This window comes from Sitophilus oryzae, unplaced genomic scaffold (genome assembly GCF_002938485.1).
Source record: "Sitophilus oryzae breed Bouriz unplaced genomic scaffold, Soryzae_2.0 scaffold_1498_pilon_pilon, whole genome shotgun sequence".
NCBI lineage: Eukaryota > Metazoa > Arthropoda > Insecta > Coleoptera > Curculionidae > Sitophilus > Sitophilus oryzae.
The window spans coordinates 318,391-390,479 of record NW_022146167.1 but is presented as its reverse complement, the minus strand read 5'-3'; the positions used below and the strand labels follow the sequence as shown (position 1 = coordinate 390,479).

General features: G+C 33.9%; 3 protein-coding genes across 3 annotated transcripts; 1 reads left to right on the top strand and 2 right to left on the bottom strand.

Annotated features, from left to right (window-relative positions):
• Positions 1–3,144: 3,144 nt before the first annotated feature.
• Positions 3,145–12,697, bottom strand: LOC115877697 (fork head domain transcription factor slp2-like). The gene is made up of 3 exons (XM_030893964.1): positions 12,336–12,697; positions 4,458–4,663; positions 3,145–4,399 (listed from the first exon to the last, which is right to left on the bottom strand). The coding sequence occupies exons 1-3, from the start codon at positions 12,640–12,642 to the stop codon at positions 3,836–3,838; spliced, it is 1,077 nt and encodes a 358-aa protein (XP_030749824.1). The 5' UTR covers positions 12,643–12,697; the 3' UTR covers positions 3,145–3,835.
• An 18,218-nt stretch (positions 12,698–30,915) lies between these two features.
• LOC115877773 lies at positions 30,916–34,067 on the top strand. The gene is made up of 3 exons (XM_030894088.1): positions 30,916–31,034; positions 31,611–31,823; positions 33,796–34,067. The coding sequence occupies exons 1-3, from the start codon at positions 30,992–30,994 to the stop codon at positions 34,065–34,067; spliced, it is 528 nt and encodes a 175-aa protein (XP_030749948.1). The 5' UTR covers positions 30,916–30,991.
• Positions 34,068–55,357: 21,290 nt separating this feature from the next.
• Positions 55,358–57,651, bottom strand: LOC115877695 (tigger transposable element-derived protein 4-like). The gene is made up of 2 exons (XM_030893963.1): positions 56,906–57,651; positions 55,358–56,840 (listed from the first exon to the last, which is right to left on the bottom strand). Exon 2 carries the CDS (start codon positions 56,651–56,653, stop codon positions 55,757–55,759), a length of 897 nt encoding a protein of 298 aa, XP_030749823.1. The 5' UTR covers positions 56,654–56,840; positions 56,906–57,651; the 3' UTR covers positions 55,358–55,756.
• Positions 57,652–72,089: the final 14,438 nt, after the last annotated feature.

Sequence of the window (72,089 nt, the reverse complement as noted above, 5' to 3'; positions counted from 1 at the left end):
CGCTATAACGGACCAATGGCCGTCGCGAGGGGTGGTGGGACGGACGGCTCATTTCATTCTGGAAGACTAGCAGCGACGTTGCCAATAGTTCTAGACGTTTCAGCACATTAAACAGTAAACATGTCCTTTAATAGTAACGCATATATCCTCTGGTTAATAACATATTATTACGCATGCTTCTTTAAAAATAAACTATTAATTTAATTAAGAAATTGAGATTTATTGATATCCGGTGAAGGTTTTAAAGTCACCTTTTCTGCAAATCAAACTAAGTAGATAGGCGCAAATTTGAGATGTGGCAATGTCGCCTTCTCTATCTCAGTTGGTTTTTACAGTACGTAGTCAACCTCCGATTGTTTGATCGGGTTAAAATGCAAAATGTGATATCTGTTCTTCCTAAATCTATGGTATATTGGTAGTTCATATTAAGTCGGACACAGAAATCCGCCATTCTTAACACGTATCCGATTGTCAGCCATTTTAAAATCGTTTTTTGTTTTTAAAATTTATATTCACATTTCGATTTCTAGTAGAATAATATTGATAAGGTTGAATTTGGGGGGAACCACAGTACAGTTTTATGATTAAACCAGCTAGAAAATTAAAAAAATATTTTGCAAGTTACTTTTTTGTAGATATTTTTATTTCATAAATCTACCTAATTTTGAAGGCGCTCGTTGTTTTCCGGAGTATTTTAATCAGATATATCAAAAAAGTGACTTCCGTTGACAAAACTGATGTCTGGATTAATGATTCAGAATTATTATAATATGAAATTAGATAGGCACTTATATAGTTATATTCGAGGGGTGATTATGAATCCATTTGTAATTAGGTAGTTTGGTTAGGTTTTTATGTATTCTTGGTAGCGAATATGAAACCAAACGTATCGTAAGTGCTTTGCGACGAATTTTAAGTGACTAAAATCCAACGTAATATGACGTTGGTAATTGGTAGAATTACATTCCCTATTAGGTCAGATACCGACGTCGAGGCGACCCGAATCTGTATTCCCCATTTAGGTGCAAATAAGGATCGTCAGGCGGTCGAACCGACGTTGGTACCCGACGTCGGGTTTATTGAACGCGACGTATACCCGACGTTAGATAACGTCCAAATGCTACTTGGGTGGTCACCCATTTAACATCAATATCATACAAGTTTACTCACCAACCGCTGATAAAAGTGACGAAGATGTAGAGGAATTCTACCAAGACACTCAAGAGATAATGCGAGGCACAAAAAATACAGACATTAATATCATCATGGGTGATTTAAACGCTAAAATAGGTACATGAAGATTTGAAAACATAATAGGAGAATATGGACTTGCAGACAGAAATGAGAGAGGCGATCGACTTCTCTAGGTTTTTCACGAAAAATAGTTAGTAGTAACTAATGCATGGTTTAAACTGCCTCCAAGGAGATTATATACTTGGAAATCACCCCAAGATAGTCCCGAAAAAATAATAAGGAATCAAATCGATTTCATCATGATTAATAGCAGATTCCGAAATGCCACAAAGTCAGTAAAAATATATCCTGGGGCAGATATTGGGTCAGATCATAACCCTGTAGTGGCGCAATTCAGAATCAGATTAAAAAAGATCAACTGTAGGTAGAATTGAATTTAATAAAATACCTCGATGATAACCTCGATGCTCTTAAGGACAGCGACAAAAAACATGAACTTTCTACACAAATTAATAGCAAGTTAAAAAGTCTGAAAGAACATATAAATGATATGGAAACTGATAAAATATGGACAAATCTCAGAGATACAGCCAAAGATACTACGTTGGAGATCCTAGGGAAAGAGAGTCAACATACAAGGAAAGACTGGATGACCAATAAAATATTACAATTAATGGAGGAAAGAAGACTATAAACGAACAACTTGGAAAATTATAATAAGATCAACAGAATCATCAAGCGTGAAATCAGAATAGCTAAAGAGAAATGGATAAACGAATAGTGCGCTGATATAGAAACCCTGGAACAAAAACACGACAGTTTTCACCTTCATAAAAAGATCAAAGAGGTGACACACACTTATAAACGTACAATACCGGGCAAACTTATTGATGATAAAAATAAACTGGTGATAGATAAACAAGAAGAACTGGATATATGGAGAGCTTACATAACGGAATGTTTTAATGATTATCGAGAGTCAACAGATCAATGGGACAATTGCTTAGACAGATCAGACATACTAAAGGAGGAATTAGTTCAAGCTTTTGCAGAAAGTAAAAATGGAAAAGCTGTCGGTCCTGATTATTTAAATGTTGAAATCCTCAAACTGTTAGACGAAGAAAATATAAATCTTCTACTTAAATTGTTTAATCGCATCTACAACACCGGAGAGATACCTAAACAATGGCTGCAATCCACATTTGTAACGCTCCCTAAAAAGTCAAACTCCAAAAGATGCAATGAGTATCGTCTGATAAGCTTTATGTGTCATACATTAAAAGTGTTTCTGCGTGTCCTGCACTCTAGACTATGGAGAAGGATTGACGAAAATATAAGTGAAACTCAATTCGGCTTTAGAAGTGGGCTGGGAACCAGAGATGCTTTGTTCTCAATACAGGTTTTAGTCCAAAAATGCCTCGATCAGCAGACAAGTGCCTTCGCATGTTTCATAGATTATGAGAAGGCATTTGATAACGTGAAACATGACAAGCTGATACATTTACTGAAGCGGATGGGGTTAGATGGCAAAGACATCAGCAATCGGACTGTCACATATTCGATATTTATCCGTGGTAGTCCACTAAGCTACAACAAAACAAATCTTTTAAAAATCCCTTGCGTGTATGGGCATCTACTGTCAGGGACTGCTATTAAAGATGAAAGAAGAATAAGTTAACTTTTAAATTTTAATAAAAAATAGGAATAGTTATTTTCATAAATTGTATTGCTTGACAAACTATTGTTTCTTATTTCTATAAATACTTTTAGAAAAATGAAATTATATTTTGCATACAATATTTACATTTTGGAGCGAAAATATTTAGTTCTAAAAATGACTTTGCAAACCATTTCCAAAGCAAAAGGAGTTTCAATATCGTTTTAAAAAATTAAATAACAGTCATGTTCTTTAATATAATAAATTTATTTATTTATAATTAATTACACACTAATCTAATTTGCATATTTACATCACAGGACCAACAATTACAAGGTACAACGTGTTATTTCGTCAAGCAAGGCGTTTTTTATCCTATTTTAATTTTCTAATCTAATATATGTACAAAAATTTATAAATATTTACATAGAATAAATAATTAATTATACTTTTGTGACACTTGCCATTTGTCATATATACCGAAGGTTAATTAATAACAAATATTGACGCAAAAATAAGACATGCCCACTAAATACAGTTATGTTTGAAACAAACTGGCTAATGTGTTGTTAAAAAATAAATACGAATATCACTGTTTATACTTATTGAGTAATATCGAAAGTATATCATATTTTAGCGTTAATAATATTTTGAGATTTTGTTGTAAAAGTAATTTTAGTTTTATAGTATTTTTAGATTAGATAATTGTCAAAGTAATTACTTATTACCAGACATGTCTTAAAAACGTTCTAATTTTTATCAAGTTCGGTAAATTGTATATATTTCTGGTTAGTATGATATAAATCACGAGTTTCTACGTCTACAAAAATAATGTAGAAATTCAGTATTTATATTTTCAAGTTCTTCACTATTTTTGCACATTTCTTTGTGAAAAACATATTTTCTTCTAGACTATCTACATTAGAATAGAATTGACTTTTTACCACTGGGCCAAAATTTGTTCACTAAGGCATTCAACAAACATTAATTGTTCCTAGTTATCACTGTTACCGGCTTAAGAAGTCCTTCAGGGGCAGGCGGCGGTGGAGGTACCCCTTCAGGAGGTGACATCCCTGCAGCCGACATGCTTTGCATCCTCTGGTACGCCAAGTTGACCAAAGGTAGCTGCAGAGGATACTCCAGCGGTGTTGCTAGCCTAAGATTACTGTACATCTGTAGTAGCGATGATGGAGGTCGAAATATTGAAGGCATGCTGGACAGTTCGGGTGCCGAGGCACTCATGGCCTTGTCCAGAGGATAGCCTGGCTGTGCAGGAAAATTTGGTCTGGGTAGGGCACTGTGAAGGTAGGGGTTGTAACGAGAGTAGGCAGCTAGTAGGGCTGGAGATGGAGGGTAAAATGGCGAGTAACATCCAGGAATGGGTGGATACAAAGCTAGTGTTCTTTTAAAAGCAGCCAGACGGCTCCTCGAAGCTGCTGTGGATCTCCTACGGAGCTTTCCAGTAGATCCTCCGATAAACACGTCGTCTGCAGACGGATCCAGCATCCAGTAGTTGCCTTTACCGGGGTCGTCATAATGTCTAGGCACCTGAAACAAAATTTTCATTGTAACTAACGCATTTAGGTGTATATTTTGTGTAGTTTACCTTAACGAAACATTTGTTCAAACTGAGATTATGCCTAATGGAATTCTGCCATCCTTGTTTGTTTTCACGATAGTACGGAAAGTTTTTCATTATGTACTCGTATATACCGTTTAGGGTCAGTCTTTTTTCCGGGCTGTTTCGGATGGCCATCATGATAAGGGCGTTATAGCTGTAAGGAGGCTTGTCGTTGGCTTTCTTTTCTTTTTCTGGAATAAAAAAATGTGAAAATAAGAGATAATACTATTATAAATATTTAAAAATAATTTGTAAATATATGTAATACAATAAGATGGCGAATATCTGAAACATCAACCATTCGCTGGTAACATAAGAGTTACAAGAGAAAATGAACAAGCCCGAAATACTGTCAACAATGAAGTAAGCTTATAAAGATGAGCCTAAATAAAATGAAGACAATTAAAAACAAACTGATAGATAAATTTCCACACATAGCATAGATGAATACATTAATATCCAACTATTACAGTTTCGAAGTTACGGGATTTTGTTCAAAAATGTGCATTTCTAACAAATCGCTGTAACTTTTTTTATATGGAAAATTTTGTATTTCTATGAAAACATTTCCGAAGCACTTTTTTACGTAGAATTTAATGGTTTAAGTATAATTTTTTTAAAATTAATAATTTAAGAATTATCAACAGAAAAATTGATTTTTTTCTTTCGGACACCCTGTATATTTTTAATTAACTGAAAAGAACTTAAAATTACATTTCCAAAAATATAGCACACTTGATATTTTGTTATAATCCCCTTCGAAATACAGAATTTTTAAAAGTTCGTCACTTTTAGTTGTATAGGCTTTTGACCCCTTGATTGATGGTATGCCCCTAATGGAACACGAAAACATATTTTTCCAGCAAGACAAGGCACCGCTTCAGAACGCTGAAGTTATCAGCAAATGCAGCCAATTTCAAGAATAACTATTCAATAGCTAACAATCAATAGCTAGCCGTTGTCCGTCGAGGCCGCCGGACTTAGTGCTTATGGATCTAATTCTATGGATATATTTGCGTAAGAATAAAGGTTCTTTTTAAATTGCCCGTATAATCTAGATAATAATGAGAAATACTTAGCAGTTATGAGAGAGTATCTTTCACCCCTACTGAGTTAATGAATTCCGCGAGAAATGTTCAAAAACGGCCCCGTCTGTCCGTAACAGAAGACGGTAGATAACACCTGTAGTAAAATCTCATGTCTTGGTTTGCTATTTATTTGTATTGTTATAAGATATAATTTAAACGTGTTGATGTTCGTTAAATACAGTTTAAATTGTTATAAAATTCTGCATCTCTCATAGCAAATATTATTTTCGTTTTAATTGATGCTCAAGCTAGAATTTTTTTGCATTACAGCCGGCGCCGTTCAAAGCCTACTTATTTAAAGTTGGCGAATTTTTATAAACTCTATATCTCGAAGAGGAATCGAGCAAAATATCAAGTGTGCCGTATTTTTGGAAAAGTAATTTTAAATTCTTTTCAATAAATTAAAAATATACAGGGGGTCCTATATAAAAAATCAAATTTTCTGTTGATAATTCTTAAATTATTAATTTTAAAAAAATTATACTTAAACCATTAAATTCTACGTAAAAAGGTGCTTTGGAAATGTTTTCATAAAAATACGAAGTTTTCCATAGCAAAAAAGTTACAGCGATTTGTTAAAAATGCATATCTTTGAAAACAACCCCTAACTCTGAAACGGTAATAGATATCGATATACGGTTTTCACCATCATATTTTTGACAATAATTGAGCTCCAGACACCGACATTAGTTTTCGTCTATCTCTTATAGAAAAATGCGTTTTCTTCTGAAATGCGAAAAAGAGTCCAATTTGGCCCACCCTGTACTGGTCATCATATTGTTTTAAGCTAGTAATCACAACATTAAATTTGAATCTACAAATTTCAGTGCCAGGATTTTTTTTTAATTTTAATGCATTGACTTTTACCGCATATTTATTTTTTAGACAAATGCTCAACTGCTTAATCACCATGATACTTATAATCGTCATCCATATAATAATAAACATCCAATAAAAAATCATAAAATGATAGGAACTAAGGGCACAAACATAGTGAGGCATCTCGATGCGATGCTCGCCAAGATGCTGGCCGTGCTGCTCGCCAGGATGCTAGCCGCGATGCATCCTACGCGCACTGTTTTTAAACGGCGAGGAAGTGCGCGTAGGATGCATCGCGACTATCGTACAAACATAGTGCGGGGCATTTCACATCGACGCGATGCGCGCAATACAAATTTATGCGTCAAAACATACTGGAGCCTCGCACCTCGCCACGCACCTAGATGTTCAGCGCTATGCTTCCTAGGAAACAAAATTTTTGTTTTTTGCGAGAAGCGGACGCGGATGCCTGAAACTTTACATTTGATTGGTCGGTTTAGGATCACAATTCGTTGAGCTTATGTCGAACTAGAGTCGGGTGGAATAAAATGTTCACAATACGAGTATTTAATTTATCACCAACAATGTAATCAACTTGATTCTACAGGGTCCGGCAATAGTGCGTCGGGCAACTGCAGCTCCTATAATAAAAAAACTTATGAATTTTGTAATACAGACATAAAGTTTATATTAGGATGTATTTGATGAAAATATTTGAACTTCTAAAGGGTGTCTCAAAAAAGTGTGAGTGGATCGCGAATATTTTTTTAAATGGAACGCCTATATGCAGAGTGGCGCAACTCATTCGCCTTGGTTGATTATACGAAAACGGAAATATGTAGAAACAAAATATTTTATGGGCATATGTGGGAAGACCATGTGCATAGTTTAAAATTATTTTGAAGTGTAGAGGGTATGTCAGAACTAAGATTTATACCAAAGTTATATTTTTTCTTATGAACACCCGGTATTTTATTTCATATTTGGATCCTTGGACACAAAATAAGGCCTTTATTATAAGGGTTATTATATATTAATATGTTTACAAGCTTTGGTTTTTGAGATATTTAAAAATATTTAAATATGCATGCTACAATGGAATAAATTATCAACACCCTGTGCATTACTTTATAGAATTAATTATTGTGCTGAGTTTCAAGATAGAGAAATACACTTTACTGAAAAATTGTACTGCTCCCTTAAATTTATACAGGGGTACCAAAAATTGATGATTTATTTTAAATATTTATTTTACATAAAAACCATGTTATTTCAAATACGACAACCTGTATTTTTTAAAATAAATCGAAACAGATTCAAATGCTCCTTCAAACTATTATTAGGGTAGCCTATACCTACCTAGCTCAGATTTTGAATAAAGAGCAATTTTTGAATAAAATGGCAACAAAGAGGGCTGATGTCGTCATGGCAAGTTTCTAGTGAGAGTAGCTATTTTCAAAATCGAAATTAGTTTATGGACTTTATTTATTTATAGCAAGTACTTTAATCGCTAGTTGATTATAAAAAAAGTATACCATTAATATTGCAAATTATATTTTATCCTCTCATAGTATATGTCTTTTTAATTTTTTGATGATGTAACGAGCACTTTGTTTACTTACTTGTTTCGTCGAAGTGCTTGAATCCATTTTTGCTTTTGATCAAATCTATGATATAAATTTTGTTTCGGGAGAGTTAAATATCCGGGAAAGTTGAGTTACTGAATGTATGTAATTGCACCCAATAACGCCCTAAGTACGCTCTCCTTTACGCGTTAACATTTTTTCGGCAATTTTATTAACATTTGAAATTGTCCCAACACAGCACGACGCCTAGTTCGAATTCTTTTTCATTTATTTTTTATTACCCGAAACAGCGTTACATCTTACAAACATCGTACCTGAGTGTTTTATCTCTTTTTTGTATCAATAACTGCTCTAGCAAAAAACTAAAATACTTATATATTATAAGAAAACCACGATTTCAATATTATTCTATGCGATCAACATGACGGCGACGTGAAATAGGTAGGGATAATATCTGATTTTTGCCGTTGTAGCGCTGCGGTCGGAATTTGTTGAAATCAAATGAAATGCGACAAGGGCCTATACTAATTAATTAATTAATAAGTACTTTTTATATAAACTGGTGTTTAACAAAACGGCGATGGTAAATGCTTCTGTATGCCTACGCGCACCTATTCGCCGTTTTAAAACAGTGCGGGTAGGATGCATCGCAGCTACCATCTTGGCTAGCATCGCATCGAGATGCCTCACTATGTTTGCGCCCTAAGATGGGTTCAGATCTTTCATAATTTGTTATTTCACATGGTATTAAGATTTTTTGTTACTCATTTTTTTTTTCATAAAAGTAGGTGCTTCCAAAATATTATTTAATAAAAAGGAATTTAATGTGTTTTTTCTTTTCTTTTAGAATACCTTTGTATTTTCCTATATATTTTGTTATTATTTGTTTTTACTGTTCATCGTTATTTTTCCAATTTGTCATGTTACCTACAGTACGTCTGCTGGATCTGTGTCTATGAAAGGAATGAGGACAAAAAATATTTAAATAAACAGCAATATATTTTATACGTCGACTTGACGAGTACGTCACCGCAAATCGCTCCGCCCACTCATTTTATTGGCTACTTGCAAATTTGTCGAATTTTTATTGATGGGACGCGTCGTCTAATTTTTTACGAAGAACATCTAGAGAATATCGTTTCTCCTCTCACGAATACCCCGTAGCTACAGAACGGACAGACGTACTGTATGTTAAGATATCAAAATAAAAAGACTAAATCACCACAATACACCAAAACATTTTTACTTTTACACTGGACGCGCGTTTCGCTAACCATGTTGGCATCATCAGCAGATGATTATAAACTCAACATGGTTAGCGAAACGCGCGTCCAGTGTAAAAGTAAAAGTGTTTTGGTGTATTGTGGTGATTTAGTGTTTTTATTTTGCTGTTTAACACCAAAGGTTCCAACCCTCAACTGTAATGTTAAGATATGCCTTATATTTTCTGATGTATACTTTCATTATACCATGGAAAGTGGTAGATGATGTTGACCAAATTTGGAAAATACACCAGTTGGAAAGTAACCGTAAATAATTCCCAACATGTGAGAGATTTTTTTTATTACTGAGTAAAAATTAGCGAAATCTTTTCAAATAGCATAAACCGATCTATGTGATGAACTCTCACGTGGGCATACATTTTTTTCTCAACATAAAAAAATAGGATTCAATGATTAATACTGAAAAGCAGGCCAAATTATACTAAAAAGAACTTTGCTTTGTTCAGAATTAGGCAAAATTTTAGATTTCCATATACCAGAGAGGCATTCTGGAAAAAAAATGCTTTTATTTTTTTAGAATTTACTGTTACAAAGTAGAAAGTTACTGTTAAGTACCTACTAGTTCTATGAATGATGCACATAGGTATTCATATCAAGAGTATATAGGTACGTTATATTTTCCTTTGTTGTGTAATTTAAGTTTTAGATTCGCTTAGTATGTAATTCAGCAAAGGTGATAGATTGTATAAAAAAGGATAATTTCAGGTATCTGATAGTCAAAGGACCTAAGAAGGTTGAAATTTCCGGCGTTTTAAGAAATGCCATCCAAGAAAGTAGCCGTTTTCTGATATTATACATTAAAATACAAATTAGTTTTGTTTCTTATATACCCCTTAAAACGTTAAATAATCATCATTTTGTTTACGGCAGGCAAATTTGTTTCATTGGTAAAAAACGTCTGTCAGGCTACCCAAGCCGGTCTCCGTTGAGATTCTACACAGTTGCATTCTCCAAAAAATAACATTTTCATTTTTTGCATTTCTGTTTCAGGGACGACATACCCAGATTTATTTCAAGAAATCGACCACCGCAAAGATATCTCTATACAATTCAAAAGGCAATTGTGGCAAACTAACGTAAATTCTTTTTTGCCACAATACACCAAACACTTTATTTTAATCTCCGAACAACACAACTGATACAATTTTAATTTGGATAGGTTCAGTTTTAATCACCGGCTAATAAAGTTAACATTGTTAACAAAACGTTATCCAGAGTTAAAACAAAGTGTTTTAGTGCATTGTAGCAAACTAGTAAGTATTATCTTTCGATTACTTTCTTCTTGTGCTGAGCTATACTTGGTCTTGATCTCGCACAAAAAGCATGACCATGACCATGATCAATACCAGCATGACCAAAATCTAACATCCAAAGCTCTTGCGGTCTGGTATTTTTTCCGGTTTTTATCATCTATCGGATTTTTGAAGTGAAACTTCTTTACGCGCGATGGGAGTAAAAATTGGAGGCCATGACACATGAGCCGACATGGCCGTGACACACGAGACGCGAGAGAAAAAGTGGTAACGATCTTGGAGCGTCGTAATTCGGGCCGTATGTGAGCTAGGGGGCTGAAACTCGGAATGTAGCCTCATCTTTTCGTGATATTTTGACGACGTTTTGTGCACTACGAAACCCCATCATCAATGAATGAAATCAAAAAATCGTCCGATTTAAATGAAATATGGTATGTCGATAGATTGGGGGGATCAAGGCCATTACCGTAACTAGGAATTTATTCTGGGGTGGGCCTGGGTTTGAGCCCAGGGGGGGCCTAGCACTTTTGGTTTTCAAAAATGAAAAATAATTTTAAAAACATATTTTTTTAAAAATAACACAACACACATTAAAAACACAAAACGTTTACATGAATTTCTCTATCAATAAATTTCAAATGGACTTGGTTATCAAACCGTGTTCCCGTACATTACTTAAATACCTACAAAAAATAAAAAAAAATAATAAAAAAAAAAATTACACATTTTTTGAACACAACAAAATAATATTACCTAAAAACAAAACTAGAAAACGTCATTTTTACTGCAATAATTATTAATACGTAGCCAAGAGTCATAATTCAGGATTTCTTTGGGGGGTGCCCAGCAGTACCTGGGGGGGCGTTACTCCCGGTCACCCCTGGAATTACGCCAATGACCAAGGCCAACTTAACCGTGTCATTGTGACAGTTAGTTTTGACGTAAGAAACGTCAACATTTGATGCCGTCCGATCGCGATAAAATTTGGGGGGTAGGCTATGTGAGCGACGGTGCATACGGTCCCACCCTGCAAAGTTGGATATGACGTTTCGTTTACATCTTCATCAAGGTGGGACTAGCGATTTGATAGTCAAAAAAAAATGTGGGTCGATTTCGGCATAATTGGGGACGGGCTACAGGATGACGCCGTCAATAGTTTGAACCGATGCCTCTAAATGGACGAAATCATCAGATTTTTCTTAATTATGGGTCGATTGGAACCAAACTCGGCACGTGGATAGAGGTACACGAATGAAGTTCTCAGACGGATAGATGGGAAGACGGACAGACAGACGACAGACAGATGGAAGTAAGTAGAAGTTTCACTTCAAATTTGCGCACATTTTTTTATAAATAATAATTACTGTGGCTGTTAAGTACTTGATTAGTCAAAGGACTAAAAAAAAAGTCGAAATCTACGACGTTTTTTAAAATTATCTATCGCTCTGCTTTCCGATATTTTGCGTTAAAATACTTATATTTTTTGATTTTTGCTTCTGATTATGGGAAGAATATACTAATATAAGAAAGACAGTGTTGTATTGTGTTATCCCGACTTTTACATAAAATTTTAAAGGGAGTAATGCTGATTCAATATATGAATGTTGAAAAATAAAAAAAACAGTATCAAACAAATCTAAGTTTCTTAAAACACTATTTATTTAAAGATTTTCTATGCAGAAAGTGACTCTAGTAAGAATCTATTAAAAAAGTGCATGATTTGCAAGAGTCTTGCAGTAAAACTGGATCCTGCAAGACCAAAGCTAATGGAGTCTTGGTCTTGCATTTGCTCATCACTATTTTCCTGCATGACTGAATAAAAACTAGATCCTACCTTCAGCATTGTCGTTTTTCGAGTCACCTTCACTAGACCGCCCCGAACAATCCAACGGCGGCGTTCCCGTGCCCGTAACGTCCAAATCCGATTCGCAATCACTCGCCACATCACCACCAACATCACCCCCTACACCCTCCACGTCCGACCCTTCCTCCTGCCGATCACCATACTCCTCGTCCTCCTCCGAAACCACACTTCTTCGGTCCAACAATGTCTCGGGCAGAATCGCGTTGATGGTGAAGGACTTGAGTGGCGTATTTGCCATCGCTGATACCGATTTCGGTCGTTTTTCCGACGACACCATATTCACCGCGTCATCGTCGTTGTTGTCTAGAGAGAGCTACGCGATTAGGCCGCGTCCACGCTCGCGCTCTTTTATAACTTTCGCCTCGCACGCCCAGCGTCGGCCCGTCCGGCCAATCGGACGGGTCCCTGGGTGCTGGGTGTGGTCTGTTGACGGGTTTGTGTATGTTGAGCGTGTTTGTAAACGATTAGGCCGGGCGAGAGAGACGGACGATCGTGGATTTGTGTCGGAAATGAGGAGGCCGGGGCGGCGTGATCGGATTTTTGTCGTGCCGGTTGTTTTGTCGGGTTGGAGGTAAAGTGGATGGACGGGTGTTGGGCTTATTTCAGAGAAGGAGATGTGTTTATTATAATCTGAATGGGGGAGGGGGGACATATAAGTTTGGTTTTATTTTGGTTATTGCTTTTGAATATTCCATAATGATCAAATTTGGACAGATTTGGAGAATTGCGACTACTTACGTTATATTTTTAAATGATGATTATTTAATATTTTTTTAGAATTGACATAATTTTTTTTTATTAAAAATATGTACTTACATATTATATACAGGGTTAGTGATGTAAAGGGTAATATTACCGCGGTAATATTACCGGAAATTTTGGTAATATTACGTAATATTACCACAAAATTGGTAACATTGGAAACATTGTCTTTTTGTTTGGTAAAAACAAGCTGGAGCTGCTTTGTTTCTTGTCTAAAAAGCTTTTTGGACACTAAACACTCATTAAAAATCTTAGCAGTTGATAGCCAAGTTATGTTCAAAAGTGTTTACTTGGCTTTTTCGAAATAAGGTCTATATTATGTAGCAAAGTATCAGAGTCATCAGGGTCGGCGGAAGGAAAATATTGAGACCGGGCGAGTACCATATCTGGCAAAAGTTCACATATAATATGTTATTCTATTCAAAGTGTCATTTTTCTATCGCATAAAGTATAAAATATAATAGTAAATATATACCAAAGATGCTATTTAAAAATCAAAAGTTGTAGTCATTTCCATTGAAACAGAAAGTGACAAAAAACAATTGAATACGTCAATTAATCCTAATTTATGTCGTATACTAACATACCAAATCTCGTTTTTTCATCTGAAAAAATAAACAAGTTATAGGGGTGAGCCGCTTTTGAGACGCACCCGGTATATAGAGCTATAAGAAATAGAATTCCAACTTCGGCAGTCTCGTTCTGGTATAAGTGATCTTTGAAAACATTAGTATAAAATACCACGAACAAATCAAATTTATATTTTTTATTTTATTTTGTTTAAGATTCTTCCACGAAAATGAATTCGCAAATCCCAGTTTCGAATAGAGCACCCAAAATACATATAGAAAAGCTTAATAGAAAAGGAGAATTCAAAACTATCCCAAAGCTTTCGTGCTAAGGATTTTTTTGAGCATAATTTCAGTAAACTATAATAGGATACGTCTAGGATATAGTAATGTTTATAATGTTTAGTAAACGCTGTTAATGTTAGTAAACGCCACGAATGTTTGGGAGTGATTCATCGCTTGATGAAGTTAGAATCGACACGCGCGCTATCATTTTTACATTAAAAACGTAAATTTTTACCGCAGACGTAGTTTTTAAAGGCCCGGTCTAATCATCTGCCTACGCTCCTCCTACTTACTCTAAAATGTTAGCGTGATTGACAAAGACGATACTATATCGCGTTTCTTTGATTGATTCGTTTTTGTGCGTCAGTCGATTGATGTGCTTACAGTGCGACCAATGGGGCATTCCATTTTATATTTATAACCAAATATATGTTTTGACAAGAGTTTGACAGTTAAAACAACAAATTACAACAGATTATATATTGATTATTATAATGACTTGAAACACCACGGCACTGGAATTAAGTTTTATGTGACCTTGAACAGCTTAGTTCACATGGTAGCGACCGATAAGTCACTCCCAAACATTCGTGGCGTTTACTATAGTAGATATTTCTTTCCTATGTGGGTATGATAATTGCCAATATTTTAATGTGGAAATTGATAGTAAAAGATAGTAAAATATTAATTATTGATCTGGTTTTTCATTACTATTTGTTTAGATTAGTGTTTTTAAATATTTCAGTTGCCGTCGTGGCGCCCCTCGCATGCGGCGCCCTTCCGCCGGCCCTGAGAGTCATCCGTTGCTATAGGTCGAAAAACAAGAAAATGTATGCAATTCTAAAACGGGCAAGTAATAGTTATTTTTTATACAAGACGATAAAATAATGGTATTTTATCGTTGACCGAAAGGATTCATTCATGAGCGATGAATTCGCGAGTGAATTAATTTCGGGAGACGATAATGCAATTTTATCGTCGTGTATAAAACAATATTTTATTACGAGTTACCTACGTTTTAAAAAATATTCAGAAATTATTATTTCAAGGAATTTATTACGAGTAGAAAAAATATTGTGCTGGGTTGGCGTTGGTTTCTATGTAATTTGACAAATAATTAAAGCTGTCTCTTTAGTTGTCAGTTTTGAGTCAATATTTTTTAATTCTCTTTCGGGTCGATTGCTGATTGAATTGGAGCCAGAAATGGCTCAAAACGAAATAAGTAAATTACCAACAGATATTCAGGCTGAGGCGACAAACGCCATATCCAAACTACTTCCATTTAAATCCCGAATAACTTATGAAAAGGAATACAAAAATTTTCAAAAATGGAAGCAATTTAAAAACGTGCGAGAAGAGAGATCAAGTGAAAACATACTTTTAGCATTTTTCTGAAAATTCAAAGAAAATGCAACCGTCCAGTTTCTGGTCGTACTATTCAATGCTAAAAAGTACAATACTGGTCAATGAAAACATTGACATTTCAATGTAAGGGATAAGCTATACCGTTTAAATTTCCGTAATAGTATAGTAACATCTAAACTTTGTAGATATAGCAAACTCATACCTTTCTTGAAGCAGTCATGTAACGGTTACAAACAGTAAAAGTCAAACATTTTAAACCCAGAAGCAGGGTTCGGAAAACTACGTGTTACTTTTAAAAACTACATAAACTACATTACATGTAGTTAATGTAGTTTATGTAGGGGGTGTAGTTTATGTAACCTATTTATGTAACTTTCAAATATCAAAGGTTTGAGGTGAGGTTATAATAAGTTGAAGCTTTAAAAACACATAATGTATTTAAGAAAACAGAAGAAATATGGCTTTAAATATAATATTTACATCATATTATCTCTATTACACCTCATACAAAGGAAAGATATTCATAATATCAATACATAGTTTATTAACGTAGTTTTCATGTAGTTAATGAACGGGAAAAGACGTAGTTTTTGAAGAAAAACTACACGTAGTTAATCAGGTAAATTACGTCTTAATTAACTACTTCCGAACCCTGCCCAGAAGATGCGAAATTTTTTTGCACTGCTTTTTTTGCATTTATTCTACCCTTGCTATTTTATCTACTATTTTTGATACTATTCTTGATCTACTATTTTTGATAGATATTAGGCAATTTTAACAGTTGCTATTGAAAAATGGTTTAAAATTATCTATGTCTGGGTCTGTCTGACTGAAAACATAATAAAATTTGTTTCTGGCATTATTATCTGAGTTGAAATATTGTCAATAGAAAGACCAGTTAAATTATTTTTGATATCGTTAATTATATCTTCAATTTTGATTTCTTTTAAAATATCCTTAGAAGAGAGGCATTGTCAAGATTGAGGATTTTTTTTTTAAATTTAATAAAAGTGACAAACATTAAAGAGAGATTTACTTAAAACTAAATTTACCGTCAGGAAACTCTCTAGCTTGATTAATTATTTCAAAGACGTGGTTTAAACAATATGAAGACGGATCGCGGAGGAAAGGAGCGACAGGAGAAAATACTTTAAACATGTGTGAGCACACGCGCCAGGGGCGGACTACATAGTAAATAATCAACTGATGTCCTGGGACCAGATTCATCAAATAATTACGATCGAACTTCAGGTAAGTTCGTTTGATCGTTTAATTATTAGGTATTACTTATTTTTTTATTAAAAAAAACATGTTTATCTATTTTTAATTTCTTTACCCTTTATTCGTCTCGTATAAGTGTTGTTTGCCGTCTCAGAAACCAGTCGGGGTTCCCCTAATATGTCCCATCGCTAATTCTGCCATGCACGAAGGACGCGTTAGGGCTAACACAAAGAGTAAAAAAAGGGTAAGGGTATCCGGCTGCCATTATTGTTATCCTTCAACAGATTTGATATGTATCTTTTGCGTCGTTACAATGATGGGGTACAGCCGTTCCAAAATATATTCATATAGATTTAATGGATGTTAGAAATGGCGGATAAATATTTTGGATATGGGTCGACTCGAGGTTTAATCCCATGTGAATGATTGGAAGGGAATTTTTGCCGTATATATTTAAAGATATTAGTTGAAAATTACTTCTTATAAAACATATTTTAGTATATTTTAGTAATTAGTAGGTGGAAAAAAGTAGGTGTGTTTGAGTTGTAAATATTCATTATGCGAACTTAAAATAATTTTAGATAGTAAAGGTGTATCATATACATATAAATTGAGTAAGAATGTACACAATTTATTCTAAGTAAACTGGTGATTGTTTTCATATCCTTTCTAATTTTTAAACCTAATTTTTTTCGGAAACGCCTCTTAATGTAAGTTGTATACAGGGTGGTCCGAACCGTATTCCGGAAACTTCGGCAGCATATTCTGCTGATAAAAATAAGTGAAAAAGTTCGTATAAATGTATGTACTAAAATGCTTAGTTTCGGAGATACACGGTGTAGAAGTTTCATTTTTATTTCGATTTTTTCCAAATAATAATAATATACAATAATTCCTGAAGTAACATCAATATTTGGATGAAAATTGGTGTCTGGGAGTTTTTTGACATGAGAAATTTGATTTTTATATCATTCTGACTCCTACTTGTAGACGCCACCTACATAATTTTTAACTGGGTTGAAGTGTAATAACTTTTCGTCCGTACCTGTATAAAACTATCGTTTTTACTCGAATATAAATTTACTACGTTTTTTACGTAAAAATCGTTTTAGTAAAAATCGCTACGAGTAATGGTTCTCCAGATATTTAGAATCGAAATTAGCAATACCTGTCATCATTGACATAAATTAAACATGTTGACTAAATACCGTATGATCGAATAAAAACGGCGTCCAGTTGGCTTGGAAATGACGATCGATGGCATTTCCTATATAAATTTACATATAAAATGACAGCGATCTTCATTTCATAGCCATCGCTGACGCCGTTTTATTCGATCATACGGTAGTTATTAGACTGGTATCATAAATTTGAAACGTTTTTGTGCTAAAAGTTCAACAGAGACTGTTTTATCATCATTTTTTCGAAGAAAAATATAAAGTTCCCATATTTATTATTTCAGTCAAATAACTATCTACTCAACATTTTTATTTTTAGTCAATAATGACATGCATTGACTATTTCCATTCTAAATATCTTTAGAACGGTTGATCGTAGCGATTTTTACCAAGAGACATTATTTACGTAAAAAATCACGGAAATGTATATTTTTTCACTCGGTAGCTTTGTACAGGCACGGACGAAAAGTTATTACTCTTCAGAATAGTTGTAACACATGTAAGTGGCGCCCCCTACTAATAAGAGTCATAATGACTGACTGACATAGATGAATCAAATTTCTCATGTCAAAAAACTCCCAGACAACAATTTTCACCCAAATATTGATGTTACTTCAGGAATTATTTGAAAAAAATCGAAATAAAAATGGAACTTCTGCACCCTGTATCTCCAAAACTAAGCATTTTCGGACATACATTTATACGAACTTTTTTAATCATTTTTATCTGCAGAATATGTTGCCAAAGTTTCCGGAATACAGTTCGGACCACCCTGTATACAGGGTGGCGCACCTCATTCGCCTCGGTTGATTATACGAAAACGGAAAGATGTAGAAACAAAATATTTTAAGGGTATATGTGGGGCGGCAATGTGTACAATTTAAAATTGTTTTGAAATATACTGGGTGTTTCAGAACTAAGATCCATATCAAAGTTATATTTTTTCTTATGGAACAACCGGTATTTTATTTCATTTTTGGATTCTTGGGCCCAAAAAAAGGTATTTAATATAAGGGTTAAATATGTTTAAAATCTTTGGTTTTTGAGATATTTAAAGATATTTAAATTTGTACGCTAGAATAGAATAGATTATTAACACCCTGTAGATTACTTTTCAGAATTAATTATTGAACTGACTTTAAAGGTAGATAAATAAACTTTACTGAAAAATTGTATTGCTTCCTTAAATTTATACAGGGCTATCAAAAGTTGCTAATTTATTTTAAGGATTTATTTTATAAAAAAACTTTGTTATTTCAAATACAACACCCTGTATTTTTTTAAATAAATCGAAGCGGATTCAAATGCTCTTTCAAACTATATTAGGGTTTCCTATACCTGGCTCAGATTTTGAATAAAATGCGATTTTTAAATAAAATTGCAATCAAGATAGCTGGTGTCGCCATGGCAATTTTCTAGTGACAGTTAGTAACTATTTTCAAAGTCGACATTAGTTTATGGACATTATTTATAATTTATAACAGTTTACTTAAATTTACCTACAATAGTTTAATAAGTAAGTATTCATTATTTTATCAAGAAAAATTCACAGATTTTGCAACATGCGCAACCATCATAGGCGTACTGAAAATACCAGACACAAGTCGGCGGTTGTCGAAAAAAAAACTTTTTTTTACACACCCCTTAATTTTAAATGAATTTATTCGATACTTTACGGTCACCCTTATAATGTTTACTACTGAACTGTGATATTTATTTCTTGGTTACAGAAACCATGCAATGTAAGGTCGTGGCGGTAAGCAGCAAAAATAAATTATATTAATAAAAATTAATGTAAAAAATAAAATTTGGTCACAAAAAGTTTTTATTATTTTTCTAAAGTAATAACCATAAATATAAAATCTTGACACTTAGTGATGGTGATTTCATTATGTTGTTTCTTGCATTGGACTTTATTAATTAAATATAAATCTGAAATTTGAAACAAAATTTCAGATTTTAACGGTAGGTACCTATAATTTTTTAATATTAATTCTGAAAAATAAGAAAGTAAACGTAAAAATAATTAATATCGGTTTAAAGGTCGAAACTACCAGTTTGATTAGATTATCGATGTATACTCTGTTTTATTTTTCTCAGGTAAGACAGACGATGACAAGAAAAGCAGATGACATCTCATACCAATCTGTTTATTTTACCAAAAAAAGTTTCCAATATTTTTTAAGTTAGCTATGGATGGGTTTAAATATAAATCCGTCATGCGTCGTCTCTTGTTGTTTTTAACCAGTTTTATTGGTTTATTTCAAAACTGACAGATAATATTTCAATTTTACTGGTTTGACGGAACGATGAACGACAAACGGACGCCGGATTAGGATTCTAAGCCCCTCAATTTTAATATCTTTGACATGTGTGCTTGTCCAGAGACCTGTCATAAAATATTTTTGAAATGCTGCGAATAAGAAACTTCTTATTTCTTATGAAAATCATTTTTTATTATCTTGGCTCTCCGAGACGTTTTCCATATCCGTATATACACCAGTGGTAAGTCACGGTAATATTTATTAACCATATTCATATTAGGTATTATTAATTACCTTCCTGATTTATATTTCCTTTTGTCTCTGATGGTCCTTCAAAATCTTCCAAGGTCGAAGAAGTACCGATTGTAGTTACTGATAAAACTTTAGCAATTTTCTTGCGATTTCTATAGGCTCGACAACGTTCGACGTTTAATTTAAGTTTTCTAGCTTTTTTTTTCATCTTCTGTAGTATTTAAGATTTTTTTTAACGAAGATTCAGTTAATGAACGATGAACCGTTTCGATTATCGGCCATTTTTTAAAAGGTACCACAGACCACTTGATTCGAGTCATCACGTGAACTATTGGATTTTATATTTATACATTATATTTGCATTTTATATCCGATTCAACTTATGACTTCCGATCTGATTACTCCTACACTGATATAATCTGTATTACGACTTATGCTAGGTTAATTAAGGAAATTTGCTACCAATTTTGAATTAAGTTATACTGCAAAGACTAGCATAGCCTATGATTTGTCGTTGTCAATTATAATTTAAAAGTAAAAATACGTAAAAATATTATTTTTATAAAGCCACAAAGGAGAACAACAAATTGATAATGATTAAATAGACCATCCAAGAGATAATGAAATTAAAAAAAAATAATTAAGTTTTAACTGTCATAATTTACTAAGAAAAAGCAGTTCTAGCATAATTCAATAGGTTCAAAATTTACTCGACCATTAGTTTTTACCTTTTCGATAAGTTATGAGATCGTTGGGATACGAGAGGTGCTTAGACATTTTCATTTTCAAAAACGTCTTGTATTTCGAAAATGAATTTTACTTCGAAGTGCAAGTAAATTAGTGGATATACCTAAATAAGCCAAATAGATATCTTTTCTTCAAGTAATTATGTTTATAGAATAGGCGAGTATTGTTTTAACAAATACTTATACGTATATTACGTCAAAGTGCAGAGGCAACATTATTTTTGATGTCGACTGTAAAATAATGTGAAAATTAAGGGAGATATAAAAACTGATATACAAATACATAAAACATGATAGAAAGTTTAGCAAATATTATATTACAATCAAAAATAACATACATGCATACATATAAATTTAAAATGTGGTAAAATACAAATATGAGGTATGGGTGCAAAATATGACATGTGCATTGGTGGCTTACACACTGGATAAAATCAAAAAAATTGCTAATCAATTAAAAAATGCAATAAAGAAGTTAGCGTCTTTTTAACTTATATTAATAACAACTAAAGTATACTAAAATCAATAAATTTTACAACTAGACAATTCCATAATTTCGGAGAAAAAAGAATATTATCATATGTATCGATTTAAAGTCTAAAGCACTTCGCTATTAAACTCTTAAGAAACTCAAGAAATTAAATTTAATTAACTAATCCAATCCCGTAAGGACGCAACTGAAATAAAAATTACAGAACTGTTTTTATATGAAAAAATACATCTTGATACATGGAAGACGTGTACTCAATTTTATAAAGATATTTAAAATAGTATCAGTGTTATTATAAAAAAAAACTGATTTTCCTGAAAACTTTACCGCCCTGTATAAAAATGGGAGGCAACATTACTTTTGATACTGTTAAATAATATGATAATTAAGAAATATATAAAAAAATTGTGTACAAATACATTAAACAGAGAATACAAAATTATATACATACATATAAAATTAAGCGTAAGTACCATAATAAGGATAATACCTTATTGTTTACGAACACAGTGTGAGCTTACAAGACTCACAGTTACGAACAAAATAAAATGAACACACTCCCTATTAGCTTCACGGCTAATACATTCGAATAAATCACATAATATTTCTCTCACCTACATACTTGACTTAAGACTCAAAAAGTACTCACCAATATCTTAAACCTAACAGATTTTAATCAATTTTCAACACTTTTAACACTTCGAAGCGTATTTTAACATTATGGATCATTTTATTTACGACCTCTACCTTATTTCGGCCTTCGAACGACCTTGCCCTATTCCATATTCCTATAACGCCGGCTAAACTATCGACGTGTTGACAGGCAGGTTATCGAACCCATGCGGCTCTAGCATGTCGTTTTTTCAAAGATGGGTCCCATATAAACGCGGCCAGAAGTATTTTCAATACTAAAACAAAGCAGTATCTGCTGGTAGAACGAATAGATATGTTACTAGTGATTTTATTTTGTAAGGAAAATTTCTTTTTGGCCACAAGGGCTTATGATCAAAAATATCCAAATAGGAATCTTCCTGATAAGCGTTCCTTTGAAAAACTACTTGTCCTATTTCGCCGAGCTGGTAGTGTGATTTATTAAAAACCTATTAGGCAGAAACCTGTCGTTGGAAGTGAAGAAAATTAATTTGCCGTAATTGGCTCTTTTATAGAAACTCCATATATCTACAAGTCATCGTAAAATAAATCAAAGATATACTTCTTCGTTTTTCTTAATAGAATAATAAATACATATTTAATAAATATTATTTATGCCATGACGACACTAGCCCTCTTGGTTGCCATTTTATTGAAAAAATGCTCTTTATTCAAAATCTGAGCTAGATAGGTATAGGAAACCCTAATGTAGTTTGAAAGAGCACTTGAATCTGCTTCGCTTTATTTAAAAAAAAAATACAGGGTGTTGCATTTGAAATAACGAAGTTTTTATGTAAAATTAATTCTTAAAATAGATCATCAATTTTTGATACCCCTGTATAAATTTAAGGAAGCAATAACATTTTTCTGTAAGGTTTATTTCTCTACCTTTAAACTCAGCACAAGAATTAATTCTGAGAAGTAATGTATAGGGTGTTAATAATCTCTTCTATTACAGCATGTAAATTTGAATATCTTTAAATATCTCAAAAACCAAAGATTTTGGACATATTTAACCCTTATAATAAGTGTCTTTTTTTGGGTCCAAGAATCCAAAAATGAAATAAAATACCGGGTGTTCGATAAGAAAAAATATAACTTTAGTATGGATCTTAGTTCTGAGACACCCTGTATATTTGAAAATAATTTTGTAGCGTTTTTTATAAACATTACCACTGCGAACGGCAAAAGTGAGGTTAAGCGCGGAGAGCGACCTAACCTTGGAGCGATGTTGACAGCGCCTCCACAGAGCAGTGAAACGATAACAGGGTTGGCGACTAGGGAACATAAAAATTACGCCAAGCGTGCCAAATAAATTATCAGGCCTGAACGATACGGAATCCGATGACGATACGCCAGACATCATATAAATCATATATAAAAAATACATGTAACGAACTAAAAACAATTTTCAATTGTGCCCACATTGCCTCCCCACATATACCCATAAAATATTTTGTTTCTACATCTTTCCGTTTTCGTATAATCAACCGAGGCGAATGAGGTGCGCCACCCTGTATTGTGTATTGTTATCATTGTGTGTATTCTGTCTATGATAGGCATATAATATACGAACAACCTTCAAAACACAAAATACACATAGATCCATTTTAACCCACACTAAACCAATGAACATTATGTTGATTATCAAGCAATGATTTATTAAAGAACGCATAAATATTGCAAAATAAAACACTAAATCACCACAATACACCAAAACACTTTTATTTTTTCACCGGACGCGCGTTTCGCTTACCATGTTAGCATCATGCTGAAGATGCTAATATGGTTAGTGAAACGCGCGTCCAGTGAAATAGTAAAATTATTTAATGTAAGATTATTTAAGAAAGTGCAATTTTCACAAATCTAAGATTTGTCAGCATTCATGGAACACAGGCCACAGAGTAGATTTTTAACAATTCAAAAATTATTATGAAAGAAGCGATAGCCTCTACACGAAAAATAAAAAAAATACTGTTACAGTATAAAAATAAATGTATTGCTCATGTTCTGAAGAGGTTAGTAACGTATGGCAATCGCTTCTTTGATTTTAATGAATATAACAAAACTAAACATAACATAAGTAAAAATTAAAAACAAATTAAAAAATAATTATTACACAGAAAGTTTGCGGCTTTTAGGTTTTACCTTATTAAGTAATTGTTATCAGGGAGTAATAATTGCTAATTTTGAAGTTTAACTAGATATAAAATTATTTTAACAGAACGTCAACCGTTTTTATACACGTACCTACCTGTTGAAAAAAGTGTTCTTGAAAATACATAATTAGATATTTTAAATAGTTTATATATTTGTTCTTTGTTTTTTTTTTTTGCTTCAGAAGATGGTTTTTTTTTCAAACGTCACGAAAATATTAGTTTGTTGTGACGTGACGTGATTGACAATAAAAAAAAAGTTATTTGTGTAACTATAAAGACATATTTGTTGCACGACACATGAGTTTTGCAACTCGAGACGAAGTCGAGAGCTGCAATCATGCTCAATGAGGTACAAATATGCTTTTTGCACATTTTCAACATAGCATTTTTTCTACGATCGAATTGAAATCCCTATTTAAATGTTTATTAAAAAGTTTTTACCGTAATTCACAGAATAATATTACCACTAGCAATGACACTTTTATTTTTTTTAATAATTTTTTTTTATTTCATTTTAATTTTAATGTCGCAGTTTGACAAATTTACTAAGGTAATTGATGGACAAACTTCATTTCCAGTAGTCTTTTGAATTTTATTGTCATTTCTGCTCGTGGAGGTCTCGGGTTCTTGTTCTTTATTAAAACTCTTTTCAGGAATGTTGCTGCGAGGTGCCCAGTACTGGTACTTGGTTTATCTTGCATGATTTGATAATTTTTTACAAAAATTTACAAATTTTTTCTCTTTAGGTAAAGTCGTCATTAATAATGATATAGTCTGTCCAACGAGAAGATCCTTGACAGTGATAGATGTGTCTGTCATTTTAATTTCAAAGTAGTTTATTTTATTTTACAAAGAAATAAGTTGGTACAACTGGAACGCATAGCAGGAAATTAATATATTTAAAATTTGACTGACAAGTGATTACTTCAAAATATTGTGAAAAAAACTGTATAAAACTGAAAAAATGTAATCGTGAGTTATTTTATTTAATAAAAAAACGGTATGTGTTAATACAAAACAAACAAAACACCACATACCAAAAAAATATAAAAAAGAACTATTTCTTACTTTCAAGCTTTATGAAACTTCCCGCATTTATGATTATATTTATCAATATAACTTATGTACAAATACATAATAAAAACACTAAATTACACTAAAAACACTATTATACTTTATTTTGCTGTTTAACACCAAAGGTTCCAACCCTCAACTGTAATACAAATACATATTTGTAATATTCCACAGGAATAAATAAAACAACATAAATAAAACAAACTATTTTATTAATAATTACACTTAGGTACCAAATTTTATACCTTAAAGGTTGATTAATTAACTTTAATCTTAATATTTTTAAACCAGTACCTTTTTACATTATTTTTCTGCAGTACCAAAATCCATTATTTACCTATCATGTGATGTCGATATTTTACAGTTACTCCAGTTTTTAGTATGTGTTTAGTATGGTCCTCCTACCATATTCGAGATGCACTTATCTACGACGAGATGGTATACGAACTTTATTGATGGTAACTTCGTTGGTGTATAAGACTTTCTGCCTGGGCAGCGAGTATTAACCATAAACTGTGCTCTGGGTCTACAGTTAATTTTCACTCGATTTTTCCTCCACTTGACTTCAAATGACACAAAACACACGTAATAACACGAATCAAAATGCATCATCTTCCAAAATGCAGGGTATTTGACAAAAGTTGATAAAAAATTATAACCTATAGTTTGACAAGACTTTCAATCACTTCATCGTTCCGTCAAATCAATAAAATTGAAATACGATCTGTCAATTTTGAAATAAACCAATAAAACCTGTTAAAAACAACAAGAGACGACGTATGACGGATTTATATTTAAACACATCCATAGTTAACTTAAAAATCATTAGAAACTTTTTTTTGTAAAATAAATAGATTGATATGGGACGTCATCTGCTTTTCTTCTGCCATCGTCTGTCGAAATCTTACCTGAGAAAAAAACAGAGTATACCTTGACATTAGCTTTACACTAGTGTGTAAAAAAAAAGACTTTTAATTCAGTATATAGTACAATAAATAGCTACTTTTTGCACGATCGTAGAAAAAAAAGTCATTTTAACGCCTATGTATAAAAGTAAAGCATTTTTTCACTTAAGCATAAAAGTACGAAAATTTATTATTAAATTGATATAAAGTGTCAAATTCAAAGAGCCTAACCACATAGTTTCTCGATATACGGGTGTCCCAGAAAAACGTGCAAGTATTTTAACTGGTAGTATAGTTCAACCCCAGAAACACGCCTGAGGTTTTTTTCGCGAAAAAAAAAATTGAAAAATCGGAATTTTTTGAAATTTTTTTTGGATTTTTCTTTAGTTTTTATTTAAAAATAATAATTTCTTGATAATATGGCAACATAGGTAGTAGATTAAATTTACAAGAAAGAAAATCCAGAAAAGATCCAGTGGTTCTGAAAATTTTAGCAAAAAATCATTTTTTTGGAAATTTTCAAAGTAAAATAACTCCGTTATTTTGGACTTATTTAAAAAACGATAAAGAGAAAATATGTTTCTTTTATCGAGATCTACCACCCCTTAAAATACTTGCACTTATTTCTGGTACACTCTGTATAATTACATACAAGGTACGACTTTTAAACTTTTTTATATTATTTGGAACGTTTGAAATTGTTTAAATATTTGAAATTGGAAAAATATTTGTGGCGTTTGAAAAAAATAGCATGTTTTATTCGGAGTAAAAATGACTTTTGGTGCCCTGTCTGTCATGTCAAACGTACAGCGTCGCCAAAAAAGTGTCATTTTTACTTTTAATAAAACAATATACTATTATGTATTAGTAAATTACTGCTAAAAAGCTGGTCTCCGTTGGATAAACGCAGCAGTGTTTCCAAAAAATAACTATTTTATTTTGTAGATTTTTTACAGTGTATACCTACTATTACAGAAATACTTACCCATAGGACTTTTTAGAATAAAATGATTAAATAACTAAGAAAATATCTTTCAGGTACGGTTGTCTATCTAAATTTAAAAATTCCAAATTCGAAGTTCTTTATACACGCCCTGTGCGACCGTTCCCTTTTACATATTTTTCTCATCACTTATACATCTCCGTATCGAATGGGAAATGTCACTGGAAACTGCTCATAATGACTTTATTTGTTAGCAAACACTTTGTAGAAGCCGACACAACATTTCAATTGGAACCGAGGGAACGGTCGGTTCGGGGTGGTTTTGGGCATTTTTCGGCTCGGAGAATACAAATCGTGAGGTTGTTTATGTTAGATTTTGGGAGAGAACATGTGGGTCCTGACATGGAAGCGTTCAGAAAGTAATGACAAAGAATGTATTTACTTACCCTTACATTCCGTCAGAATAGGGGTTGACTGCAAATTTACCTACTTTTAAAATTGCCGGTAAACGGTAACATGACACATGGAATTACTGTTTTTTTTCTTATCAGAACCAGCAAAAAAATATGAAAACAAGCTTTATTCAATATTTTTTTTTATATTTATTTTCAAGCAGCATTTTCAAATATTTCCTCTAATTTCTTCTTACTGAAAATATTGCATTTTTGTTTTCAAGGTTTGGGTAATAACCATACCTAGATGTTATTTATTTTATAGCTGGTTAACCTTGATTAGCTGTTGCATTTTTCTTAGTGAAAGAAACATATTTTCCTTAATCCACGATAGAGTTTCTGCTGATGTTGAAGGAACCGGCGCGGCGCCGGCGTATATACCGGGTGGGTCTTAAAAAATACAAATATTTCAGGGCTGGTAGATCTTGATATTATGATTTTTTAATAAAAAAAATTCCAAAAATTTTAAGTCTTCAGTTAGCTTTCGAAATATGACTTAAAATCAAATGACTTAAGTCATTAAAATGTTTTAAATAAATAAAAGAAAAGTTAAAAAAGTTAAACAAGAAAAAAGATTTAAGTTTTCTGTCACCTTGCAGTTCTGATAATAGTCTACCGGGTGCGTTTCAAAAGTGGCTGACCCCTATAACTTTTTTATTTTTTCAGTTAAAAAAACGAGATTTGGTATGTTAGTATATGACATAAATTAGGATTGACTGACTTATTCAATTGTTTTCGGTCACTTCCTGTTTCACCGGAAATGACTACAACTTTTGATTTTTAAATGGAACCCTCGGTATTTATTTACTTTATTCAATAGAAAATAACACTCTGAATAGACTGACATATCATATGTCAACTTTTGACATTTTCGCATATGGTTTATTTGAAATTATAACTAGCGGTTCTTTACGAAAATTTGACTCGAAATACCAAGTGTGTGCATGGTATTAAATTATTCGTAACCTAACCTAACCTTCGTTCCATTTCAAAAAATTGAGATACTTATGACTAAATATACGACTTGAGCATTTTCTAACTGGCCAGGACAAGACGTTAAAAGCATTAGATGATCAAATCTATTTTTCCAAGGTTCCTTGATTAAGGATTAGTGTTTTTAACATAGCCATGGCACTCTAGATTTAATTTTAAAATACGATTTTTTATTAAGCGAGAATGTCAAAAGTTGACATAATATGATGTGTTCAATTCAAAATGTCATTTTCTATCGAATAAAGCAAAAAAATACCGAGGGTGCCATTTAAAAATCAAAAGTTGTAGTCATTTCCGGTGAAACAGGAAGAGACCAAAAACAATTGAATAAGTCAGTCAATCCTAATTTATGTCATAGACTAACATACCAAATCTCGTTTTTTTATCTGAAAAAATACAAAAGTTCTAGGGGTGAGTCACTTTTGAGACGCACCCGGTATACGTATAGTAATCGCAAACCATTTTCCGATGCACGTCATCAATCATATTGACATTGACACTAAGTCCTAAACCTGATTAAATGAAATTTTGGCAAAAATGTTTAAATTTGTTTAAGATAACGAGCAGTTCTTCATTTTACTTTATAGAGCAAATGATTGTAACAGATATTTTATTTAGATTAAAGCTGCAAAAGTTTAAACCAAATTTTATTATCGCTATATTGGTCACATTGCGCCGTGTTCAGCAATGTTGTCCTTTATTATTTGACAATTATCTTAGTCAGTCTTATATTATCAGTCATTATTTTGTATAATATGTTGTTGAATCTTTATGAGTAATTCTCGTTTTTTGCGTATTTTCATAGTCTTTTTTAAAAATTGCACTTTTAAGCACAAACAGTCATTTAAGAACTCAATTTTCGAGTTTTTATATTGCATTTCTTGAAAATATGCCGAAGCATTTAAACAGTCGAAGCAAAGAGCTTGTAGCTTTCCTGTTTTTTTTAACTATTTTGAACGAGAACGTGACAATAAAGATCCTTTATTACCCTTGAGTGCAATCAGAAAAGTAAGTTTGATTGATAGGCACATTATACCACTTTCAAAGTTAGTTTTTATTAAATTCTGTGATTATTAGTTTGTACATTAATAGCAACCTCTTGTTATTACCACTTACGGCATTGTAATGTACATTAATAAATAAATCAAGCGAATCGCTCGTCGCTTGCTACTTGCCATTCATCATCGAAAGGATATGTGCTCTGCGCAAGCAACTTACTGCTTGGCGTTACGAGTACAACAAGCGGGCGAAAAACCGTGCGATATTTCGCTCGAGCGACCGCTCGATTATTGAAATCGCTTGAAATTCGAGTACTCGATTATAGAAATTAATCGGTTTTTTCCATCACTGCTTTTTAGAGTCTGAGTTAGTTATTTAAACAAAATTTCTTTTTTCATTTTATATGTAAAATAGAAAACAAATTTCTTGCAGTATAGGTATATAATAAAATTATATAAAGATTCTTGCCACTTAACTGCTGATATAGAAATCTAATTCTACGCTGTGTTTGTCATAATATGGATCATGATGCTTATATAATTTTATTTATATGTAAATTTATATGGGAAATGTCAACTATCGTCATTTCCCAGCCAACTGGACGCCGTTTTTTTTCAATCATACGGTATCACTACCTACATCACAAAAAAAAATATTTTTTACAAGAGATTATGACAAGGTCACTCCCAAGAATTTTAGGAACAATCTGATCAATATTGAGTTTCATATGATACTTAAAAATGATTCATATAGAATTATTACATAATTAAATAATTATATATTTATCAACAATAATTTAAAAAATATTGTTTATGACTGGAATTATATCCTATCTAATTTCATTTATTCTAATAAAATATATAAAGTTATTTTATCTTAATCTATAATTACCTATATAAATGAGATTAACGTAAGAATTTCTGGTATTTACTTATGAGTAATTTTATAAAACTATACCTATACCCAATACATCGCGAGCCAAACTTATAGTTGAACATTCGTAAAATTAATATTTTCTTTATATTTGCATTGTATAGATAATAATATAGGGTAATATTTTATTATTATATTATATATAAAACGCTAATATTAACTAAAATATCACATTTGTTTATAGCTTGCAGCAAAAGCAAAAAATATTGTGGCCTCTGTGTATATAGAAAAATATTTAGAAGTATGTCCCTCAAAAATGTTCTTAAATTTATTATTGTAAGCTTTAATCCAAACATGTCAATATTTAGACCTGGCAATCGTTTGTTAACACAACTTCAAATTCAGTTTGAACTTCATACTCACAAGTTTAGCATTGTAAGGCAACATGTCTAAATTACAAGTTTTACTAACTCTTACTTTACTAGTTGGTAAGTCTTTTTTTTTATTTATCATATTACTTTTCCATGATACCATTACACAGGGTATCCCAGAAATAAGTGCAAGTATTTTAACTGGGAATATAGTTCAACCCAAGAAAAACACCTATGAGGTTTTTGTCGCGAAGAAAAAAATTGAAAATTCGGAATTTTTTGGAAAATATTTTGGAATTTTTTTTAGTTTTAACACAGATAACACATAATCCAGATGGCCATTGCTTACGGAACAGCATGTTTTCGATGAGACAGTTCCCTATTAATGATACAGAGGGCGCCTATAGCCAAATCTAATAATATTTTTAAAACGAACGAATTTGGAGCCACACCACGGCCACGCGATGTGAAGCCACGTAGCCGGTTGTTCACATTTATAATCAAATTCCCGGTCAAACCCAGGGAAAATGTATATTCGGACTTTAATACTAGACAATTGGATATGAAAATACTAGTCGCAGTGGATGTTTGAAAGTCAGAATTTCTAGATGCATATATATGCTATTTATAGCCATGAAATTTATAATTTAGATTTTATTTTTATTATTTGTCTCTTAATATTCATTATTTTAGCCACAGCTAAAAGTCAGGCTGATCACTGCCACTTCTGTAGCTCTGAAAGAGATGGACTGCCATGTGAAGAACCAATAGACTCTAGCAGGATCCAAGTCCAAAGGTGTTCTGATCTAGAGGTAGCATCAAATTTAGAATCACTTCCCGCTTTTGATAATTCGACCAGTAATACTCAAGAAGCTCAAGTGTGTATTTCAATATCATACACTTACTGTAAGTATGTAAAAGAAAAATGAACTATTAAAATCCAAGCAACCATATCTATTACAATCGATAGCTAGAAGTGGGTATTCTTACTTTTGTGTATTCTTCATTTAAAGTTTATGTTCTGTTATCTAAAGCCGCGTCCACGACCTAGCGAACGCACATGAACACATAGATAATAATAAGACTAACAACAACTTTCTTAAATTGTCACTTCTTTTAATGTGATTTCCTGTGGACTAGGGTGAGCCAAAAAAACTAACCTATGGAATTTATGGGTTAAAATGAACCTAATAACCCAAAAAAAAATATCCCCGGAAGGCAGGATTTTTAGCTCAATTTTAAAAGGTGTCGGTGAACATTCAAAGTTTTCCATTAAAATAACACGTAAATAATCTTTTTCCATTAAAAGTACTATAACTTTGGAACAGTTTACGATAAAACATTTTATATATCGCGGATTCTTGTAGAGCATAAAATTTCCTAAATAATCTATCTGAGAGTAATTATTTTCAATTCAATGCTAAATATGAAAATTTTTAATCAATAAACACTTAAACTGCATATTTTGATTTTTTTCACTTTTCAAAGCTTTCAAATATACGAATTATTAAACACCTTTTAAAATTGAGCTAAAAATCATGCCCTCCGTGGATATTTTTTTCTCGGTTATTAGGTTTATTTTAACTAGGGAATGCAATCCCGCAAATGCGGGATCCCTCTAAGATTCCGCGGGATCAAAGTTGCGGGATTTACCGTGCGGGATCCGCGGGATCGACACATTACTACTGGGTACTGGGTAACCGAATCGATCGCGATCAAGGTTAAACCGCTTCGTTCCGGGCCGATTCGTTCCGGCTCGGAACCCGGGGGATTCCCCTTACGACTTGGCCATTAAAAATAAGTGAAACAAATAGGTTAGTTGTTAGATTTCTTTCTGGCATGTTTCTGGCGTATGTGTGTAAGTGAAGAAAAGCGTTTAACTAGTACTTGTGGACAATTTCGTCGGACATTACATTTAGCGAATTCTCGTATACAGGGTGTTTTATAAGAGTGTGAAAATTTGGTCAAGAATCTTTTTTACCGCAAATATACAATTTTTAAAAAATCGAAATTTTTACCAAGTACCACTAATCTGTATTGAAATTAGAAAAAACAATTTGATAGGTTTTTTAATTTTTTTTTGTTTTAAGGAAAATATGAAGTTTTTTCGAAAAATATGCATTTTTAGTCATACGTATGGTCCTAAATATATATAGTAGTATACATTCTGAATATGCCAAAAAATTATTGATATGACACCATGCGTCGTCTTATGGAGTTTGCTGGTGGTCGTATTATGATGTGCAACCAAAGTTATTTTAATTTCCTTATAAAGTGTATCTAAAAGCAGATAACTAACACAAGTTAAAAAAAAATCAACATCAGAATAATATTTTTATATATAAAATAAGTAGATAAATTATAATAAAATTTAAGTTTATTTAATATTAAATATATTTTTTGAACACCCTGTATACATCGGTCCAAATTTCTGTAAAGCTTAAGAGTTTACAGTTTAAGATACACGCTATATCAATATATTGTGGGTCTATGCAAAATGTACAATGCCTTTTGTACCATTTAGGATCAAATGTATGACTATTGTTTACAGTCCCGCAATTTTGCGGATCCGCGGGATTAACTGATTTAATCCCGCCGGTTTGAGGGATTGAGATTTTGGTGCGGGATTGCATTCTCTAATTTTAACCTATAAATTCCATAGGTTAGTTTTTTGGCCCACCCTACACCCACAGTACACCCACACTCTTAACTTCTAACCACGGAATGTGCTGTTAATTTGACGAAATATGGCCTGCAACCCAGGATATCGAGATTTGTGCTCTTATTGTATTTGTATAATGTAGTAAGTATTTAAAAGCCTCAAATAACTTTAGAATATACTAGTAAGCTGTTAATAATAATTTTTTATTGGTTTTAGTTGACAGAACCGTATTCATCAGAGGCTGTGATGCAGCAGAAGCGACATACCTCTCAATGCACTTTGATGATATTTGCAATTATTACTATACAATCTATCCGAGTTATTTGACAAATTTTACATGCACATCTTGCGAAGGAGATTTATGTAACGCTGTAAGGCCCGTTCAAATAACAGAAGAGGGTGATGATGAAAAACCAAGCAGTGCAGACATTATGTCGATTTCTGCACGATTTATTATCATTATGGCGTTGGCACTTATTATGCTTTGAACTTAATAAAATAAATAAAAAAAAACTTTATTCTGGGTCTATTTAAATTTTCCTTCTATACAGGGTGAATCTTAAACAATATCTCAATTGTCCTTGGGTATCTTCAGGATTTGGCACTTTATGTTCAACTGTCCGAGAATCATTAAATATTTCATCATCAGATAAAAAAAAATAAAAAAAGTTACCTTGGATTTAAAAAAACCAGTTTCTGTAGATTTCTCGAGGTAAGCAGAATAACATATAATAATACCTAATTGTAGATATTTTTAATTAATTTACTCAATTTTTGACCGCTTTGCCGACACAGAACATTAAAATAGTCCATATGATGCCTTTAAAAAAATCAGAGAAAGTTACAATGAATTCTTCCTCCCCTATTTGTTGTACGGCTACCAACATGTCTCATGGTTCACCCATTCAGAATGTTGCTTTAACCCCTGTAAGAAAACAACCACCGAACAATATTTTTTTACCACCACCCCACGTTTAAAGTTAAAACGTAAACAACGGCGTTGTTGCATTCGCTTCGGTGCATTTGTCGACCGTCTAGGGTTGAAAGGATTATATGAATTTATAATTATGTATGGCCGTCGGAGTGTAGTCTCTAAACAACTGTTTCTTTTTGTACGGTTAGAAAGAAAGCTTAGGTACATATTTATTCAATAACATAATAAAATTTTTATAAAATATATAAGAAAGCTTGTAAAATTAAAAATTTTATAATTTTTCTTTAATATTTTAATAAATATCATCAGGCCCCGAATTTTTTTTAATATTCTGAAGCTTCCTAAAGTTGGATCTAAACGATTAAACTACGGAGTGACTAACAATGATTGAAATAGTTGATATTCTGATCTTGCTTCTTTGGTTGTCGTTGTCAGTAAACTTAATAAATTTGAATATTTATCGGCTTTTATCATTATCTTAAACAAAAATTCTGTGTGCATTATGTGCGCATATTTGACGTGAAACTTCTTACTAACAGCTATTAAATTGAAGGATTTGAAGGACATGTTTGAAAAAGTGTAGTTTGAAATGTTGAAAAAGTAATAAATCGAAAATTAATAAATAGTTTGATTCACTTTCACAAAATTTGTATTAAAATGTCTGTCCGTCTGAGGACTCCAATCGTGTACCTCTATCTGTATATAATTAAGAAAAATCCTGATGTTTTCGTCCATTTAGAGGCATCGGCATCGGTTCGAAACGTTTAGGGCGTCATCCTGTAGCCCGTCCCCAAATATGCCGAAATCGACCTTTTTTCTTCAATATCAAATCTTTAGTTCCACCCTGATGAAGATGTAAACGAAACGGCGGCGTCGCGTCGTATCCAACTTTACAGGGTGAGCCCGTGTGCACCGTCGCTCATAACCTACCCACCAAATTTGGTCGCGATGGGACATCAAATTTTGTCCTTTCCTACCTCAAAACTAACTGTGTAAGTGACACGTGTCGTACACTGTCAAATTGGCATTCTACCACAAGCCAATCTATGACATATCAAATTTCATTTAAATCGGACGTTTTTTTGCCATTGGTGATGGACTGGTGTACTTGTGAAACACTAATGACACACATCACAAGTACATGCGAGAGGTAGCTGACGCTCTATATAGAGTATGGCACTGTAAGAAGATGATGAGCTTTCATATTGCAAGTCATAGTGCATAGTGAAACGTCGTCAAAATATCATGAAAAGATGGGGCTTTTGGAGGCCCATCTACATGCCGAGTTTCAGCCCCCTTGCCTCTTTACTTTTTGGTTGTCGCTTTTAACTGAGTTTACAATTTTTTTCCATTCCGTTGTTTATTGTGAGCTGCTGCTTCCCTCTCATTCTGCTTGTTAATCCCCTTTAAGTTTTCATGGAAGCAAGTTTCAATTCAAAAATATCATCAAAAAATTAAATATGATTAATTTTTTAAAACTGATTCACTTCGTTTAATACAAAAATTAAATAAATTCGTTTTCTATAATAATGTGAGACTAATCAAAAGGAGATGAGAAATATATGCACTCAAATACTAAAAAAAAAGCAACGGAGCATTTTTTAATCAAGTTTCAAGTGTTACATTTTTTAATTTTAGACCTATTTTCACAATTTTTTAACAAACTGTATATAAATCTATCAATTTCAATTCATAAGGCCCGAGTTACGACGCACCAAAGATCCATCTCAACTGCCTCATTGGCTTACCACTTTTCGTCTCGCATATCACCTCGCTAGCTCGTGTGTCACGGCTTTGAATTTTTACTTCCAGTGCGTGGTAAAGAAGTTTCACTTCAAAAATACAGTTTAAGAGTCTATTAGGTACGCTGTACTGTTCGGGTCGCTTTTAGGGGTCGGATAAAAAAGCTTCAGTGTTTGCCATAAAATAGCAAGCAATTTGTTACAAATCCATATAAATTATATGTCACTGTAATCACAAAACTTCAATCTAATTCCGTATTGTAACGGAATTTTAAATTATGTCTTTATTTTCGCGAAAATTTAGTCCAAAATAAGGAATATTTTGTTAATGTTTGACCATCAAAATCTTAAAAATAAAGTTGTCTAAAAATGTGCTACAATACGGATATAGTATAATCCTTTATATTTCATTTCCTTCTTCATTTCTGTAAAAATATCTATAGCCAGTTTTACATAAAACGTTAAATGCCGAACACTTATTTTGCTACTTTTTCGGACTAGTGAAATGGATTCTTAAGTAGTGATAATTCGCTCGAGTACTCGATTATTGAAATAACCGACATCGAGCGAGTAACGACGAGTTACGAGCGATGAACGCAAGCGATCCTAGAATGAAATAAATTGAAATCCAATTTTAATGTGACATACTCGATAAAAAGCCGAGCGAATTTTCTACATACTTTGCAGGTAGCAAATTTACACGACGTGATCCGTTGTGTATCTGCATGAGTGACAACATTTTACGACCTACATCGACAATGCCTTGAAATAAACTAAATCAAGCAAGCGATCAAGCGAATCGTTCGTCGCTTGCTACTTGTCATTCATCACCGAAAGAATATGTGCTCTGCACGCGCAACGTACTGCTTGGCGTTACGAGTATATACAAGCAACAAGCGACGGGCGAAAAACCGTATTTTTAAATACGAGCGATATTTCGCTCGATTCAATAATCGAGTACTCGATTATTGAAATTAATCGGTTTTTACCATCACTACTCTTAAGAGGATTTATTGGAGTTGTTATAGGTTAATTGATATAATAGACTTTAAAATTAATAAATTGAAATCCGATTTTAATGTGACATACTCGATAAAAAGCCGAGCGAATTTTCTACATACATTGCAGGTAGCAAATTTATACGATATTATCCGTTGCGTGTCTGAGTGACAAAATTTTACGCCCTACATCGACAAAGCCTTGAAATAAACTAAATCAAGCAAGCGATCAAGCGAATCGCTCGTCGCTTGCTACTTGCCATTCATCACCGAAAAAATATGTGCTCTGCGCACACAACGTACTGCTTGGCGTTACGAGTACAAGCAACAAGCGACGGGCAAAATACTATTTTTAAGTACGAGCGATTTTTCGCTCGATTCAACAACGAGTACTCGATTTTTGAAATTAATCCGTTTTCCCATCACAACTCTTAAGAGGATTTATCGGAGTTGTTATAGGTTAATTGGTAATAAAATTGATTTTAAAAATTATTAATCATCAAACGCTCAGGTAGGAACATCGACAGCCGAGCCGGGCGAAACCACCCAACACAAACACCACCCTCCATTTATTTTCTTAGTTCTCGTTGACAAAAGACAGTGGAAACGAGATGAAAAAAGGAAACCGATCCCATACCGCACCGCTGCCACCCTTAGGCCTAATTGAAATGTTGTGGCGGCACCGACAAAGTGTTTGCTAACAAATAAAGTCATTTATTCCCAGTTTTTCAGTGACATTTCCCATTCGCCACGCCAGATAAAAGTACGAGCGGTCTCGGGGCCTAGAAAAACGGAACGGACGGACACCTTCGTCACCGATTCTCGACGCCTTTTGTTCCCGCCACTCGACCCATAATCTCCGCGCCTTTCAAATATGTTCCGCGCATAATTTCCGTAATTCCACGTTGGGAAGGTATTAGGCCCAGATCGGAATGCGTTGCTCGGAGCAAAGGTAGTTTTCTTTCTGTATCCACGTTACTGTTTAAATAAAGCTGTAATAGGTTTATTTTATTTGAATTACAGGAGTCCTTCATTTTACGCGGCATCATATTTATGTCGGTTTGGCTTATGATATGATGACATCTACGCGTTTGTATTTTTGACATCAGTAACGCAGTTCATTTATAAGCGCTTTTATTAATTCCTTATTAGATAGGAAAGGCTTATAAGTATATGGATTCTAACCACTTTATACAGGGTGGCGCACCTCATCCGTCTCGGTTGATAATACGAAAACGGAAGGATGTACAAATCATTTTTATGGGTATATGTGGGAAGGCAATGTGCACAATTTAAAATTATTTTGAAATATACAGGGTGTTTCAGAACTAAGACCCATACCAAAGTTATATTTTAGTATTGAAAATACTTCTGGCCGCGTTTATATGGGACCCATCTTTGAAAAAACGACATGCTAGAAGCAACATGGGTTCAATAACCTGCCTGTCAACACGTACTTAAGTCGATAGAGCCTGCATTGATGAGCGAACAGGGCAAGGCCGTTCAAATCTGGACCGTCGGATAAAGAAAGCGATATTATTTTAAAAGAAAATATATCAAGGCATGGGTTGTTAGGTACAGTTTGGCTATTTTAATCTAACTATTTCCGTAAGGGGCAAATTATACGAGAAAGAGCAGAATCACATAAATAATAAATTTAGACTAATTACCATATCTTTTTATATGATTATTATTTTTTTAATTAACAACTTAGGACAAAGAAAAAGCTTGCATGATTTCCACCGCCAACAGGCGTTAAAACAAATGAATCCAAGGCGTTGTCAAATATTTATTGGGATAAGTTGATAAGTTTTTACCGTTTGAATATTGTTGTAAATAATAATTATTCTCATTTAATTAGTGCTAACTTATCAAAGTTCATAACACGGCGAAATTTCAATAAAATCGGCCAACGGATCTTTGAGATATTAATAAAAAAAATGTCTATTAGGAAACATCTTGACACCCTGTATCTTTAAAATTATGCATTTCCGGACACATGTTTAAATTAACTTTTTACCTTAAAAACACTCAAAGAATCACCTCCTGAAGTTGGCCAGATACTACTTAATTAACACCCTGTATTTAAAAATGGCTAGCTAGTGATTTTGTAAGTAAAGCTATGTTTATTTTAATAGAAAAAAAAATACATTTCATAAAAAATAAACAAACCCATAATTCAATTACTATACACTAATTAATTAACTTTAAATGTATCTAAATAGGCACTTTAATAATTGAAAAATGGACATGAGCACTTCATAGAGTATACCAAATATGTAAAAAAAATCCAATAAAAAATCCACAAATGGCACATTAAAATCTGCATTATCTGAAATCAAATTATAGGTACCTAAACGGCCAATCAGCCAGACAACAGTGACAAGACGCCGACATCGATAACGCGATGAGCAGTTTTTAATAATTATTCCGAGTTAATACTTCAAGTAGCATTCCTTCAAATAAATTTTAATTTAAAAATATTTTAAAGTATTGTTAATATAGTCATATTAATGATTATAGCCTGTATGATTTCTAAAATAAAAAATCAAGCGTGTTTTTATCAGAATAATTATTAAATGATCAAATAGAAATAGTTAATATTTATTAACTTCGTAAGTGTTACATTTTAATACCGAAATGTCATCGATCGTCATTTCCAAGCCAACTGGACGCCGTTTTTTCTCGATCATACATAATTATGGATTTAATAATTAAATAATTATCTTAAGGTTAAATTGTGGTAAACTTGTTATGAGTTTCAATCATTTATATTTAAAATCTTAGGGAGGCAATATAGATTTTAGGCAGAAGAACTCAAGGGAAGGACTGTGTAATTAGTAATTAAAACTTTACATTTTTTTTACTTGCCATTTTTCTTGTCTTTCACGTTGCACGTTGACTCTTCGTTGTGTCACACACAATCTGAATTTCGGATATGATGCAGAACTGATAAATTAGACCAAATATATTACTTGCAAGGTATGAAAAGAAATATTTTTGTTAACTTTGCAAATACTTAAGGCATGCAATAATTTTAAAAAAAATTGACATGAGATTACTTCATAATTCTTGAAAGTCTTGGATGATAAAGATTTTAATTATTATGGGTCTGTTTTGTTTAAGAAGCTACTAAATAATTTCAAAAACTCAACTATCAAAATATAATGGTAGAAAATAGTTTTCCTCATAACAAAAAACCGTCAATACCGCTACTCACATTATGGGCACCTTTTTATACTTAAATCTCTTAATGATGTTTAAAAATACATATGTAGGTACATACTATAACTAGTGGTTGTCACGGGTTTTTTTATTAGGTATGATGAAAAGAAGCTGCAAACTAAATTATCGTTGGAGCCAACTATATTTTAATTTATTTTTATCTACAGTAACTATGCACGGTAAGGGTTCAAAATATGCCTATACTGTGAGGCAACTCAATTCGAGTATAAATTAACACTTACATTCCAAGTATCTTCTTGGTCTACCGGCACCCCGTTCATCCTTATTCCATCATTTCTATAAAAAATAGTATGATTTATAACTTTTAATTTTTATTGAGAGAATTGGTGAAATTTTGTTGTACGGCGAATTTAAATTTAGGGGCCCTCCATAAATTTACACCGTAAGTTAATAATTCCAAGGTTTAAATTAAACCTTGGAATACGCAGGTAATAGCCGGAAATATGCAAAAGAAGGAGTGAGTTTAGGTTAGATTAGAATTAGGTTTTAGTTGGTTTTGAATTAATAAAAATATAGACCTAATCTAAACTTAACCGAAACTGACCCACTTTTTGGTATATTTCGGGCTCCTACATGGGCAACTCTACGTTTAAACGCGGGCTTTACGGTAACATAATACTCATTCTGATTGGTTTAATCTGGCTCCATAACAAAACTGTGGGTTCGAAGTGCTATTGCAAATTAATGCAATTAATTCTATGTATACCCTTTTATAAAAAGCCATCACGATAAAAATTAAATATCAAAATTATTTAACGTTGCGAACGGTTCACTTGTTCACTATACGTATCTGGAATATATTTGCGAATGGAGATCAGCGATACGATGGTGCGTCCAAACCTGGGGAGACGAGCGCGAGACATTCCAAATTCGCTGTGTGGACGAGTCTCGCGAGAGTGTCGCGAGTCAACCCACGGAGCCTCGTTGCTATCCGTCCCCTGTCGGTTTTCCAATGGCCGAGATCAAAGAAAGCTCGAAAGTCTGGACGTGTTTTGGTAGGCCCGCCCGACTGCGAGATATTAGCTCTGATTTATAAATTTCGACCATTTAAAACTAAGTAATCTCAAATTTTTAAATCGTACACCGTATGTATTATCATTTTTCTGATAGAATTTACAAATTTTATGTCACTGATAATTTTTACCCTACCGAAATCTAACATTTCTTTAAACAAATTGAATTATTACAACATCTATTAATTTTAGATATATAATATCAAAAAATGGCAAGAAAAGTTACCGAATTGTACGTATGTATAACCCAATAATAAAATAAAAAATAGGGTATTCCCATTAGAAAATATGTTATATTCGCAACACTTTTTTGAATTACCCTGTATACTCTATAGTAATGTTAAAATGTGCTTCAATAACTTTTTTATTTAACATTTTGTTCTAAAAACGTTAAAAAACGTATTATGCAAAAAACGTAGTGTAAGAGATAAAGGGGAAAACAGCCAAAAAGGTAAAACCGACGATGAATACCATGTTAAAGACCGAATATCATATTAAAGACAACCGCCGACTTGTATCTGGTATTTTCAATACGCCTATGATGGTTGCGCATGTTGCAAAATCTGTGAATTTTTTTTCTTATGGAATACCCGGTATTTTCTTTCATTTTTGAATTCTTGTGCCCAAAAAAGACATATATTATAAGGGTTAAATATGTTTAAAATCTTTGGTTTTTGAGATATTTAAATATATTTAAATATGCATACTACAACAGAACAGATTATTAACACCCTGTACATTACTTTTTAGAATTAATTCTTGTGCTGAAGTTAAAAAGCAAGGAAAGTAAACTTTACTAAAAAATGTTATTGCTTCCTTAAATTTATACAGGGGTACCAACAATTGCTGTTCTATTTTAAGGATTTATTTTGTATAAAAAGTTCCCTATTTCAGATGCAGCACCCTGTATTTTTTAAATAAATGGAAGGAGATTCAAATGCTCTTTCAAACTATATTAGGGTTTCTTATACCTCTCTAGCTCAGATTTTAAATAAAAAGCGATTTTTCAATAAAATTGTAAATTCCAGTGACATTTAGTAGCTATTTTCGAAATCGACATTAGTCTATGGACATTATTATTTAGATTTATAACAGTTTACTTAAATTTACCTACAATAGTTTAATAAGTAAGTAGTAATAAAGCAGTGTCTGCTGCCGGAAGAAATGGATATGTTACTAGTGATTTTATTTTGTGAGGAAAATTGCTTCTTGACCTCAAGGGCTTATGGTCAAAGATATCCAAATAGGAATCTTCCTGATAAGCGTTCCTTTGTGACACTACTTGTCCTATTTCACAGAGCTGGTAGTGTGGTTTATGAAAAACCTATTAGGCAGAAACCTGTCGTTGGAAGTGAAGAAAATGAATTTACCGTAATTGGATCTTTTATAGAAAATCCATATATCTACAAGTTATCGTAAAATAAATCATAGAACTACTTCTTCGTTTTTCTGTATAGAATAATAAATACATATTTAATAAATACCCTTTATTATAGGTACTAATAGGTAAAACTATTATAGCTAAATTAAATAAAAGTAAACTGGTATAAATTTAAATAAAGTCCATAAACTAATTTCAGTTTTGAAAATAGCTACTAACTGTCACTAGAAACTTGCCATGACGACCCTAGCCCTAGTTGCCATTTTATTGAAAAATTGCTCTTTATTCAAAATCTGAGCTAGATAGGTATAGGAAACTTTAATATCGTTTGAAAGAGGATTTGGATCTGCTTCGATTTATTTAAAAAATACAGGCTGTTGTATTTTAAATAACGAAGTTTCGTGTAAAATAAATATTTAAAATAGTCCAGCAATTTTTGATACCCCTGCATATACATTAAACAAGCAATCAAATTTTTCAGTAAAGTTTATTTCTTTCGCTTAAAAGTCAACATAAGAATTAATTCTGAAAAGCAATGTACAGGGACATCATTTTAAGTGTCTCACTCGATTTATAATTTTCCTGTTTGGTATTTAAAGATAATAGAAAGATTTTCTAATGTAATTTTTCGCGGGGATGCCGATTCTCTACACCAAAATTCTTTAAAACGTCAATTTTGACAGATACGACGCCATCTTGATTTTTTTTAAATGGAAACCCCCACATATTTTAGCATGGTCCGGTAGACATATTTTAGCTAATTTCAAAAATATATAATTTAGTATACTTTGCACTTGCCGTTTTCGATATACAGTGGATTTAAAAATGAATTGTTCCAGAATCATTTTAAGTGTCTCGCCCAATTTAAAATTTTCCCCTTTTCTATTTTAAGATAGTAAAAAGATATTTTAACGTAATTTTTCGCGAGGATGCCGATTTTCTACATTAAAATTTTTTACAACGTCAATTTTGACAGATACGACGCCATCTTGATTTTTTTTAAATAGAAACCCCCACATATTTTAGCATGGTCCGGTAGACATATTTTAGCTAATTTCAAAAATATATAATTTAGTATACTTTGCACTTGCCGTTTTCGATATACAGTGGATTTAAAAATGAATTGTTCCAGAATCATTTTAAGTGTCTCACCCAATTTAAAATTTTCCTCTCTTCTATTTTAAGATAGTAAAAAGATATTTTAATGTAATTTTTCGCGAGGATGCCGATTTTCTACATTAAAATTTTTTACAACGTCAATTTTGACAGATACGACGCCATCTTAAAATGATTCTGGAACAATTCATTTTAAATCCACTGTATATCGAAAACGGTAAGTGCAAAGTATACTAAACTATATATTTTGAAATTAGCTAAAGTTTGTCTACCGGGCGATGTTAAAATTTGATGGGTTTCCATTTAAAAAAAATCAAGATGGCGTCGTATCTGCCAAAATTGACTTTGCAAAAATTTTAATGTAGAAAATCGGCATCCTCGCGAAAAATTACATTAAAAATATCTTTTACTATCTTAAAATAGAAAAGAGGAAAATTTTAAATTGGTGAGACACTTAAAATGATTCTGGAACAATTCATTTTAAATCACACTGTATATCGAAAACGGTAAGTGCAAAGTATACTAAACTATATATTTTTGAAATTATCTAAAATATGTCTACCGGACCATGCTAAAATATGTGGTGGTTTCCATTTAAAAAAAATCAAGATGGCGTCGTATCTGTCAAAATTGACGTTTTAAAAAATTTTGGTGTAGAGAATCGGCATCCTCGCGAAAAATTACATTAGGAAATCTTTCTACTATCTTTAAATACCAAACAGGAAAATTATAAATCGAGTGAGACACTTAAAATGATGTCCCTGTACAGGGTGTTGACAATCTTTTTTTATAGCATGCATATTTAATTATCTTTAAATATTTCAAAAACCAAAGCTTGTAAACATATTTAACCTATAATAAATGCCTTATTTTGTGTCCACGGATCCAAATATGAAATAAAATACCGGGTGTTCCATAAGGAAAAATATAACTTTGGTGTGGATCTTCGTTTTAATATACCCTGTACATTTCAAAATAATTTTATATTATGCACATTGCCTTCCCACATATACCCATAAAATATTTTTTCTTCTACATCTTTCCCTTTTAGTATAATCAACCGAGGCGAATGAGGTGCGGCACCCTGTATTGTGCTGTTTTGGCCAAACATGGTCCGCAATGTCTGCCTTCATTGTTTCATCTTTTTGTAGAATTTTTTTGTGCTGTTTTTTTGTGCTGGAGAGGACGTTTAATATCTCCAATATAGGATTAACTGCATTCACAAGGTATTGATAGATACACTCTTTCTTCTGTTTCAATGACTCCGGTATTGTTTTTGTTATACTTCTTAGAGTCGATCCAGATTTGAAGGTAGTTTTAACTTTATATTTTTTGGCTATTCGCTTGATCATTTCTGACATTCCTTTTACATATATAATAAATAGTCAAAAGAAAGAGAGAGGTCGATGAACCAATGAGTTAGTTTTACAATTTGATATAATTTTGTATTCGGCCTTCTGAGAGTAATCATTCTGAAGCAAATCCCTTTAACTATTCCTTTCTTAGTTGCTTCAGGAATGGTTTGACTGAAAACCTGCTTGATTCCCCCATTTCTGTTAAGTCGATCCTACACGATGCGTCCATTATTGGTTCCAGTGTTGGAACCAACAAACAACAAAACTAACAATTTTATCTTATATGTTGATGATCCTAAAAATAAATCATAATCAGCTCACAATAAATAGTATGTAAGAACCAAAGACATCTAAATAAAGGGAAACAAAACAATTTACATTTTATCGCGATCACGAACAGTGTTCCGCAAAAATCGATGATGACAGATTTACGCGGTATGTGATAGAATACAGTTCAAGTTCCAAATGTTATTTTTGTTATTAATGTTTTTTGGGTACCTTAAACTAAACTAACCTTAAACTAAATATTTGTGTAGGTATATAACTTTAATTAATATACATAGTTTGTGCCAGGATTATACCTTTGAAATTATTTTGAGTTTTCTAATTAAATTTTATTAGGAAAATTACAATGACAACTAGGGTCATCGCTGTGGATTCATCTTTACTACAAAATTGTCGAAATCTGTAGGAATTACGCTGAAATTTGACGTTTTCATTTGTTTTCATTCAACTTATATTTGACAGCACGCGGTTGTGAGTTTTCTGCGGTAGTTGAAAGTTTTTGTAGCTTTTCAACAACTTTCTAATAATTATTAGTGTTTATTGCAAAGAAAACTATTTAAAGTAGTTTTTAACTATCTACGATATTTCGCCAGTGCATAGTTTGTAAAAAGGTGGACTATCCTAACCCGGTATAATTGATATTTCGACGGTAAGTGTCATTTCGTTTTTTTTACTTAATAAGTAAAATTAAATAATAACGTATTAAGGTAGATTATTACAAAATACGTATACTTTCTTATTTGTTGGTGCTTTTGATTGTGAAATTAGAGTTGCCGTCAGTTAGATCTCAGGCAAAGCTAGTTAATTAAAATTGGTCTGAGGCAATCCCAGTCAATTTTTGATAAAATTCATCAATTTTTGATAAAAAAATATCACGCCACTGATAGAGCCAAATGACAGAAAAATAACCAAAACTCAACCGTGTTGTCATATTTATGTATCCATCTCTTTTTAACTCTCATAAAAGTGTCAAACTATATATGATTCTAAAAAATTGAGTTTTATGAATGAAGTGTTCTGTCTACCCATTTAGATGTTTTTGGTAAGAACCATCTTAAATGGAATAATACTGTGTGACATTCTGTGTTATAAATAAGCCAGATCTTAATAAAAATATAAATTCAAACGCAAACCCTATTTATTAGGTATTTTGTATTTTATGAACCAGAAACAAATAAAATAATACTCGTACAACGTAAACCGTCGAAGTAAAGCTTTACATTTTCTAACTCATATAAAACTACTCTAACAGTTACTTTATTTACTTATTATCGACTAACTTCAAAAACCTATTTCCTTTATTATAAATAAATATAAAATGAAAGGAAATTAATCCAAACTTTTCCGATTTCAAGGTTAAAAAAGATCTAAGAAAGAACTTAGAGCAATAAGAAAACATACACATGTACCTTTACATCTTGTAAATATTTATCTCGTAAACTTCTAAGGGGGAACTGATTTCATTACACTCAATTGAATGGAAAAATACCTATAGGTATACATACATATGTGATATTTAGCATATTTTACCATATTTATATTTACCACAATTTAGTAATACCACAAATTGTGACTTAAACTAAAGACCTATATAGGTCGGTAGTTAGTTTCTGTGGAATTTATTCAAAACAGTTCTTTCGTACGACCAGTGTGGTTACACTGGACGCATTAATTTAACCAATATGGTATTGAAAGTTCATAGTCAATATCAAATATGGATGTTGTCAATAAATTTATATTAAATGTGTGTGCATATTTTGAGCATATTTGAAGTGAACCTTCTTACTAGCAGCTATTAAATTGACAGGTTTTAAGGACGTGTTTGAAAAAATGTAGTTTGGAATCTTTGATTCATCGAATATTCACATTCGAATATTTTGATTCACTTTCACAAAATTTGTATTTTCTTATTTGTATTCCTTCAAATGTCAAATCCTTAGTCCCACCCTGATGAAGATGTAAACGTCGTATCCAACTTTACAGGGTGGGACCGTGTGATACCGTCGCGTCGCTCACATAGGCTACCCACCAAATTTGATCCCGATCCGACGATATCAAATGTTGACGTTTCTTACGTCAAAACTAACTGTCACAGTGACGTGTCAGTCCGTAACTGTCACTGGATCATGTACTGTGTGACAGTACATGATCAAGTGGGCCTTAGTCCAATTTATCGACGTACCAAATTTCATTTAAATCGGACAATTTTTTCGCCATTGATGATGGTTTTATTTGATGATAGTGCACAGCAAGTAAAGCGCCGTATCACACATCCGGTTATTCTAGTGATGGGCATTACGATTCTTTTCTAGTGAACCGAATCACACGATTCAATCTCTCATATTGAATAGACTCCTACGATTCGTTCATTTGAACGAACCACATGCACAATTTACGTTTCATAAGAATCGTAACTGGCACTACCGACGATAATTTGGTCAGAAAATTACTTAAGGGACCTTCCCCTAGGACATGCAAGACCTTGTCGTTGGTGGGGAAGCTCCTGGTCAGGTGCTAGGGGGAATCCCCTCTAGCACTTGGCTTGGTCTAAGAAGCATCTCACTCATCGTCTTGTCCCTGACTGTAGTGTCGTGGCCAGGGAATTGCACCAAGACATATAACGATACCGGGCCGGGCTACGGACAGCCTCAACCTTGGGGCACCGGGGGGCACCCCATTGTATTTTACCCATTACTTCTACATGCGGGGCTCTGTAGAAGTGGACCGACTGTCCCTAGCGACTCATAGGAACACTATGAGATCTGATAATAATAGTAATAAAAACATGACCGGTGAAGTTGTGGGGAAACCCCCTAGCGACACTGGGAACAGTAACAATGAAAGTTCCAAGGGGCCAAACCCAAAGAGAACTACAGGAGAGGTGGCTGACACTTGCGTGAGACCATCCTCCGCAAGTGGCATACAAGCTACCACCTCCTCCAAGGGTCGGGAGCCTACCTTCTACCTCTAAACCCAACAGGCGACACAAGCTACCGTTTCGTCTACCCGGCCTGGGTCGTAGCTCCTCGACTGTGAGGGACACGGGTCTCCGTAGGAAGTCCTGGGACTGTATGATGAGTTATAACTCAAGAAAGGGGGACACAATAGATCTCTAAGGTCGCAGAGATTAACCCCCCTCCCACTTATTCTAATTCTAAATTCTACTTAAGGGACCAGAAAAAGAAATATACAGTTCTTACATTTGTTTTTCAACACTTTATGACACTGGCGTAATTGGATTCATTTTATTTTACCCATAATATTATATTATCATTCCAAAATAATTTAATTAAAAATAATATTATATTATCAATTAATAATATTAAATTATCAATCCAATTCATTACTAAAGTAATTACTAAAGTAAAATTACTAAAATTATTCCAAAGACTTCTTAATACCAATTTAATATTTTAAAAGCTATATTTTAATTCCGATTTAATAATAATAAGCGTTAATAATAAAATGGCGTCCAGTTGGTTTGGAAATGAATATCGATGACATTCCCCAAATAATTTTACATATAAAATGGCAGCGACGACGGTGACAGCGATCTTCATTTTATAACCATCGCTGACGCCGTTTTTTTATCATATTGTGTAGAGGCCAACAATATTTATTTGGAGCTGCATAAAAACACGATTTCGTCTTTTAGTCCGACATTTAATGGTTTATAGTCGGTAATATTATCAAAAATATTAACGTGAAAATTAAATACCTTCCAGGTACTCTTGTAAATATCTTTCTTATCGTTTGCATTTTATGCCCATGATGTTTGTTTAGGGCTTGTGTCTAAATATTGGTGCCTGGCTCTCTCTCTATGCCTATACCACCACCACCGAACGACTCTTTTTTACGGCTCGTCGTTCAAATCTTATGGATCCTTGCTGGCTACGATTCAATTGAACGAACCGTATTGTAAACAAGGGATCAATTTTCACGACTCTGTGAACGAACGATCGCATTGTGATCCAATTCAATTCTCACGACTCTTTTTTACGGCTCATCGTTCAAATGTTATGGATCCGTGCTGGCCATGATTCAATTGAACGAACCGTATTTTAAGCAGTGAATCGAATCTCACGATTCATTTTTAATACTCGTTCAATCTTTGCTCACTTCTAGTTTATTCCCACTCTAAGCAACATCCGGAGCTATGGCGATTTCGACATTTTCGACGCGGGACGACGTTCGCGGCACCGCACGAAAATCCGTCACGTCAACGCACTTTGCCGCGTCCCGACGAGATCAATCCCGTTCCGCTGCCCCGTTTATTTACACTTCAATCGTAGATGAGCGCCGCGGTTTATTTTAACGGGAGGCGGCGGCCTTTGAACTGCCGCCGCCACCGCCTTTGCCGTCGCATCGCGAGAGCTCTACACCCGATCCGAACTGTTTGTTTACGCTCCTTGTTTAATCACACATAAAATGCCGGCCACCTTTGATCCCCAACGACTACTGGATAAATTTCCAGGCACAGCGTTTCAGGAGCTCCTTTCTCTTTTTAGCTGGTATGTACGGTCTTACTTTCGTTTCTCCTTTTCTCACCACCAGAAAAATACGTTAGAAGAGTTGTTGGGTAAACATGACAAAAGGCTTAATTGATTCTGCCAAGACGTCGAGGAGGTGAGTTAATCACCGCGACTTCGCAAATCTATTGTGTCTCCTTTTCTTGAGTTATAACGAATCATACAGTTTTTTTTTCAGGGCTTTAACCAAAGTCAGTATCTTATTATCTTATTGTCGTCTCGGTGCACTCAGTAATGAGGTGTTCTGATGTTTCCCGATTTTCTCCACAGAATCTGCATTCGCCGTTGTTTCTTAGCTTCAATCTATTGAGGTGTTCCTTGAGGAGACTGATGTTGAGTGTCCTGTTAAAAATCCCTTGATAATCCGAAGATTGTTCTTACTTAAATCAAAGAAATTCTTTGATTTTTCTCGGTCATAGGTCGTGAGAAATTTCTTAGAGTGTCTTACACCGTTGGCGGATTCCCATTCTATGTTACGGATGGAGTCTTCCAGGTTCTAAAGTTCTGTTTTAAGTTAGGTTAGGTTAAGTGTTCACTTGGGAAGCAGAATGGTTCTGGTCCAGTTAGTGGAGTGTTCGTTCTTTTCCTATAGCTAGATTGCTGTTAGGGTTCCGTATCCAAAGGGTAAAAACGGGAACCCTATTACTAAGACTTCGCTGTCCGTCCGTCTGTCACAAAAAGGTCTATCTTATGAACCTTTATAGCTAGACAGTTGAAATTTTCAGAGATAATGTATCTATGTTGCCGCTATAAGAACAAATACTAAAAACAGAATTAAATAAATGTTTATAAATAAAAAGTACTTTGACTAAACATTATCTTTTAAGTAAGAATTTTACATAGAATCTTTCATGTCCTCGGTGGCGGCGTGGTTAAAGCGTTAGGACTTTACGCTGCATTGACGTTGGAGCCGTTGTAAGGCAGGTTCGAATCCTAGTCAAGGCGACTTTTTTTTAATCGTTTTTTTTTAAATTTTTACATATTTCTACATATTTATTTTTACTTTTCACATATTTATTATTGATTAATACAATTTTTAGTAATGTGTTTCTTCATTTTTTTTATTGCATTCTATCTATTTATCTGACAGGAAGGCAGGACTTTCCTAATTTAATTGGATTGCGCAGCTATGCTGTCAATTATACATACATACATACAGCCGTTACTCGCTGACGAGTATTCGACACACATAAAGAAAATGGTCACGCAAGGCGTTTTCTTTCATGAGCTTTTCTGTGACTGAAAAGCCCGATACGTGATGTTATCTGCCTACCGCACTCCGGACATTCAAAAATCTCATTGCTTTGTTGCCTCTCTACTTTTGGTTGCCGCTGTTAACTGAGTTTACAACCCTTCTCCATTGAGTTCTATTGTGAGCTGCTTTTTCCCACTCATTCTGCATGTTAATTCCCTTTAAATTTTCGTGGAAAATGTCCTTGTATCTTTTCAGTTGTCCACCCGGCCTCCTCTTACCGTCCACAAGCTCACCGTAAAGCAGAGATTTTGGTATGCGGTTTTCTTGCATTCTGCATACGTGACCAGCCCATCTTAAGCGGGATTTTGTGACCATGACTTCAATACTCTCGCAGTTAGATTTTTCAAGGACCGATACGTTTGAGACATGATGGAACCACCGGACTCTTAAGAGTTGTCTAAGGTGTCTCTGTTGCAACTTGTTCAATGCGTTCATGTGTCGGCGGTAAGGCACCCAGGTTTCGCTCCCATATATCATGGTGGGGATTATAATTGCTCGGTATACTGCAAGTTTTGTTTTTGTACTCAAGTCATGATTGTAGAAAACCCTGTCTTTTAATTTCCAGAATGCCTTGAGGCGCTACTAATCCTGTGCTGAATTTCAGAGTCAATATTGGCCTTTTCCGAAATCAAACTGCCAAGGTAATTGAATTCCGCCACATATTCCAATAGTTCTTCTCCGATTTTTATAGCATTGTTGTGATCTTCCGGGTGAGTGCACATGATTTTAGTTTTGTCGATGTTTAGCTTAAGGCTCAAAGCCTCGTATGCCCAGGTATATGTGTTCAACATTTCTTGTAATTGTTGTACCGTGTTTGCAACTAGAGTGCAGTCGTCAGCGTATTGAAGTTCTGTGATAAATTTTGTACGTGTTTTTGCCCTGAGTCTTTTTATGTTGAACAGACCGCCGTCATATCAGTATCTAATGCCCAATCCTCTCTCCTGCAGTTTGCTGTCCACTATAATGGAGAGCGCTGCCATGAATATGTTGAATAGGAGAGGCGCTAAGACACATCCCTGCCTAACTCCTGTATTTGTTAGGAATGGGTCTCTCAGTGATCCATGATGTGACACTCTTGACTTGTTGTTTTGGAGGCTTTTACACACTGTAAGAAATTTGTTGGGTACTCCGAACTTTTCCATAATTGCCCAAAGCGCATCTCTGTTCACAGAGTCGAAGGCTTTTGTTAGATCGATGAATGCAACATAAAGTTTAGACTCCTGCTCTTTTACTTTTTCCTGTAGTTGACGGATGGAAAATATGGAATCGACGGTGCCGCGGTTGGTACGAAAACCCCTTTGCGATTCTGGAAGGATTTTTTCTATATATGGGTGCAGGCGGTTTGACATTATTTTTGCAAGAATTTTTCCGCCGATAGCCAATAGCGAAATTCCCCGGTAATTTCCGCAGTCTGATGCACTTCCTTTGTTCTTAAATATATTCACTATATTCGCATTGCGAAAATCCTGAGGTACCTCTCCGCTTTCCCATACGACATCAAAGAGAGCCTTAAGATGACCAATAAGTTCTTTACTTGCACACTTATAGATTTCCGCCGGAATATCGTCACAGCCAGCTGTTTTGTTGTTTTTAAGCTGTTTTATGGAGGTCTTTATTTCTTTTTCTGTTATTGGGATGTCTAATACATCGAGGCTGTTATACTGAGGTATTGTGTTTAATGCTTCCATATTGGGGTTGTTTTCTTGGTTAAGGATATGGCTGTAATGTTCTTTCCAGCGATTTCTAATTTGTTCTTCCTCTTTAGAAGTTCGCCATTTTGAGCCATGATTGGGCAGCTTACCTTCTTAGTTGGGCCGTATACTTCTTTTACAGCCTCGAAGAATTTACGATAATCGTGATGCGTGGCGTACTCTTGAATCTGATTCGCTTTTTGTGACCACCAGTTATCCTTTACTTGGCGCAGTTCTCTTCGAAGCGTGTTGTTGGCTGCTTTAAAGTTGTCTACCAGTCTTGGATTATGTGGATTTGCAGTGACGGCTTGATATGCTCTATGCTTTTGTTCCAACAAAGCCTGTATATGCGGTTGATTTTCGTCAAACCAGTCTGGTTGTTTCTTTTTGTTCGACTTTCCCAGTACTGCTTCGCTGGTTTTATGAATCGCATCCCTTAATTGTGTCCAGCCTTGTTCAGCTTCCAATACTGAGATTGAAGTTATCGGTGGAAGTGATTCTTTGATGGCTTCCCGGAGGGCGTCGGCGGTATTGTTGTTTTCTAGACCCCGTACGTTCAATCTGGTCATGTTGTTTTGCTTTTTACAGCGTGGATGTTTGGGTTTTAACTGGATTTTCATTTTTGAAATTAAAAGTCGGTGGTCAGTGCCGCATTCGGCATCTACTCTAGCTTTTGTGAGCCTAACATCTTTTAGATGCGTCCTTCGAACGATTATGTGGTCCAATTGATGCCAGTGGCCTGATCTAGGATGTTTCCAGGTACCTTTAAACTTGTCCTTCAACATGAACCACGTATTGGTGATGCAAAGATTATACTCTGCGCATGTTGTTAATAAGCGTTCACCATTGCTATTTGCGTTTCCCATTCCATGTTTTCCCAATACGTCAGGCCATATTTCCCTGTTGTTTGCCTACACGGGCATTAAAGTCACCTAGCAAGATGATTCGTTCGTGCTTTGGAATTCGTTGAAGGGCATTTTGTAAAGCTTGGTAAAATTTATCCTTATCTTCAATTTTAGCGTCAAGGGTGGGAGCGTAGGCACTAATGATGTTGACGTAAGTTTTGTCTGATATGGGGTACCTTAGGGTCATAAGACGTTCGGAGACACCAATAGGTACTTCTGTTAACTTGGTGGCGATTTCGTTTTTGATCGCAATGCCTACACCATGAATTCTCCTGTGTGTTGCGGGATGACCTTTCCAAAAGAAGGTGTAATGCTCCTCAGTGAGACTACCTTCATCTGCAAAGCGTGTTTCGCTTAGAGCGGCAACATCTATATTTAATCGGTGGAGTTCCTGTGAGACCAGTGCTGTTCTTCTCTCTGGTCGATTTGAATTTATCTTGTCCAGTAGAGTGCGGACGTTCCACGCCGCGAACGTGAAACATTGATGTTTTTTGTTTCTCCGATGATACGCTCGAGTAGGCACCCCCTCCCGGAGATCCGATTGAGGGGGTATTTTACCACGATAATTTTGTCCCACTCGAATGTTCCATCATTGCTGTGTGTAAGCTGCGTGAAAAGGTTTAACTGTGGCGGTTACGCTGCCGCACAGTTTTGGCTGCAACTGTAGCACGGGATGGCTATGGCACAGTGAGGACTGCGACGATAGTTCCCTTGTGCTACGTTCTCGGCCGGCTAGGTGTATTTTATTACTCCTTTTCCCCAGAAGATGGTAGGTCTGAGGGTTGTATAAGGTTATACCGCCTATACTCGGACGTCAGAGCCTCGTTTGTGTAAACAGGGTGCACCACGTGAAGGTGAGGTTGACTTTTGGGTAAGCTAGGCTATATGTATCGCTTCAATACCCCTTGCACCCCTGTCCCCGTATATGGCAGTCGTACGAGATACTGTAGCTTAACTTACACATGCAGTTCTTGACAAATGCCTTTCTGATACCCAGTGTCAGAGAGATAGCGTATACATATCTTCATTTTTAGGACGGATGGTAAGTCCTCGAGTTTTAGCATTTGTTCTCAAAAGTTTGTTGGCTAGCCATTGCAAATTTTCCTCTTCAAAATGATATAATTCTTTGTATCACGAACAGGTGTTGATAAATGCTTCTTGTAGTGTTTAATCTCTCTCAATTCCACAACATTTGCCATCACTATACAACTGATACTACACGACTGAGTCTGCAACTGACTACACTTAATATTATTGGAGGATATCCTTTTTAGTTAGAGTAAAAAGTAACGTTTATGACAAACCAATACTTTTTTGTGAATTTTTAACTACAGTCGAACTTCGATAACTCGAACAGCGATTTGACACATGAAAATTTCGAGTTAACGAGACTTCGAGTTATCAATGTTAACTGTACAAATGCATGTACTATTTTGTGAATGAACATTTATTTATTATATTTAGGTATTTCAGTAAAAATGGGTAACATGTTTACATAAAAGCCTTAATATCTATGATTTTTGAACACAACGAAAATTATAAAAAACAAAATAGTAGTACATAACATATATGTATGTACATAGTATTTACTCTTTTACTGTAAAGAAGTCAGTTATTTGTGACTGCCGACCGAATTTCTTATTTTGGTTTTCCACAAAAGTTTCAATTTTATTTAGACACTCATACATAGAATCGGTTGTATATTCACTGGTTTTTAAATAGGAATGCTAGACACTCAACGAATTTTCAACCAATTTATTCGAAGGTGGTTGCTGGAAATCATCTTCAAATTCCTCCTCCATCGTGTCACTTTCGCAGTCATCTTCTATGTTCAACTGTACCGGTTCGGATCTGCAAGACTCGATAATATCTTCATCGGTAAGAAACTCTGAAGTAACAATATCCTCATCCACACGTATAAAATCGTTGATGGTGCTACCTTCTGCTATACCTCTTATGTTTGTCCAACCTTTAAACTCGATTTCTAGTTGGATTTCGTCTTCACTCTTTTCTTTCAGGCGTTCACTTAGGAAAATCAAGGGAATTTCATCCTCTTCTTCCCATTCAGAATACTGACCAAAACCGGCTTTTTTAAAACAATTGGAAATTGTTTCAGGTTTAACGTCGATATCCCATGCGGTAGTTACATCGTCAACACAATCAATAAGGGTAATGTTATTGTTCTTGTTTTCTTCAAAACGTTTGATAGATTTTTTCAAAATTCTTCGGCGATAATGACATTTTAAACATTGTATGATTCCCTGATCAAGTGGTTGTAACTTAGACGTCATATTCGGCGGAAAAAAAGTCAGTTTAATACATTTTAATTTTTTCTGGATGTCTTTAGGATGAGCTGGACAGTTGTCAATAAAAACAATAATTTTCCTTCCCTGGTTTTTAAATTGTTTGTCCAATTTTAATAGCCATTCTTCAAAAAGTGCGCCTGTCATCCAAGCGTCTGCATTTGCTTTATAGTCAAGAGGTAACCACTTAACATTTCGAAAGCAGCGAGGTTGCTTACTTTTACCTATTAAAAGCAATTTTGCTTTTTCTGATCCATCCATGTTTGCAAGAAGCATCAGTGTAACTCTCTGTTTACTATGCTTACCTCCATGGCACTTCATATTTTTTAAAGTTAAAGTGTTATCTGGAAGACATTTGAAAAATAATCCCGTCTCATCTGCATTGAACACGTCCCGTGCTTGATATCCTTCTAATAAATAGGGTAAAACATCACGCCTCCATTTAGTACAATCTTCGTCACTTACGTCACTGCTTTCTCCACAAGCCTTTTTATGGCATACGCCTGATCTACATAAAAAAATGAACTTTAAAACCTAATTACTGTATATTTTTTTTATATTTATGTACCATACCTGCGTTTCCAATTATTGAGCCAACCGGTGCTTGCCTTAAAGTTTGGTTGTCCTAGTTTTTCACTAAACTCTAATGCCTTTTCTTTGATTAACCCCCCGGATATAGGTAAGATCTGCCGTCTTGCCGATTTAAATCACTCTAAAACTGCTATGTCTACATTTTCATACATAGGCTTTTTTAGCCTCTTGATATTCCCACTTGCACTACCACTTTCCATTGCGGTGATGACTGAATGTTTATTTTTTAAGATGTAGACACTGTACTTGCAGAAATACCGTACTTCACAGCTACATCTTTGTTTTTAAACCACTTTCCACTTCTTTTATAAGCTTGAATTTTTGATCAACAGACAAAGTCTTTAAAGTACGTTTTGATGACATATTAAGAAATGCGAAAATTTCTTTAATATAATGTGTACCTTGAATCGGCACAGTATTTTTTACTTAGTATTAACTAGTAAGTCATACACGTAAACTTAGCAAGCACAGAAACTGAACTGCCTGCATAAATATGTTAAAAAAGACAGGTTAAGATCTGCCGTAATTGGGGGATTCCCCGAGAAAATTCGACTTATCGAAGATGGCGTCAAATATTTCGTTCGAGTTATCGAGATATTCGAGTAATCGAAGTTCGAGTAATCAAGACAAATTAACACACATTTTCTACTTTTGACGCTATTGCCAACCGATTTGGTTCGACTTATTAAAAATTCGAGTTATCGAAGTTCAACTTATCGAAGTTCGACTGTATTTTGATCTTAAAAAGACCTTTTCAAAATTTTAAAGGAGCGATTTACAATCGGTTCCCATGCATCCACCTTTTTATGATAGTTTGACGACATTTCGTGCAATACCAAACCCCATCATCAATGAATTAAATCAAAAAATAGTCTGATTTAAATGAAATTAGATATGTCGATAGATTGGACCAAAGCCAACTTGATGGTGTACGACACGTGTCACTGTGACAATTAGTTTTGACGTAAGAAACGTCAAAAGTTGATGTCGTCCGATCGCGACCAAATTTGGTATGTGGACTTTTGTGTGACCGTGTGCACCGTCGTGGTGTGCACCGTGGTGGGACCGTGTGCACCGTGGTGGAACGACGGTGCACACGGTCCCACCGTGCAAAAAAGTTGAATACGACGTTTCGTTTATATCTTCATCAGAGTAGGACTAACTAGTTGATATTAAAGAAAAATGTGGGTCGATTTCGAAATAATTGGGGACGAGCTACAAGATAACGCCCTCTACGTTTCAAACCAATGCCGATGCCTCTAAATGGCCGAAATCATCAGGATTTTTGTTAATTATCGATGAACAAACGAAAGAAGAGTAAGAAGTTTAACTTCAAATATGCGTACATAGTACACACACGATTTTTTTATGAATACGGCTCAATCTCCACCTTAAGATTTTATTTAATGCTTTGTATTTACAAATATCTCCTTTTCCACTGCCATCATCGCCACCACTGCCCTCTAGCGGCCTCCGCCAGGTACCCAGCGTCTTCGTTGACGTTTTAATCGCGCCGTACGACCCGTAAACATCTGTGTTATTATAATCGCGCACTATTTACAGTAACATCAACCTTTTACTCGGCGATTATTTATGTTTTCGGCCCGTTTGTCGGGTCGTTTTTCTCTCTTTTGTGCGGTCGGTCGGACGTTTCGGCCATCTCGCTGCCCGCGTCCCCACGACGATAAATCGCTTAATTTTCTCGGCTTTGGGATCTTTGATTCGGGCCGCAACCGGCTCCCTCCACAATGGAGAGCGGCACCGGGCCGCTCCGATATCTTCCAGTTAAGCTTTTAATGATTTTTGTTCGGCCGTAATGGGTCTTTTATTAACAATAACAATAATAATGTAACGTAAGTTTTGTTCTTTATTAAAAGCGAGCGGTGGTGTTTTCGATCAAGTTATAGTAAATTAGCGATTCGTTCTGGGAAGTATTTATTTGAATTAATAATCTTCAATTATTTTTAAGAGTCTATTACGCTGTACTGTTCGGGTCGCTCTCAGGGGTCGGGTAAAGCGGGTGTGTGGCCGAAGGAAATTATATTATATTTCAAAAATCTGCCTAAGGCTTAGCCCGATCCTGTCGTGTTAAGCCACATACAAAATTCCAAACACACGTGCTTTGATTAAGGCTTGATTATGGTTTGCAGAGCTTCAGCATTTGCCATAAAATACCGAGCAATTTGTTACAAAACCCTATAAATTATACAGGGTGCTACAAATTCGAGGTACGAGCATTGGTATCTCGGAAACCGTAATAGATACGAAGATGGTTAAATTAGAGCAAAGTTACGCTTTCGGATGTTCACCAAGATGCCATCAAAAAAGTTTTAAAAATTTCAAGGGTTGCTGAGTTTTTTGGAAAAAACGGATTTTTTTCAAAATCAATTTTATTTTTTCTTGTCGTTATTTTTTAGAAAATCAAAAAACTAATTACACATTTTCGTGGTCTCTTTATTAGGCCTATCAGATAGTATTTTTAGGTTTTCAAGTTAGCTGATAATTTGTGACATACAGAGAGAGGTCAACTTAATTTTTTTAAATACAGACCTGCATTTTTTAATTTATGTTTTGAAAGAACTCGGTCTCCTGAGTACAATGATATGCCACACTTAATATTTTTTTTTGTTTTGGACATTTGAACATAATTTATTTAAGCTAATTTCAAGTCCGGCTCTGTTTTTTTAATATTCAATCTATTAATTATAATATTTAATCTATTCATCGTTATAATATTGATAAGCTTTCAGACTTAACAATGATGTGGAGTAAAGCAGTGAATACACACACGGAAATAGGGGGGAGGGGAAACCCTTTCGAACATGTAGAGCATTATAAACTAGTTTGTTAAAGTTGATTTATTTATAATAACTAGATACGATTAATATTATGCACATTTCCAAATTCACAATAAAAAAAAGTTAAAAATAATATCTTTAAATTGCCGACCTGGATATTATTTATTTGAATCTTCCAATTAGGTCTATTTTCCTTATTTAATGTTAATTAGTAATTAGTTATTGTTGCGATGAATTAATCAGATTAAATAATTTAAAAAACCAGAGTCGGACGGAAATTATTTTAAATAATAATTAAATAGTTTTGTTGTTGTTAAGGTACTCAAAACAAAAAAAAGTATAAAGTGTGACATGCTTTCAAAACCTCAAATAAAAAATGCAGGTCCGTATTTAAAAAAAATAAGTTGGGCTCTGTATCTCACAAATTATCAACTAATTTGAAAATCTAAAAATACTATCAGATAGGCCCAATAAAGTGGCCTTGAGAACGCGCAATTAGTTTTTTGATTTTTTAAAAACTAACGATAAAAAAAAATAAAATTGATTTTCAAAAAAATCCGTTTTTCCCAAAAAACTAAGCAATCCTTGAAATTTTTAAAACTTTTTTCATGGCAAGTTTGCCCCAATTTAACCATCTTCGTATCTATTACTGTTTTCAAGATATCAATGCTCGTACCTCGAATTTGTAGCACCTTGTATATCACTGTAATCAAAAAACTTCAATCATGGCCGTATCTAGACCAAAATTTCGGGGGGGGTTTGGCTTGGAGGGGGGGGGGGTACAAAAACTGCTAGGAAAAAAGCATAATAAAAAAATCGCTTTGGGTTACACTCAAATCTTAATTGAAAATAAAATTTTAAAAAAGTAACAGGTAAAAATTATTAATTTTAAAGGATAAACTGGTCTTTTCCCTGGAAAACCGAGTGACTACCTCTTCGATATCGATATTTATTTCTCTATGTACGCTTAATAGGGCAAGTCCTGTCAATCGCTCCTGACCTGTAGAGTTACGTAGAAAGTCCTTCAATCGTCTTATGCCACATAATTAATTTATGCACATGCGGCATTTAGCGAACTCCGAGCGCTCGTCAACTACCGAACGCTCGTGATCGGATTTCGCCTTTCCATCCACACATGCGGGCTCTGATAGCAACAATATAGAACTCCTACTTCCTCATCCACACACATAGGAAATCGGCGAAGCTCCGATCGGAGATCGCCGAATACCGCATGTGCGGTTGCGGCATTAGGGTTGAAAAAGACCTTTCTGGTGTAGCTGTTGACACTGGTAGAGTTGCTAGGATCATTAATAAAATGTATATATTTGGAAATATACACTGGTTACACTCCGATTATCGTTTCGATGGCGTTTTTAGGTCGGTCGACTGCAGGTAGCTGCTTCCATTTTTGCCGCCACAAGTCTAGTTCTGCCGCTAAAGTGTTATAGTCCAAGAATTCTTTGTCTAATAGCAGAACAATAACAAACGTTAATCACGTTAATAACCTGCAAAACACACAACATTCAAAATCTTGTCCTTGTCAAACTTTTGTTGTTTTAAACACTTGAATGTTGAAAGTCGAAAATCGAAAATGACATTTGCTTTCAAAGTGGAAAAGTGAGGTTAGGGTGTATAATGTATATTCATCAATGACTAAAGAATACAAGGACAAATAGCACCCGAGACCAAACTGTGACCATTCTTCCAGACAGTGCCGTGGCACATATTTTACTTAACATTGCCGCTTGAAGGGATATTTATATTTTTGATATTATATGTTTTCACTACGCCTATGGTGTATCGGGTAGTATCATACTAATTAATTACGAAAAAAACGTATTAAAATGTTGACAAAAGGTACATAACTAGTATCGACGTATAGTACATATCAAGTACATATAATATCAGAAAAATAATTATCGAATTCAATAAAAAAATCTAAAAAGGTGTAGGGGACTGTTTATTTCCCTATAAAACGTAACTTCTGGCTCTTTCTTATCATTGCGCCTTTTACACTTGAAAGCTGAACAAATTACCATTGTAATAAAGTTTATACAAAGTTCACTACACACAACCAACTATTAAAAATCGCTAAAATTGTCGCTGATGACCAGCTGATGATGTCGTTATGTCTAAAAAGTTGGCGTCTAAGGTCACAAATTCTGCTGCAGCCCGTATATGGACGTTACATGTCCTGGTATTCTTTAGTCATTGATATTCATCCATCTTCTTCTTCTTTTTTGTTTCGTTCTTACTTACTTACTTAATGATCATTACTTTTTAAAAATTTTCGGCCATAATTTCGGGGGGGGGGGGGTTTGAACCCCCAAAACACCCCCCCAGATACGGCCCTGACTTCAATCTATTTCCTTATTGTAACGGAATTTAAAAATATGTCTTTATTTTCGAGAAAATTTAGTTCAAACATAAGGAATATTTTGTTGATGTTTGACCATCAAAATCTTAAAGATAAAGAAGTTGTCTAAAAATGTGCTACAATACGGATATATTGGGAAATTGGAACAACTTTCATTGCACGTCATCAATCACACCATGCGTCGTCTGATGGAGTTTGCTGGTTTGGTCGTATTATGATGTGCAACGAAAGTTATTTTAATTTCCCTATAGTATAATCCTTTATCTTTAATTTCCTTCCTCATTTATGTAAAAATACCTAGCCAGTTTTACATAAAACGTTAAATGCAGAACGCTTATTTGGCTACTTTGCGGACTAGTAGAATGGACTCTTAATCTCCTTCTTTAATATTAGGTAAGTTTTATATCAATATGAAACTTTTTTGATAGCATTGCAAATTGTAATGTCTTACAAATCCATTATGTCTCCCTTTTTTGAGTTATACCTTTTATTTTAGTCTCAGAGCTTTGACAAAATTTGACAGTATTTGAGACGGTTTTACAGAGGTTAGTTCTTCATCTCCGATATCAGTCATATGTCTAACGAAAGTTGATAAGGTGTTCTGATGTTTCCCCATTGTCCCCAGAATCTGCATTCGCCATTGTTTTTTAAAGTCAATCTACATGTTCAATGAGGAGACAGAGTCTTGTTAAAAACCCTGTCACAATTCGAAGATTGTTCTTACTTAAATCAAGAAAAATCTCTGAATTTTCTCGGCGTTGAGTTCTGAAAAATTTGTTGAGATGGTGTCTGCCAAGTTCCGGAGTTCCGCTTTAGGTTGTTTTTCACTTAGGAAGCAAAACGGTTTTGGTCCAATTAGTCTTTATTTATTCTTTTCTAGCTAGATCGTTTGCTTTTTCACTGCCTTCTATCACCAGAGTAGAAAGACTTTATTTTCTTTGCCTCATTTGTTCAGCTTCTCTAGGAATTCTTTGACCAATTTCGAATTTATTGTTACTGAGTTGATCTGATGTTTTTTGAGTTGAGACCTGTGTCCTATCTGAAGCAGGGCTAGTATTTTAATTAATGCGTTACAGAACTGTAAGTTCCCGAAAGTACCCTTAAAGATCTACACCACCTACCATGTTTGAGTGTATTTTGAAAACTTTTTTTAGCTAGTTAGGTCACATTTTTATTAAAATTTTTCTGATTTTCTATGTTTAGGTACTCTTTATTCCATTCCCCTGTTACCGTAATTAGGAAACCTACAAAACATAATTATTACAGGTAGAGTAAGTTCTTACATTATTACGTTCTAAAGTGTTTTCTGCCTCTTCTGTAAAATTAGTAAAATGGCACTTATCGTGTTTTTCCCTTAGACCGTGCACTTTCAATAGGTGTAACTGAATTTTTTTATAATTATTATACTTTCGTTGTAGACAGTCGTAATTAAACTGGTTAAAATTTCGAGTTTCAGTGTTTCAATTATTCGTTTATTTGTAATTTTACAATTGGACAAACTTGTTTGCAAGTTTACAGAGTCGTTGAAGCTGTTTTTCGTTGACAGAAGACGGCTGGGGAATGACAATCGATGATAATTTTGGCGAGGTCAATCTCTAGACGTCATTTATTTAAAACTTGAGTGATTTTAAAACGATTAAAAAAGGATAGGACGTTCCCTGATACGCACAAATGTATTTTTAAAAAATTATTTTGCCTCCAGTTTCAAACTGTACTATTTAAAAATGATTTTTACTTTATATAAAGGCCAGCTTGTAGTAAGCGCGATTAAAAAATAAAATAGGGTACAGACCAAGTAAATGATGTCTAGGGCTTGACCTTGTCAAAATTTTCATCTATTGTCATTCCGTCCATGACGCCGTTTTTTTTTTCAGTCGTATAGTATTTGCAAGAGTACCTATTTGTTTTCCATTCCAACACTGTTTTTCGTCGTAAAAACATAAGATAACAGAATAATTAATAATCCGTAGACACTTTTTGATAAACTTTAATCTAAATCTGAAATATAATGAAATATACCTACACATGATACCAATTAAACTTTTAGTTACGTAATCGAGGGCGCGATTTTGAAATTCATTGTTGCCAACCATGGACATATTCGGTGCCGGGCTGACTAACTGGAATTTAAGTTTCCCGCTGGGGATTCAGGTGCTGTAAAAAATGTCAAGTTGCCACGTTTATTTATTTCTTTACTGACATTGTCATTCGTTTTGACACTTTAATTTGGTATTACGAGTTTTTTGTTTAAATGAATTGTTATGTGATACTTTAAGCTTAAATTTTTTTACTAGCGGACCTTGCAGTCAATCATTGTTCTTATTAGAATCTCTTTTAGTGCGAAGTGTATAGATAGAATAGGCGCTGCAAAAACTCATCGCAACCTTTTTAGAATAGTTTGAAGGGGAAAGTGGTAGGAATAATGACCCTTTATGTCCCTTAAGTGCTGTTAAGGAGGTGAGTTTTGTCGATATAAATATAATAACTGTTTATGTACAGGCAGTCCTCGTATACTTACGGCAGGTTAGGTTCTTCACATAGACAAACAAATAAAAAAAGACTGGCAAATTAAATGGCAAAGAGAGGGACAACGTTCCCGTAGCGCAACTCAGAACGCAAAATTTCGTTCTATTCATGTTGATCTGCGCATTGCGTCTATTGGGCCCACTATCTCATTCTAATATAACAAGAAAAAAAGAAGCAGCCATATAAAACGTAATTTCTAAATAGAAATTAGAATAATCGCCTTTCGTTTCCGTCATCATGACAAACAAGATGACAACATCATGACAATTCGCCATGTTTGTTAATTTTTCTTTTGGTGATTTACCTTTTTTTCTAAACTCTCCATTTTATTGACCTATGAATATGGATAGGGAACAAATTCCTTTGTTCCATATAGGTATTTATATTTTGTTACTTATAATTGTAGGTTATACTATTTGTTATTTTATTTGCTGCAGGAACCAGTATCATCTATATGTATGTATTGGTGCCCACTTTTTCTGATAGATATGTTAAAGACACCCGTAAAATAAAAGTAAGTAGTTATATTTATCATCTTATTAAGAAAAAAGTAGAAGTACTAGTGTCAAAAATATTTCTAACCTCTCTTAACATAACAAATTAATATTAACTTTTTGGGTAGGTAGTTTATAGCTGGTTTATAGTAACCAGAAACTTTATTAATATACCTATTTTACTTTTGTTTTAGGATTAAAACTGGACTTGAAAATGGTTCAGGATCATGATTCACGTAAAGTCTTCTTTGCTTGGATATTCACTTTGTTATTGCAATTAGGCAGTTTTTTCGAAAATGAGATTTTTAATGCCCTTTAAAAAAATTGTCCGATTGTTTGCTGCAACAGTCAGTTCTTCTGCATTTAAAATTGGTAGGTGGGTGGAATAAACACTGTTATTTTTTGTTATTATATTATAAAAAGTTTATTTATTTTTATGTATAAATAAATATGTTTATAAAACAGTACAATTTTTGCTTTTTTTATAATTTCCCTTATAATAGTAGTATTCTTTCGTTCTGAAAAAAACTGCAAATTTTCACTTAAACTGATTTATTCCCTATACCACGTTCCGTTTACGTGGTATAGGGAATAAATCAGTTTAAGTGAAAATTTTCAGTTTATAATGGCTAATTTAAATTTTCCGCCAGCCAGAATGTGCGATAATGTCTTACGATACGTTTTATACATATCTCTTTCTTTTTCATATAAAGCACACATAATAAAGAAAGATAGCAATAAAGACGTACGTCCTGCCATGGTCCTGCTAATTGGTTTCAAAATTGTTATTCTGAGTTGCGCTACGGGAACGCGGTCCCACTCTTTACCACGGGATTTGTCAGTCTCTTTTTATTTGTTTGTCTATGGTTCTTCAAAATAGTGCCTTAAGTCGAAACGACGTAAGTCGAATCTTATTTTGTCATAAGATCCTATAGAAAATGGAGAAGTTAGGTACTTTTGTAAGATAAAAATACGATAAATCAAAGAGATGTGCGTTTGTATATATTAATATTATTGTATTTTTAAATTATTGAGGTATGAGAAACAGTGTATTGTTATGTAGTTAAACTTATAATAATACAAGAAACAAAAAAAAAACAAAAATAAAAATATAAAAAAAGTATTTTTTTATGAAAAACAAATTAGGGCGAGTATTTTTACAGTCCCGGCTTTTTCATTATCTAATCAAAAAAGTATTTTTAACTATCCATATAATAGTAAATATAATACATATACTAATATCGCAACTACAGAAATACCAGAGAGTAAAGTAGACATATTTAGAAAGTATATATTTATTTTTTTTTTTGGTTGGAACTTTTATTGAGGGTATCGTCAAAAGTCGTAATAGTTGTTAATTAAGTAATGATCAACACTGTCCCGCTTTTCCATTATGAGGATCTGTCAACCCTGCTTGTATGTTGCTAAAATTTTATTGTTTATGCCCAAACTTCTTTTAAAATTTGGATCGTTCTTTTCAAAAAACGACGTAACTCGAAACAGTGGGACGTAACTTTGAGGAATAGTGACAAAAATTTGTTCGACGTAACTCGAAACGACGTTACACGAAACGACGTAAATCGAGGACTGCCTGTATTTATAATTAATTTATTTTTGTTTCCTAAATTCTTTGTTGTTATTCCTTTATTGTGATTAAAAGAAAATATGTAAAAGTGGGCAACGCTGTGCCGGTCAAGCTTAATCACGTGACTAAAAGTTTTAATGGTATGAACTATAGATGATATATTCAGCCTGTCCATAAATATTTTCTTGTTTATATTTTTTTTATTCCGACACTTCTTTACCATGTTCTTTCTGTACTTATTTCATTTTGTCGACATTCTTTGTTTGTAATCTCGTTTGTACCACCTCCCACACTTCACCATTTCCTTTCAAAACTGATCACGGTAGTCCTTTAAAGGAGCCAGTTTCCTGAAGTAAGCAATACGAAGCTCGAGAGGTGATCCATTGTTCCTGTACGATGGCCAACGCAGTGGCAGCGACGTTTTTGTATCCCTCGGGAACACTAGAGAAAGTCGAGAGCCCTTGAAGGATCGGGAAGACGGGAAATATTGAACGGGATTCGATAGGACGCGACAGAGTGGAGGGTGGAACTAAAAAGGGCGATGGCGTTTTTTGTTTAAAAATATTTTGAAATAATCGGAGAAATTTGTCGCCAAAAACTAAGCTCTTAAAATATTGTAAAATATGTTTTTTTTATAAAATTTTTAGATAGTTACGCTAATCTATGGGGTTTTCAGATATTGATTTTCATATACCATTCTTTAACGTTCTTTAAGTCTTAAAACCCGTTTTAATTTCGTACTTACATCCAGTTTCCTTTATTTTTTACTAATTTTTTAGTAGTAAAAGTTGCAAACCAATTCCCAATGAAGTATCTTTATAGTTTATTTCTCTAGTTCGATGTTTTTTGATTATCACTATTTGAAAGAACCTTGAAAAAGCTAGCAGCAAAAGGCCGAAGAAAGACGCGTTCAACTTATCTTAGATAGAAACTATCGAAAACAAGAAATAGCCATCTTATCCAACGAAGAATGCCTAGAGCTGAACAAATTTGGCAAAGAAAATAAAGTTCTCCTACTCTATCTAGGTACCCGCTCACCAAAGGATAGAACCCAAGCAGCATTTGGACGTCGGGACAACGTTGTGTCACGCGACCAAACGTCGGGGCGCAACGTCGGCACAACCTCTAGTCTGCACTAGTTTGGAGAATAATTTTTGGGTCGAAACGACGTAGGATACCTACGTTGGCTAGCAGCCTAATTTAGTACAAAATGCAACGTTGTTTAAAATCCTAATTCACAGAAATACAAAACTATAATAATATGGCGTCTAAGTCGCGTTTAATCCTAAATTGGGATAATTATAGTAAACATATTTTTTTTATGATTTAGTTAGAGACATATGCCAGATGGCAGTAAAGGAAAACAAAACAAAAGTATTTAAGTGTGGAGGATGTTTGAAGATCATAATTATTGAAACACTTTAACCAACTCTGTAACTCGTTACCCAAGGTAAAAAAGTTAAACGCAAACAACTTTATTGATAAATGTATTGTTTCTACTTTGAAAAATACTAATGGGCCTTAAAATTAAAGAAGTTTTAAAAATTGAATTTTTTTTAGTGAAATGACAATAATTTATTCGCAGTCAAAAAAAATTGTTTCCGCGTGTTGTTTAGGGTCAAATATTTCAAGTTAATGTATTCAAAAAGCAGGAATTGGTATTTCAGGAACGAAACATTTTCTTACTCAACAACATGGCGGCTTTCACTTTGTTGTTTTGGAGATTAAGATGGAGTAGTTCGAGTAGTCGCATACCTGGACTAATAAAGTCGCAGTTCAGCCTTAACAGGTAGTATACTAGTCGCAAGATTGCCTAATTTAGTCATCCTAGAGTCTAGCTTGTGCCGCCCTCTATATTCTAAATAAACGAGGGAGTGGATAAAGTATCGGTAATATTAAGGTATATTTAAGTTTAGTTTTATATGTGCCTTTCTTACGTCCCATTTTAATTAAGTTTTTTTTTTATAAAAACAAAAGCAGCACTGAACTGTCTGACTGAACAGAACAATGAAGTGAAAATTTAAGATTTAGAGTTATGGTTCAATACAGTTGCAAAAAGGTAGTGGCTCGACGTCCTACCAACGTAAGAATAAGGAAATCTAAAGAACGTTGGAATTAGTAAAACAGACTACGTTTGCATAACGTTGGAATAGGTCCTGAAAGTGACGTCGGAAAACTCTTTATTGACCAACATTGTAACTACGTTGTCCGAATCACCTAAAGATCGCTTAAGCAAAAAAGGTTACAAGACAACGTTTATTCGACGTCGCAGAAGCTTTTACTTTATTGTAGTACTAGTTCAACGTCGGCACAACGTTATAACAACGTTTACATTTATTTTAATACCCAAGGTAAGGAGCTAACTATTTTTTGTAACTAATCCAACTTTGTGTTTAGTAAACATGTGGTCGCAAGTCGTGAAAATGCTACTTGGGAAGGCAATGAAAAAGCAAATGACCTAGCTAGAAAAGAATCGAACACTCTACTAACTGGACCAGAACCGTTCTGTTTTAAAAGCGGAAACCAAGTAAAAGCGGAACTGAGGAATCTGGAAAACACCATCCGTAACCTGGAATGGGAGTCTTCCAACGGTTTAAGACACTCGAAAAAGTTCTTCAGAACTTACGACCGAGAAAAATCAAAGATTTTCCTTGATTTAACTAAAAACAATCTTCGGATTGTCACGGGGTTTCTAACAGGTTTCTAACTGTCTCCTCAACGAATACCTCAGTAGGCTGAAGCTAAGGAACAACGGCAAATGCAAATTCTGTGGGGAAAATGGGGAAACACTAGAACACCTTATCACTGAGTGCGTGGGGAGACCACCGTTCTTGCCTGAACTTTGGTACCGCTGATGTCGAGGATGGAGAGCTGGCCTCTGTGGAGCTATCTCAGATACTGGCTTTTTATAAAGCCCTGAGACTGTATAATGAGTGATAACTTGTTATAACTCAATAAAGGGGAACACATAATAAACCTGAAAGGTCGCGGTGATTAATTCCCCTCATAAACTTTCTACATTGTGCATTCCACAAGGGCTGAAGTCAGGTTGCAAGAAAACTGCCTACCAAAATCTCTTCTTTACGGTGAGCTTGTAGACGGTAAGAGGAAACCGGGTGGACAACTCAAAATGTACAAGGATATTTTCCATGAAAACTTAAAGGGGATAAGCATGCAGAATGAGTGGGAGGAAGCAGCGCTAATAGAATGTAATGGAGAAAAAATGTAAACTTAGTTAACAACGACAACCAAAAAGTAAAAAGGCAACAAAGTAATGAGATTTTTGAATTTTCTTAGTGCGGAAGAGAGATAACATCACGTATCGGGTTTTTCAATCACAGAAAAGCTCATGAAAGAAAACCTAGAACCTTTCGTAACCATCTTCTGATGCGTATTAAATACCCGTCAGCGAGTAATGGAAGTAATTGTAGTAGTGGTCACTATTTCTATGTATGACAGAGCAAAGAATATGTGCAATTACGAAGAATATCACAGGGGATTAAAAATATAAGAAATTAATTATACCAAAATAAGTTTAGATATTCTTTTACTAAATTATTGTCTGTACAAAAATGAATACCTCGTTTGTCCACAAATAAAATATCAATATAAATTATGAGCAAAAATATATGATGCATTCCCAAGAGTCTATTACTATTACGCTGTACTGTTCGGGTCGCTCTCAGGGGTCTGGTAAAGCGGGTGTGTGGCTGAAGGAAATATATATTATATTTCAGAAATCTGCTTAGTAATAATAAGGCTTAGCCCGATCCTGTCGTGTAGAGCCACATCCAAAATTCCAAACACACGTGCTTTGATTAAGGTTTGCAGAGCTTAGCTAACAATTTGTTACAAAACCAAATAAGGAATATTTTGTTGAGGTTTGACCTTCAAAATAACAATACGGATATAGTATAATCCTTTATCTTTAATTTTCTTCTTCATTTGTGTAAAAATACCTAGCCAGTTTACGTAAAATGTTAAATGCCGAACGCTTATTTTGCTATTTTTTTTCGGACTGGTGAAATGGACTCTCTGTATTTTTTACGAAAAAAAAAACAATGCCTTTTCTTTTTAACCGTATAGTATTCGACGAAAACAATGCCTTTTTCATTTTTGACACATTTTGGCCCATCACAAACATCAAAGAATAAAAGTAATTATTATAAAGGCAAAATGCCGACTCTAAAATTATAGGTTTGGAGGATTGAGATATTTTGGAGGAATCATCACCAAACAATACCCAGTGAACTTAATGAAGGGGGACTGTTTGATATTTCCTGTGAACAGTACAAACCGTAACGTGACTGGCAAAAACTTACAATAGATTTTGAAACGGTGTAGACATGATATTATGAATTACTCTTTTTCCTTAACACCGCAGCTTTGCGTTTAATTGGTGTAAAGAAAATATATGTTATTAAATGATTAGGGAAAACAGAATAAATATAACAATAGTCTCTAATACTGTATCATCGAAAAAGAACGCCATCAGAAATAGCTTGGAAATTACTTGTGAATGTCATCTATAGTCATTTCAAAGCCAGCTTTATTAAGCAAGTCGCTTATTTCTTGCTCGTTTGGCTAGTTAATTTTTATATAATTTAATACGTTTTTCTTTATCATGATTGTAGTTAGTAGAGCTGTATTCTACAAGAACGAACATAAATTACCTAAACATATTTTTGCAATATTTTTAGTAAATATAACACTGCTTTTTCCGATTATATCTTTAAGAAAATAATTCACGGGATTTGTGAACTTAAACTATATTGTGACACGAATGTAAATAATTAAAAGGTCAACATCTTGTAGTTTAAAATTTTTGTTTCGTGACAGAATATACTTTTATATAAAATATTTCTTCAATGACCAAGATAGACTAACAATTTTGAGTTTCGCTAATATTAATAACGAAACTTATTTTATTTATAACACGACGCAAAATTCAATTTGTTACCACTCCAAATATCCATTTACAAGTTAACATACATCTTACATGTTTTTTTTTTCTGAAAAAGCTATGCTTCGACCATAGATAAAAGAAAATAACCATCTGTTGGCTTGGACGTTGTGACACAATCTTTTTATACAAGGCAAAAAAATCTATAGAACGTAACCTTTCACAAGATTGTAAATTGTATGAAAGGGGGGGAACTTAAAAATTGTCGCCCTTTGTTGTCATCACTCATCATACAGTCTCAGGACTTTAACAAAATGTTATGGATGGAGTCTTATAGGTTCTTGAGTTCCGCGTTACGTTGGTTTCTATTTGGAAAGCAGAATGGTTCTGGACTAATTAATGGAGAATTCGCTTCTTTTCTAGCTAGATCATTTGCTTTTTCATTACCTTTTATTCTTTTGTGGGTTGGCAATTTTGCAGAGT

Coding starts and splice junctions, on each gene's coding strand:
- LOC115877697 (XM_030893964.1), bottom strand. CDS start 12,642: ATGGTGTCGTCGGAAAAACGACCGAAATCGGTATCAGCGATGGCAAAT. Junction 4,664..12,335: donor GAAAAACGACAATGCTGAAG/GTAGGATCTAGT, acceptor TTTTTATTCCAG/AAAAAGAAAAGAAAGCCAAC. Junction 4,400..4,457: donor TGAACAAATGTTTCGTTAAG/GTAAACTACACA, acceptor ATTTTGTTTCAG/GTGCCTAGACATTATGACGA.
- LOC115877773 (XM_030894088.1), top strand. CDS start 30,992: ATGTCTAAATTACAAGTTTTACTAACTCTTACTTTACTAGTTG. Junction 31,035..31,610: donor AACTCTTACTTTACTAGTTG/GTAAGTCTTTTT, acceptor TCATTATTTTAG/CCACAGCTAAAAGTCAGGCT. Junction 31,824..33,795: donor TTCAATATCATACACTTACT/GTAAGTATGTAA, acceptor TATTGGTTTTAG/TTGACAGAACCGTATTCATC.
- LOC115877695 (XM_030893963.1), bottom strand. CDS start 56,653: ATGAAGTGCCATGGAGGTAAGCATAGTAAACAGAGAGTTACACTGATG.